Source organism: Ursus maritimus, unplaced genomic scaffold (genome assembly GCF_017311325.1).
Source record: "Ursus maritimus isolate PB19 unplaced genomic scaffold, ASM1731132v1 scaffold_23, whole genome shotgun sequence".
Taxonomy (NCBI): Eukaryota; Metazoa; Chordata; class Mammalia; order Carnivora; family Ursidae; genus Ursus; species Ursus maritimus.
Window position 1 is genome coordinate 33,204,702 of NW_024424786.1, and position 72,089 is coordinate 33,276,790.

A 72,089-nucleotide genomic window follows, 5' to 3' on the forward strand; every position below is an offset into this window, starting at 1 on the left:
CAGAGCTAATTTTTAGATTCAAAGATTAATTTATTGTGTATAACCGACTTTACAGTAAAAGGAAAAATGGCATTAAAGGCAGTCCAGATGAAAGTAAATAGTTGTTAAACGAAAATCAAAGAAACAAGTATGAAATCAGTGACATAAGAGGGAACTCATAGTCAAAGTAACAAATGGTTTGCTTCAAGTCCAGGGAGGCAGGCAAAACTATCTAAACAAAACGAAACCAACAAAAAAGAACAAAGATCCAAAATATTACTTTAGTCAAAAGCCTTTTGCCCAGTATGTCAATAGACAGTCTGGTATCTGTTTTACTTGTTTTACTTTGACTACACAACAAACATTTAGGGGCTGTGCAGACAGTTTTCACATATTTTCTTATTCAATTATCACAACTATTTCTGAGAAAGATTCACAGATGAAATTGTAGTTAAGCTAGTAACTAAGACTTAGACATGAAATCCACAGTTTAATGGAGCAAAAAAAAGAACTCGTACTTCTTTTTCACCTCTGGCATTTCAGTAAAGTAGACATGATCAAAGCAATCCCGTCCCAAGGTTTGCAACATTTGAATTGTTACTAAATAACTTTACATTACATTGTGAGTAAAGGGCAGAGAATCAAACCCATGTCATTCTCACCTTTTATTCAATAGCAAAGAAATATTATTCCCAAAGCCTGGATTATGAAACATCCTATTCATTAACGTTCAATGTAAATAGATTCAATTGTCAAATTAATGCAAAGCATGCTTTATTTTTATTTCTCTTATTGGAAACTCCCAAAGTACAATAGTCCATCATGTATTCCTATAAATCCTGGAATGAAGAAACCTTTCCTCCAAAATTACTTAATCTTTCATTTCCCTAATATGCCAGCTATTATAATTTCATTTTTCATGTAATCCAGATTGTATGAGAAAACCTAAAATAAAATTAATTTAATAATCCTTTTCTTGATAAAAATCCATATCCATGCATGATTTAATGTACCAAAAGTATATGTATTGTCCTTGAAATCAGGGTTGAGGTTTTTTGACTGCAGGGATCAAAGCATATTGAAAAGTTTCTTGATTAATGAAAAAAATCTGATATGGACTAATCCACGCCATTGGATAATAAATGCTCTAAGAAATCAGAAAATGGAATGACAAATATCTGTTGGAATAGCAAATGTTATGATAGAAAATGATTGACTTCTTTTCACTCTCTAATCCAGACATCCCTAATTCTCATTTTCCATTTTTATGGATGGTCTATAAATTCCATCATGTATATATATATATTGTGTGTGTGTGTGTGTGTGTATATATATATATATTATTGTGTAACATGTGCCATGTTTTATTTGTCTAAATTAAAAAGATGTCATACACAGTAGTTTTGCTAGATGGCTCAGAAATTTACTTGTTACATACTGAGTTTTTGTGTTCTTTAAGAAAAGTTTTTCCTCAAATACAGGGTTCTTGCCTTGTAATCTGGAATTTGGAATATACTGTTACCCCAGGTCCATCTCCTAATTTCTTTCTGTTAAATCTACATTCCTAGAGGCTTTCCAAGGGAGTTTTGATTCTGCCAAGGTTCTTACAGTGCATAATGTCAGTTTACACCCCCTGATGAGACTTTGAGTCAATCAAAGTCTCTTCTCAGGCTGACTCCTCACACTTGAGAGAATTGAATTTCCTATGGACTGTGACTGTTAACTAAGACCGTGCAGTTTCCTAAAGATGCTAGTCGATTGAATGCATATATTCACACTATACTCTGGTTATTTTCATTGTCCTCTTGTTCCCTGCAGACCCCCCATAGGGGGACATACAAATGGCCAACAGAAATGTCAGTGTGGTAACCGAATTCATTCTCCTGGGGCTGACTGATAACCCAGAGCTGAATACTGTCCTTTTCATGCTGTTTCTCTCCATCTACCTCGCCACTGTGGTGAGCAATGTTTGGGTCATCACAGTCATCTGGACTAGTGCCCAGCTCCATTCCCCCAAGTACTTTTTCCTTTGCCAGTTGGCTTTCTTGGATTTCTGCTATTCCTCAGTCTTTATTCCTAAAATGTTGGTGAACTACATAGCAGGACAGAAAGTCATCTCCTATCACGGTTGCCTTCTTCAATATTCCTTCTTCAGCATGTTCCTGACCACTGAATGCTTCCTCCTGGCGGTCATGGCCTATGATCGCTATGTCGCCATTTGCCGCCCACTTCACTACAAGGGCCTCATGACTCGCACGTTCTGCGTCCACTTGGTGACCGTTTCCTACCTAGCAGGTTCTGCCAGCTCACTCACCCACCTGAGCAGCTTGCTCAGCCTGTCTTTCTGTGGGCCCAACGTCATCAACCATTACTTCTGTGATATCCCACTGCTCTTTCAACTGTCCTGTTCCGACACCCAGTACAGCAAAATTTTATTTACAGTCCTCTCTGGCACGACATCAGTGACTACCTTTCTGGTAGTGGTTAGTTGCTATCTGGGAATCCTCCTCACCGTCCTGAAGTTACACTCGACAAGGAGCAGATATAAAGCGTTCTCCACATGTGCTTCTCACCTAATGGTAGTGACTATCTTCTATGGAACAGTGATATTTACTTATCTGGGGAGCAGCTCTAACTACCCACAGGACAGAGCCAAAATCCTGTCCATGTTTTATACTCTTTTGCTGCCAGTCCTAAATTTCCTGATATACAGTGTGAGAAATACAGAGGCCAAAGAAGCAATGAAAAGAATTATTTTGAGAAAAGTATTTGCTCAGTGACCATGAATTTTAGAGAAGAAACCTTTAAGGAATGTTTATTGATTCCACAGGCAGGAGCATTGTTAAACACCTGTGAGATTCGCTGGAGGAAAAAAATGGTATTTTCAAAGTATGTATTCATTATTGGCTTTTGGAAACACACAGATATATATATGTATACGTATATATGTATATGCAGATACACATTCAATACATTCTGTCTGAGAGGGAACATATTTCTTCTGTCCTCTTAAGTTTACTGTTTGAGGACCTGTGAACTACACTGACAAAAGACAGATTAACAGGCGAACAGGCAAAGTTTGTTCATATGTATGTAAGATACACACAAAAAGTAGCTTACTCAATAATTAGAGATGGGGTTCATACACTTAATTTGGTATGCGAAAGGCTTCTGTGGGAAGAACAAATGGATTTTTGAAGGAACAAAGGAGAGATAGGAAATTTTGTGATATTGCTTGTTTATACAGGGGCAAGTGGTCTTCTCTGTCTTCTTTCTTGGGAGACAACACCCCAGGGAGAGAGCAATTTTAACAGCCTCACTCTTAGAGGTTCCTGCCTTTAGTCAGATGACGAAAGCTCTGAAAAAGCCTCTTTATGCATCGACTGAATCCCAAGTGTCTCCAGTTGAAAATAATTTTATGCCACTATATAATTTTGATCCCTTACGAATGCAACTTATTATTTTGAATCTCTACTAACTCAGTGAAAATCGGTTACAGAGAGCGCACTCAATCTTCCTTCTCCTTTACAACTCTAAAGGAGCTGACCTATTTTACAGATGGGAAAACAAAGGATCAATGGAGTTAAAAGCTCACCCAGGACCAGACAAGATCAACATCTGAGAGATAGAATTCCCGCACACATACATCCATACATATACTTGCACACAGGCCTCCTCCCATTTTAAGAAACAAATAGAAATCCCTGTATTTTGTATGCCATCTTTACCTAGAACTGTCACAATCTGAATATTTAACTTAAAAAATATTTCCTCAATTTCCTTTTCTTCTTTTTAGAGAGAGAATGTGCGAGTGCGGGAGAGGAGGCAGAGGGAGAGGGAGAGAGAGAACCTTAAGCAGGCTCCACGCTGACCATGAAGGGAGACACGGGGCTTGATCTCAAGACTCTGAGATCATGACCCAAGCTGAAGTCAGGAGTCAGACACATAACTGACTGAGCCACCCAGGTGCCCCTCCACAGGCTCCTTTTTAGGGCAATTCCATTTCTGCCAGCTGATTAATACTGTTTTTTTTTTAAGTAGACTCCATGCCAACATAGAGCTCGAACTCATTACCCTGAGATCAAGAGCGCATGCTCCACCAACTGAGCCAGCCAGGTACCCCCAGTGTCAGTTGTTTAAAAGAAATACCAAAATAGCAATGCAAAGGTATTCTGTCATATCAGATTACAGTGGAATTCCCTTAAAATCAGCCTTTAGAAAACTTCTATAAAACAACCACTTGAAAATGCTGATAGTTTTCTCAACAAAATGACTGTTAAAACCCCATGTTGCTTATGTTCACCATTCTATATAGTGTTTATTGTTCTACTCACTCAGCCATGCATCAAAAACTCTGTCCAGTATCATTGTTACCACAGCTGTTAAGAAAGCAAGCATAGCCTTTGGCTAACGGCACATTCACAATATGTAATGAACAATGGTTTTGAGTTTGTGAAAAGAATGTTTATCAAATGGAATGATATTTACTCACAGCAATAAATCTTTCCTGTTAAAATCTGTAAGTCTCTGGAATTTTTTTCTTATTGCTTGACAATTAAATTTAGGTAAATATGTAATATGATGTGTTAAAGCAAATTTTAATTTCCTGTTTCAGACAGTTCATATTTTCTTCCAGAATAATTCCATTGTCGAATATTTTAATATAACAGCTTTTCAGTCATCACTGTTATTGTTATAATCAAACTTCCAAAAGCAAAACTATCACCTATAGTAAGGGAGATTTTAGGCAATGGCAAGCAGTTTTCTGGATATCTCATAATCACAGACTATAATTTAATGCTACATTGGGCCTACTAAAGTATCCATCTCCCAGTGTTATATACTTAGAGTTCTTGCTTTACGAAGAAATTTCTATCATAATGATAAAGCCTGCATATAAATCTTTTTTTCTAATTGTTTTTATCTCAATAGATTTCTGATAATGGAATTCTTTGGTAAAATACACAGAAAAATGTATTTTGATGCTTTTTAAAATTACTTTCCAGGGGCGCCTGGGTAGCACAGTGGTTAAGCGTCTGCCTTCGGCTCAGGGCGTGATCCCGGCGTTCTGGGATCGAGCCCCACATCAGGCTCCTCCGCTATGAGCCTGCTTCTTCCTCTCCCACTCCCCCTGCTTGTGTTCCCTCTCTTGCTGGCTGTCTCTATCTCTGTCGAATAAATAAATAAAATCTTAAAAAAAAATAAATTACTTTCCAAAAGATTTGTATAAAACCTAATTCCTTCATCAATACAATTATGCTTATTTAAAAGCTTAGTTATTATAACCTCATAGAAATAAAAAATGTACTGCACAATAAAATTTCATAAATGAGGGAAGTCAAAACTCATAATGTGAAAATTAATGAAGGTAGAATGAGCAATTGTGCTCTTCTTTCCCCAAATTATCAATTGATTGAGAAGCAATTTGAGGAGATAAATTTCCTCTGTTCTTTATAATAATAATAATAATAATAATAATAATAATAATAAAGACTTGAGAACATGATCATTGGACCAAATCAAGAAAATGGGAGAATATTAAATCATATGGAAGGGGTGAAATTGGTGGAAAATTGGCATTCTGAAATATTATAAAATTATAGATAGTAGTATTGTTTAGGAACACCATTAAAACCACAAAGAACCCAGATGTATTTAAATATTCCTTACAAAAGTTATAAATCGTTAGAGTGAATTTTCCCAATAGTTTAAGGCTGATATATAAAAGAGCCACAAAAATTAACTTCTCTGATCTAGTGAGATATTAGCTTTATACAAAGATAGTTTCTCCAACAGTCAGTAAAGGATCTTAACCAAGCAAAGTTCTCGCTGAGGTTTGCTTTATCTACTGCTGTACTTTGTGATGATCTTGTTTCTGGTTATGTTTTTTTAAAATTAAAGCAGTAATTTAATATAATTTTATGGCATGTGAGTGAATGTAAGTCTCTTTCTTTAGATCCATAGCCAACCTGAACATATATGTTTGATTTTGTTGCTATTTAAAACCTCTGGTAGCAGTGCAATGTTAATGATAGTATATATCTATATCTATAGACATCTCAATGTATCTATATATTAACCTCCCTGTCTAGATAGATCTGAGGATCTATCTATCCTCAGATACACTGAGGATAAATAGATACATAGTTTGTATGATAAAATTAAGGTATTAAGGTGTTTGATTCTACTTCAATTAACAGTGGTCAGGCAATCCTGAATTAATATATGTAGGTGTGAATACTACATATTTCAATGTTCTGATTTATTAAAGTGCTTTTGCAGGGGAAAGGAACAATGCTGATAAAAACATATCATGTCGATGGATATGGAACTGAAAAGGTCAAGGCACACATTATAATTGCCTCATTATTGAAGAAATGTCATAAAAAAAGGGATTAGATTTGTTTTACAGAGTTTAAAGGAATACAATATAGGGGCACCTGGGTGGCGCAGACCTTAATTGTCTGCTTTCGGCTCAGGACGTGATCCTGGCGTTCTGGGATTGAGCCCCACATAGGGCTCCTCTGCTGGGAGCCTGCTTCTTCCTCTCCCACTCCCCCTGCTTGTGTTCCCTCTCTCCCTGGCTGTCTTTCTCTCTGTCAAATAAGTAAATAAAATATTTTTTAATAAATAAATAAATAAATAAATAAATAAAGGAATACAATATAAAAATTTTAAAAGGTTTGAATTATATGCATTTGAAAATCAAAGAAATGTGTCTTTAATGCTACCTTGACTTCTTAGAAGCTATGTGGAAATACATTTCAACTCAGTGTAATGAGGCTTTACAATATATGATATCCTGAGATCAAGGGAGATGCATGGAGAATAAAAATCCCTTGAAAGATTCAAGCCAAAGATGGACAACAATTTGGTGAGAATTTGTAGGGAGTAGTTTAGAGTATCAGACAGATGTTATGTGTACTGTCTTATAAGTTCCATAGGTATTGTGCTGGTGGATACTAAAAAGTTTATTACTTATGAATTTTAAAGACCTGAACATGGATGGCTACTTTTTTGGCACCATGTTCTTTTTTCAGAATCATAGAAATTTATAATTGAATGGAACGTTATCATCTGTTCTTCTAGTGAGAAAGCCAAGTACTGAAGAGAAGGAAATGCAACTATATGTTATATATGCATTTGGGCTCATTGCTCGTTGGGTAATTAGTGGCAGTCTGAATTTCAGTCCCGTTCCCTTATAACTGTACATGATATTACAGAGCAATTTGTTTTGCAAGCTAGTTAAGATAACTAAGAAAGTCTGAGAGACACATTCATACTTTTTTTAGACGTGAGCATTTTATATCTCACTGAAGAAAAATAGTTCTTTTTCTGAATGTCCTTCAAATTTCTAAAACCCAGCATTTAAAAGTAATCTCACCACTGTCCCTGCACCTCATTTCTATTCTTATACTATTTTTTTCTGGACAAAAGTATTTTCGTACATTCAATCACACTAGTCAAATACCTAGCAAGTCAGCCAGATTCATCTAACTTACTTTATTCAAATATTTATTGTACTAAGTATCACTGACTCCAGTTCCCAAATACCCTTAAAATCAGTTTCCTTTTCTTCACTAATCATCAGTGCTGCTGTCTCAGTTCAGGCCTTATGTTCTCAACCCTAACTATTGAAATAGTCTTCTGACTTCTTCCATTGCTTCCCTACCTTCACTGTGTCTCTATTCTTATCTCAGAAAAAGGTTTTGGTCATAATTCTTTCCTTAATGCCACATGTATTCTCTCGTTTTAATAATTTATACTGATCTTTAATCATTCTCAAGGTCCAAGAGCAAGAACGCCCATCTTTCTAAAGACTTTCTTTAGAGAAAGCTTTCCTTGAGAAAATTAGTTGATTTCCTCCATTGTTCTATCATTGCACACTGTATTGTAAAAATGGATTGTGAACTTTAGTTTTTACTCTTCATTCCTCTTCTGAGCTGTTTAGTCCTGTAAGGAAAAGACTGCATCCTATTCAGCTTCATAGTTTCAGCATTACTGGGATAGTGATTATCACAATAGCAGGTATACAATATTTACTTGTTTAATACATCAATAAGTAAAGTATTTCAAAGAGTGTTTTTGGTTTTTGTTTGTTTTGGGTTTTTGTTGTATTTTAACGTATAATGTAATGGCATATTTGATTTTGAGGAATTCATAAAAATAAATTCTAAATTAAGAGCTTTTCTATCTAGTACAGTTTAAAAAAACCAGTCACGTATAGGAGTGAGGTTTTCAATAATATTAAAGGGATGGTCATATAGATAGCAAACAAAAGTAGAAGGAAGTATTCTTGATGCCTAGTAATGAAATAAATCCCTAATAAAATAACCTTGCATTTACTGAGCTCTATTATATATGGAGCTTGAAAAGATATAAATGCTCAATGGAGGCAAGGTTTTATGATGACATTGATGATTAGGGACAATCGTCCTTGAAACTAAAATTTGTCAGACCACTCTAGAATGCCTCCCACTAATATGTAACAAAAAGTTGTAAGTTTAGTCCCAAAATAAACTCTGGTTATTTAACTAAAGGAAAAAAGATAATAGTTATTCTGAATTACTTTTAAAAAGAGAGAAATCATGATGAATGTAAAGTCCAATGAGGAGAACACAGTTTAATAAACGTGGGTGTATAGATATAATAGATAATCACAACCTCATTTATAATAAAGGAATGAAATAAACATTGATTGAACATCTAGCATATCCTCAATAGTATACAAGACAGTTTGAATATAGTATTTAAATCCATCTTGACAGGGGCGCCTGGGTGGCACAGCGGTTAAGCGTCTGCCTTCGGCTCAGGGCGTGTTCCTGGCGTTATGGGATCGAGCCCCACATCGGGCTCCTCTGCTATGAGCCTGCTTCTTCCTCTCCCACTCCTCCTGCTTGTGTTCCCTCTCTCGCTGGCTGTCTCTATCTCTGTCGAATAAATAAATAAAATCTTAAAAAAAAAAAAAAGAAAAAGAAAAAAAAGAAATCCATCTTGACAAACACATGAGGCAGGTATCACTATTGTCATTTTGTAGACATGGATGCTGAGGATTAAAGAGATTAAGACATGTTCACATGGTCATAAAGTAGTAAATGATATGTCAAGACATAAACTCAGAATTATGGTTCCTAAATCTAAACATTTTCAACTATAGCACAGTCTTCATCCGAAAAGTTATAATTACAGAGACTTAGAAATTCAAAAGCATCAAAAATATGTGTGACATATTCTTACATGAAAAATATGGGTGCACACATAAAAATAGAATATGTCCAGATTCTGGTTTCCAAATACCATCCTCCCATAAAAGATGGCAAGATTCCTTGGAGAAGTAGTTGTTTCTGGAGCTGAGTCCAGGAAAATATAAGATGAGCCTGGAGCTTATTGCACTGCCAGAATGTAAGAGGTGAGAAAAAAAAAAAAAAAGTCAAAAGTATGACCAAAGAGCAAGTGTACAGGAGCTAATTCCATGATGGTTCCATAGCAGACCTGGAGCAATGTGAGCAACAAAATAAATGATGGTAGTGTTGGATGACCCAAAGAAAAAGTAATTACAATGAGTATATATTCATATAACTAGGAACTAAATAAATACCCAGAGAAGAAAGAACAACTCTTCCTTACAGAATAACTTCAATTAAAATATGTTGAAAGGCCCTTTCATGAAGGTGGCATGAAAGGTGAAGAAGGAAGACCCTTACTCCTCCCGAAGCTGAAGCCAAAGCAAAGGCTTTGAAGGCCAAGAAAATGGTGCTAAAAGGCATCCACAGCCACAAAAGAAGATCCGCCATCACCTACCTTCCCATGGCCCAAGACACTGCTCTCTGAAGGCCCCCCAAATATTCTCCAAAGACCTCCCCCAAGAGAAACAAGTGTGGCCACTATGCCATCATCAAGTTCCCCTGACTACCGAGTTAGTCATGAAGAAAATAGAACACAGCAGCACACTTGTGTTCATTGTGGATGTCAAGAGCAGCAAGCACCAGATCAAAGAGGCTGTTAAGAAGCTCTATGACATCGATGTGGCCAAAGTCAACACCCTGCTCAGGCCCGATGGAGAGAAGAAGGCATATGTTCCAGTGGCTCTTTGAAGATAATACTTTGAATGTTGCCAACAAAATTGAAATCATCTAAACTGAGTCTAGTAGGCTGGATCTAAATCTAAATCTTTTCATCAAAATAAATAAATAAATAAATAAATAAATAAATAAATAAATAAATAAGTTAAGTTGAAAGAATGGGGAAATGGAAATTTGCTACAAAAACAACATAGTAATACTTGGTAAAGGAAACATTTTGATGGGTGCCCAAAGGAAAAAATGGAATATTTACATAGTCTAAATTACCTTCCCCAAGTATATATAAATTATAAAGAAAAGTCCTAGCTTTGTAGTGAAAAAGTCCCGCAGACACCACATTAAATAAGTGATCAAGTTTAAATCACTAGTAATATCACTCCTTGACATCATGCATCCCCAGAGACGATGAAAGGGCAAACATACCACCTCTCTGGCACTTTTCCCTGTAATGAATTGCCTCAGTTTAAGCACAAGAAAAATATCAGGTAATCCTCTGCAAAATGCTCCATGAGTAATCTTGACAAGTGTCAGTCATGGAAGAAAAGGAAAGACAATGGGAAAGTCGCAGAACACAGGAGACTAGAGAGAGATGGCATTAATGCCGGCATGTTGTTCTGGATTGGATCCTGGAATAGAAAAAGGCCTTTATGGTAAAACTGGTGAAATTGAAAAAATATGTAGGTTAGTTAATATTATTGGTTCACTGTAAATTTTTTTTAGTGGCAATAATTGTATTATGATTAAGTAAGATGTTAACATTTATAAAGTTTACCCAGCTTTATAGTACAACTCAAAACTCCATAAACCTAAAAGTATCTAAATAAAATGCTAAATATAACTGATTAACACCTAGAACTCAAAACGGGCTAATAAGCAAATATGAATTCAACTGAACTGGCGTTTATTAAATGTCCACTGATCCTATACCGTGGTCCACCATAGCCTATAGGCTCACCAAATATCAGACTATCAAAGAACCGAGCCAAATTTTGAACCTTGAAAGAACCAATGAACTCTAAGTAATGTGAAAGCAGAGACAATATCATTCTCCTCTTCGCAGTCTGGCACAAAGCATAATGTACACACACCTCAAAGATGTTGCATGTTCAGTTCTAGGCAATAAAGTCAGTCAAGTGAGTTTTTTGATTTCCCAGTACCTAAAAAATACGTCTGCATTATGCTGTGTCCTAGTAAGTGTGTAATAGCATTGGTCTAAAAAAAGCAATGTGCACACTTTAATTTAAAACTGCTTTATTGATAAAAATGCTAACCATCATCTGAGCTTACAGTGAGTCTTTTTTTTTTTTTTTTTTGTTGGTGGAAGTTTTTCCTTAGTGTTGTTAGCAGCTAACTGATCAGGGTGGTGGTTGCTAAAAGTTCGGGTCACTGAGGCAATTTCTTAAAATAAGATGACAAGGAAGTTTGCTGCATTAATAGATTCCTCCTTTTACAAATGATTTCTGTGTACCATGTGATTCTTTCTGATAGCATTTTACCCGCAGTAGAAATTTGTTAAAATAGGAGTCAACTCCCAAACCCAACTGAGTGTACGTAATATTCTAAGTCCTACATCATTTCCATAGTCTTCATGGCTTTTTCACCAGCAGTAGATTCCAATGCAATAAACCATGCCCTTTGCTCATTCATAAGAAGCAATTCCTCATTCATTAAAGTTTTATCATGAGATTGCAGCAATTCAAACATAATAATGAAAACGTATGAAATACTGCAAGAATTATCAAAATGTGACAAAGAGACATGAAGAGAGCCAATGGTAATGGAAAATGACCCCTAAATCTTGCTGACACAAAGTTGCCACAAATCTTCGATTTGTTAAAAATGAAACAAAACAAAAAAACAAACTGCAATATCTGTGAAGACCAATAAAGTGACAATAAAGTGAGTCCTGTCTGTATCTGTCATTAAATAGCTGCTTAATGATGAGTGGATGGAAAATTAAGTTTTCAGGTATACATCCAAGTCTTTCAAAGTTGTTGTTTTTTTCCAAGATACATAGAAGAGCAAAACCAAAAACGTACTTGATTATCTGTAAGTGCTATGGTGCATACATAATAGATTTTATTCCTTCTTAAGAGTCTCTAATGTGACAAGTAGGATTAGAAATGCATTTTTCCCTCTCCCAATGAAGACTCTGTCTTGTTTCATCACCATAATACCAAACCCCTTTTAAAGATAAGTAAAATGAGAGACTGTAAGAATTACAGGAGGAAAACAATTTAATTAGACAAGTCTGTGAAGTCCTTCAAACCTGATGTTTGTCAATCATCCGTGGACCTGAGGCATTTTGAAAAATTTACTTTTGGGGGTCTGATCCTACTAACCCAGAATTCTTTTTTAGGAGTGTGACCCAGGAAGTTGCTTTAAAAAAATAAACAAACAACAAATGGGATAACGATGTGAATTGAATTCCTATCAGCTGATCATGAAACTGAGAGTAGAGTTTGATTTTTTTTTTTTTTCATTTCAGGTTTCTCTTATATTTTCCTCGATGGCATGCTTGTTCTCAGTCAGTGATTTTGTGTATGTGTCATTGATCACAGTCAGCTAAAAATCACTAAGTGCCTGCATTAAACATAAATATGTAGATGGTTTGTTGACATCGTGGTAGCATAATTTCAATATATAATAATATCATTTAATCAGTAAATAGGAAATAGTCTACAGTAATCAGTAAATAGTAATCAGTAAATAGTAATCAGTAAATAGTCTACTTCCCCTTGCTGGGAGGGTTGTCTAGGAAGCCCAGGCAGAGGCAACAGTAATCTGATACTCTCTAACATTGTGTATCTCACATATTTTTATAATGTTTAGTGTTTTAGAAAAGCTTCATATATATACATATGCATGATATATACATTATAACTACATTATATATATTGCACTATATATAATATCACATCATATATGCTATTATGTATATGATTATATATTATATCACATCATATTATAATACCATTGAATATATTATTATAAAAATATTTTAATATATTTAAATATATCATTTATATTATATAAACATGTATCATGTATATATTACATATATGTTAATAATATTTTAAAAACCTGATTTTGAAAGCTATATCAGTTACATTTTTCAGTATGCCTATAGCCATTTAAACTGAAATACACAAAAGGAAGGAATATGTATTTCTGAAAATTTCCACTGGAGATGTATCTCAGGCAAATTAAGAATAGACCTTGGGGTACAATTAAAATGCAAATCTCAAGAGATGCTAATTGGCCAATTTCTTTATGATACAAGCTTGAGAGTTTGAGGAACAGATGCTACTATGAGAAGACTGTTAACACAACTAGATTTCTGAAGATAATCCTTTGTTCTGACACTGCTTTAGAAATATATGAAGAACAAAACTAATCCTGAATATGAATCTAGGTTTCTGCTAAAACATTAGATTTTAATTCTCAAGAAAGCACATAAAAATAAACAGTTATCTTAGTTCATTTGGCTGTTTTTTTCTACTTTATCAATGGAAGGTAATAGACCCATTACCTAGAACTGTCCCCAACACCAGCTTTTTTCCCCTCAACTCCATAATATTAATAGAGGTCTATTATATAGGAAATATAGCTCTGGGCTAAACCACAGCAACAGATCAAAGCCATCGTATTAACAATTCATGAGATCCAGAACTGTGTATGAGGCAAAGGTATGTCGAAAATTAATGGTGAATTTGGTGAGTATTGCATGTTTTCTCCTGTCCTCTGATAAACCTAAGAATAATTGGAAGACGGCTCACAGAGGTGTCCTTTGGATAACTAATTCCCAGGTAAGTTTAATCTTATCATTGTGTGTGTGTGTGTGTGTGTGTGTGTGTGTGTGTGTGTGTGTGTGCGTGTGCAAGTGTGTGTTTCTCACACTGAAAATCTTTTCCTTTTTACATGCCTGCATCTTCCAGTAAGCCTTAAGAAAAGTGCTTCTAATAACAGGCAAGACAAATGCCTTTATTGATTAAATGCTTGTTAAACGAATTGGTAAAGAATAGAGGCCCTTGCGAAGGTGGGAAACACTAAATGATTAAGTCTCCTTGCATGAACATCAAGTCCCTCTGGGTCACTCGCGTGGCGTGTCAAACATCTGAACCACACTTGGCATTAACCATCATATTTACGTTGACTGAATTAGGCAAATAAGTTCTCTGATTTTCTTGTAAGAGCACCTTGCATTTTAACATAGCAAACCACATTTATTTTACTATTTGTAGTCTTTTTATTCTTGACTTGCAACTACTGTTTTTGGTGATGAATGGACTATTGCTCGATGTCACTGATAACCACATGCTTTATGTTGGGAGCAAACATGTTTGCTGAATGCGTACACAAAACAATTTGACTATATTACACACGAACTCATGTTTGGCCTTAGCTAGCCAATAGAAAGGGTATGTGACAGAAAAAAAAAGTATAAAGAATTTAAGCATTAACATATAAAGTAAGCAGGATATTATATATATATATTTTTTTTTTGTTTGTTTTTGTTTTGTTTTGTTTTCCCCCTTACAACATTTAACAAACCTTTATTGAGTCCAAGAAATGATCAGATGTGCCCATCTGAGATCTTGTTACGCTGCTAAAATGACCCCGTAAAGTGTCTGTTAGGTGCTGACAAATTAAGACTGCCACACAAAGTATCAATAAATTCACAAATCATAGAACTTCCTCTCCTAAATAAACTTTATATTTTCTAAAAGTATCATATAATTAACTCCAGTAGATTAACTGCTAGGTGTATAATTCAGGGCCCAATGACGGACTGAGGTAGGAGATTGTGTATCTCAGGAGGAATCTCTTCCCAAATCCTTCCAGATAGCTGTCTCTTAGAGAGCCACCAATCCCACGCAATTGTCAACTTGGAATTTTTTGTTCATGTCTGCCAGTTCTATTAAAAAAAAATGGAACATCATGTATAAATTCTCCATTAACTTGAGGTCACCACGTGTGTGCTTGCCATCTTTTACTCTCTCATTACTGGATTCTAAGTCCACTCCGATGATTCAGTCTTGAAGTTTGCATCATTCTCTAATTTTTGCTACTGTCATTCAGCAGGTAAGTCAAAGGCCTGCCTTGATACAAATGGCTGGGAACAATCTCACTGAGGTGACCCTCTTCATCCTCTCTGGATTTGCAAATCACCCTGAACTACGAGTCGGTCTTTTCTTAATGTTTCTCCTTATTTATCTGTTCACTGTTTTGGGAAACCTTGGCCTCATCGTGTTAATCAGAATCAGCTCTCAGCTTCACACACCAATGTACTTTTTTCTCAGCAACTTAGCGTTCATTGACATATTTTATTCGTCCACTGTAACACCCAAGGCACTAGTAAATTTCCAATCCCAACAGAAAACCATCTCTTTTGTCGCCTGCTTTGTTCAAATGTACTTTTTTGTGGGTTTGGTGTGCAGTGAGTGCTTTCTTCTGGGATCGATGGCCTATGACCGCTACGTAGTGATCCGCAATCCCTTATTGTACCCAGTGATTATGTCCCAGAAAGTGTGCAACTGGCTGGGAGTCCTGCCATATGCAATAGGCTTCACAAATTCTCTGGTCTCAGTCTGTGTGATAAGCAGCTTGGCATTCTGTGATTCCAGCATCCGTCATTTCTTCTGTGATACCACAGCTCTTTTGGCCCTGTCCTGTGCAGATGCCTTCCGCACAGAAATGGTGATCTTTGTGTTAGCTGGGATCACACTTCTCAGTTCCCTGCTCCTCATCACGGTCACCTACACGGCCATCATCTCAGCCATCCTGAGGATCCAGTCGGCCGCAGGCCGGCAGAAGGCCTTTTCCACCTGTGCGTCCCATCTCATGGGCGTAACTATCTTCTACGGGTCCCTGATCTTCACGTATTTGCAGCCTGATAACACGTCATCCCTGACCCAGGCACAAGTGGCCTCTGTCTTCTATACCATTGTCATCCCAATGCTGAATCCTCTGATCTATAGTCTGAGGAACAAAGATGTGAAAAATGCTCTCCTAAGAGTCATACGTAGAAAACCTCTGTCATGACAAATCTGTGTGTGTTACCATAAAAACACACTTGGATGGCTTCAGGCATTGGACTGCAATCAGGAAAATCATAGAGTAAACTCAAAAGGCTTACCGTTAACTAAATGATAACTTAGAGCCTTGATATTTGGGTGGTGAATTATTATTTAATTTATTTATATAGAATACTGAACTAGCATATTAGGAGTTCATGTCGGCATGTAGATTATATATACCAAACACCATGGCAACACACACTGGTTAATATAGAAAATCTCTTGACCATGTGGATTAGTTTTGCCACAGAGTTAAAATTTTGGTCATTTATCTGTGAAACGTGAGCTTTGAGGACAAAGGAAAGTGGTGTTTATGGAGTATGGTCTCTATCAAACGCAGCAGAGTTTAATTTCTAAAAAAAACCGTAAAATGCTTCCCAAATTTCAAACATTTGATAAGCATTTCTTTCTCTCTGTGTGTGTGTGTGTGTGTGTGTGTGTAGATAAAGCACCAACTATGGCACAATTCCCAAAGCATTTGGAAGTATGTTACAGAGATTCTTGCTTTTCCAAATCAGGCAGAAATGCTTGGTGAAGTCTATGGTATTAGAAGGAGAAACTGGGTATTTATTTTGTTTTTCCTTGAAAAGAGACCCTCTTTAATGGACCCCCCCAAGCTTTGTTACAAAATGACCACTGGAAAGATGTGTCCTTCGGTACTGTCTTTATTGTGAATAAATCACTGAGCAGTAATCCAAGGAGCTGGCAATCATGTTTAAAATGTATGTTGAAAGGACCTGTAGACAAATTTGATGAAGCACATATAAGAAAATATGTGTGGTCTGTAATACTTCGTTCTGTCCAACAAGAACGTAAGCTCTTTCAGAGAAGAGTTTGCTTATTCATAATTGTGCTCTCCACATTTAGGAAATGTATCATGTACAAAATATGGAAGTAAATATTTTCTTCACTGTCTATTTGCTGGTGGAAGAACAGCAATCAATACATCCAGGTACAACATTCTGCCTTTCTCCCATTTCCATCGTTCTTGGGTAGAATCTGGGTAGTCATTGCATATTGGCATTCAAAAATTATTAGCTTAGTTGAAAATTCTATTTCTAGAATTCTTTCAAAAACATTTCTTATTTACATGCTAAAATTGGCATAGTAATTAACAGATATATTTTCTATCAAAGGACTTTTTTCCCTCAATTGTTAGGATATGGAAATAAGTATATGCAGAATCATACTTGGCATGTATGATTTTAAATAATTGGAGTAAACACATATATCATACATCACAAACCTCTTATTAAGAAAATCAGGTTTCAGTCTTTGGAGTGGCTGATGGTAATGTATGTGAAGGGATCTGTATGTGCATATATATACATTTGCTTTTCAATTTTTTTTTTAAAGATTTTATTTATTTATTCGACAGAGATAGAGACAGCCAGCGAGAGAGGGAACACAAGCAGGGGGAGTGGGAGAGGAAGAAGCAGGCTCATAGCGGAGGAGCCTGATGTGGGGCTCGATCCCAGAACGCCGGGATCACGCCCTGAGCCGAAGGCAGACGCTTAACCGCTGTGCCACCCAGGCGCCCCGTTGCTTTTCAATTTTTAATTTTCTTCTCTGATCTGTATTACTAGGGTCTGACTCCTGCAAACTTCATTTTACAATGCAACATTTTATTCTACAAACTATTATAAGTGATAACTTAAGAAACATACTATGCTTTAATTTATGGACCTACTAAGACTACTCTCTGTCTCATTACTCATTCCCTTTTATTAAGCCTATGTGAGATTTTTTTTTTTCCTTCTAAGCACAGTGTCTGATTCAGATTGGTGGTTCTGAAGATTTTTCATTGCCATCATCACAAACTATTAAAACGATTATATTTCCCTTGTTTTCACTCTTTCCACGAAGGATTTTCATTCATGCATTCTAAACACAACGCTCAATTTTTTATAATTGTGTGGCTTTTGCACATGACTTGTATTTGCCCTGGTTCTAATTGTATGTTATTTTTATCTTCACTTACACTGCGTGTGTATGCTGCTATAAATAATTTCAAGATTTAATATTTATTTACCATTAATAAAACTATATATCCAATTGCTCTTTTATATTAGTGTTTTCTTGCTGATCTCCATCTTGGAGCAAAAACATGTCACACTTTTCTTGCTCAAGATAAGAAGTAGAACTATATTTTATTTGTCCAAAATTATGATTAGATGTCCATCTATGTTTTTTGATATGTTCTTCATATTTGTTGCTAGTATACCTCCCATCATTCGTTCCTCCAGCTGCTTTTTGTACCTTCCCTCTGGACCCTGTAATACACATCTTTTCACAATGGGCCACGCATATCTTTGTCTTTTCTTCAGTGCTTCTTTCTGCCAGACTCTCCAGAACTTTTGCCATTGACCAATCCAGAAAACCAACTCCGTAATCTCTGGGACTCTGTCCCAGAAGTGATCATAGTATGTTTAATTTGCCAGTTATCTTCTTCTTTAAAAAAAAATATGGTAGAAAAAATTATTCTATTTAAAATATGTTTGATGTATCAGGCTTCAATATAAAAATACTGAGTGTTCTTTTTTTTATTTTCAGACTGTTAAACCTGGGGTGCCTTTGTCGCATTCCTGTTAACTGGGTATATTCCTTGAGCGTGCATTCTATTTCGCTGCCTTTAACATACCTTTAGTGTCAAAACAAAAAATCATAAGATTATTCTTCTTAACTTGTTTTATTTTAAGAAATCTTACAGAAATTCCTGAAGAAACAATACATTACTCAATGAAAATAAAACATAGTGAATGAAATTGACTTCTTGATATCAGGTAAAGTTAGAGTCACACTTGTGCTCATACACAAAGATTAGAGCCTTATTCAGAAAGAAATGTAAATACTGTCTGATAATTGGAGAAAGTAGTGTAGAATAAATCGGGATTCTGCACTGGATATGTCCCTTTCAAAATGGGTAGATAAACTGCCTAAAAATGACTAAAAGACAACAAGTAAGAAAGGAAAATGCATTTCAGGAAAGGAAACTAGAAATAGTCGTACTATGGTGTATGAAAATACTAGAGAAAATATAACTGATTTTATATTTATTAAGTGTAATACATTCTAAAAAGACAAAGACTATCAGAGGGAGTCAAAGTCAAAGTGCAAACTCCCTGATGTTTATAGCAGTATTATCAATAATAGCCAAATTATGCAAAGAGCCCAAATGTCCATCAACTAATGAATGGATAAAGATGTGAGATATATATATATATATATATAATGGAATATTACTCAGCCATAAGAAGGAATGAAATCTTACTATTTACAACGACGTGGATGGAGCTAGAGGGTAGTGTGGTAAGCAAAATAAGCAGTCAGAGAAAGACAAATACCATATGATTTCACTCATATGTGGAATTTAGGAAGCAAAACAAATGAACATAAGGGTAAAAGAAAGAAAAAGAGAGAGAGACAGTGTGTGAGAGGCAAACCAAGAAACACTCTCAACTACAGAGAACAAACTGAGGGTTCCTGGAGGGGACGTGGGTGGTGGGTGAGCTAAAAAGGTGATGGGGATGAGGAGGGCACCTGTGATGAGCACTGGGTGGTGTATGTAGGTGATGAATCACTAACCTCGACACCAAAAACCAGTATTACACTGTGTGTTAACTAACTGGAATTTGAATAAAAATTTGGAGGAAAAAAATATAAACTCCAGTATATTTTTACATAATCTTTACCAAAATAAAGTGATGTAAAACATTAGGAATGTAACTAAACCAAGGGAGAGCTTGTCCAACCAATGCACAGCAAACCAATAAAAACAGACCCTGAGCCTTTGCAGTAGAGAAAGATAGGCTATTATTTCTTGGAGTGGTGCCACCTAGGAGAACAAGGAGCTAATGCTCTAAAGTCCCAAAGACCGTGATGCCTTGCAAGTGAGGGTTTTTGAGGGCAACATTTGTGGCAGTGATCTCCTGAGTAGGTGAATGCATTGACTGGAGGTCCCTGAGGTCATCCTAGCAACTGTTCTGGTGCTGCTTCATCTGGTCCTTTGGAAGTCGCTTCCATTTCAAGAGACTCAGAATCTGAAAATATATCTTTATGTTAGAGTTCATTAGGTGCACCTGAAGATTCTATCCCTAGGGTAATGCTAGTTAACTACTTGTCCTACAGGTTCCTTTGAATGATAAGCATCTTTATCCTTTGAGTTTAGGCCTACGTGTTCCTTGAGTGGTCCCATGCCTGGGGTTCATATAACCTCGTGTTCATTCTTCCATCTGAACTGACAAGATGGACCTCGGCTTTGGGAAGAAGGAACTAATTTTGCGGAACGTTATTTGTACTAGTCCATTTGCCTGAAGCTCACTTCCTCCAGATATTTTTGCGGATATCTACTTCATTTCTTTCAGTGTGACCCTATCACTGAAGACTTATCTGAAAAAAAATATTATTTTAAGAGAGTAAGTCCAACTGTCTCCAAGCACTCTCTTCTATTTGTATAAATGTCTCCCTCTTTGTTCCAAGAAGAAGAGGGTAACTAAATCTCTAGAAACTTCTGTGAATGGAGAAGGCATAGACTTAAATCTGCATAACAACCAAACCCTTATTTACTGTGATTTTCCTGGTAACTGCTGTGGGAAACAAAGGCAGAAGAAAAATTATTGTATGATTTTAAGTTGGGAGGGGGCTAGGGACAGCTTAAGCTTCTAAGGAATTTTGGAAGCAAGGTTTTCAGGACCTTGAGGGGGCTAGCAATTATTGGGAAAAGGTCATTTATTACTGTCTAATAAAACCTTAGTCATGAGACCCTTCAGATGTAGATCAGTGGGCCATATGCTTGGGCAATGTGTATCTTAGAGAGTACAGATAAAGGAAGTTTCTAAAGGAATTTTATATGTTAAAGTAGACTTACAGGGGACTGGGGGTTGGATTAAAATTGCCTTTTGCCCTTAACAAAGTATCAACATCTAGACAGCTAAGTTACTAGAGGAATGTCCCTCTGCCTGTTTAATGGACTTGTCAATAGGCTGTAAGGTAGTAAGGAAATTTAATTATTTTTCTTCTGCCTTTAACCTCCTATAACTGGCCTCCACCCCTAAAATCTTTTGTCTTTAGCAGGAGATGGAACTTAAGGTGGTGACTTGGGCCACTTGAGGTGCTAATTTTCCTGGTCATCTTGATACCTGAAGCTGGGTTCACTTCTTGGTGGGTGTTGAGCCAAAAGACACAAGGAAGCCAAAGAGTAGAAAGGAAGGGTTTTATCTGCAACAAGTAAAGGAGAACATTGCGAATATTTCCCAGAACAGTGTTTCCTAAAACAACAAAACCTGGGACGTTTTAGGCTAAGGGTGCATGCATATTCAGGAAGGAACTTACACAATGGGGAATTCAGCATAGAATTGGGGAAAAAGTCATCTTAAGGTGATAGAGTCCCGATCCTGGTTGAACAAAATTCAGGGAGGGCAGACAAGGGTTAGTGTCATCAATTCTCTGGCTTCAATTAGTCCAGTTTTTGAGTGCTCAAAGAGGTTTAAATTCTGCACAAATACCTCAAGAATATTCTTTGGTTAAGAAGTGCTGGTCAGGCATAGATCACAATATGACCAGGGCCTAAAATGATTTTTCTTATGTCAAGAAAGCTTCGTCTTGTTTCTTTATTGGGGGACCCATAACTCTTTCTGCTTATAATTTCCCATGTATACAAGACATATACAGGTTGTTAAACTTTTGTTTTTCTTTTGTTAGTATGTTTTTTATTGTAGGAGGAGGTGGTTGTCTCAACCAAGAATCTAGAAAAGTAGAGGGAAATATTATTTTTCCTTCCCCACAAACATAATACAGGAAATACGATGATAAAACTTAGATAACAATTGATGAATTTGAGAGCAAGAAAAAAGAAAAAGCTTCTTCATTGTCCCAGTAAAAAATTTAGAGCATCACGAAGGAAAATCAAACCATCAGGCTCTTCATTGTGTGGCTTCTAAGGGAAAAGGCAACTATTTTCTCAAACCCAACACAGCTGCATTTAGTCCTTGAACTTTTGTCTTTGGAAACATGCCAAGCAATCTTCCTTGGAAATTGGTCCACAGGGATGACCATACATCAAATTATCTTAGGTCCCCAGTATATGAGGTGGCCAGGAATGACCAGGATTAAAAGCAGGACTTACTCCGCTCTGCTTATGTTCACTGTAACTTCCTGGTATTCTTCTTAGAAATAATTTCCTGGCAAATTTTCTATTTGATCAGGACCTGAACAAAATTTCTAGGTTGATTAATTTTTATCTCAGAATAAAACAAAATGAATACACTAAAATTTAAAAAGAATTTATCTAAAAAAACCCAAATATTATATCACAGAAATTTTCGACTCAAATGGTTATCAAATTTGATTTGCGAGCAACCTGAGGTTGACAAGCTACTAGGCAGATAATATTGGAAGGTTTTCTTTCCTCCAACTTTGGTTCACAGTAAGTATTATTCTCTCAAAATTAGAAGTCTGCATACACATGTCATTTAGATCTTACCCCAAATAATGCCAGGATTTATGAAATCAGAAATATAGACTTAACGGAATCAGGGTCTATAAATAATGAACATATTTTAGAAATTTAATTTTGAATGATCAGGTCAGGACAACTTCATATCTTTTGGAAATTAAAACTAATATGTGGCCTGTAATTTTATTGTATCTTACTAAAGTCTCCTAAATTTAAAATTTGTCATTTGTATTAAATAATATTAGAAAAAAGGACAGTGAATAATGCACTAGAACTGTTTTTATATCAACATGTGTTATGTATCTAACTTTTTCTTCAGGTTTGCTGAAATTTATTATAAACAGGAATATGTATTATGTGCATGTTTTCTGGAGTCCGTCTATCTTGGTAGAATCACAGTGCCAACACTGAGTAGCACTGACTCTGGATAAGTTACTTAACCTGTGCCCTTTCACTTGTATTAAAAAACGTGGCCAACAGTGGCACCTATGGTATAATGGTCTCAGGAGGACTAAATGCATTAAGAAGTATTTAGAACTGTATCAGTCTCATTTTAATTATTCAGTATGTTACCTTTAATTATACTGTATTCAAATATCAATTTATGCCTATTTTTATATTTGGCAATCAAGTTAATTTTTTTTTCAGTCCTAGTCTTTAAACCACTCATCATCGATTTCTAGAAACACAGTTATAAATATGCCATGTGGTTCATACAAACACAAACCTTTTTGAAGTCATTCCTGNNAAGTGTCAAATTTGATTTCTTCCCAGTTCATGGCAGTTGACACTATGGGTAGGAAGAATGACACACAGGTGCCTGACTTCATCCTTCTGGGATTGACAGATTCTGACGAGATCCAGCTGGTCCTCTTCGTGCTGTTTCTCCTGATATACCTGGTTACTGTGCTGGGCAATGCAGGAATGATCCTGATAATCCGCCTGGATCTCCAGCTGCACACCCCCATGTATTTTTTCCTTAGTCACCTGTCGTTTCTTGACCTCAGTTACTCAACTGTCATCATACCTAAAACCTTAGAGAACCTACTGACTTCCACCAAGCATATTTCATATGGGAGCTGCTTCACCCAGATGTACTTTTTCGTCTTCTTGGGGGCCGCGGAATGTTTCCTTCTCTCCTCAATGGCCTATGATCGCTATGTTGCTATCTGCAATCCTCTGCACTACCCCGTGGTTATGTCCACAAGATTCTGCTGTTCCCTCGTCTTTGGGTCCTATGTGATTGGCTTTGCGGACTCCTCTGTCAATGTGCTTTGCATGAGCAGATTGCATTTCTGTGACTCCAATGTAATCCATCACTTTTTCTGTGACACACCCCCAGTTTTAGCCCTGTCTTGCACTGACACACATGACATCGAAATCATGATATTTATTGTTGCTGGTTCCACCCTAATGGTGTCTCTTATCACAATATCTGTGTCCTACGTGTCCATTCTGTCAACTATCCTGAAAATTACTTCTACTTCAGGAAAGCGAAAAGCCTTCTCTACCTGTGCCTCTCATCTCCTGGGTGTCACCATCTTTTATGGCACTATGATTTTTACTTATTTAAAGCCAAGTAGGTCTTACTCCTTGGGAAAGGATCAAGTGGCTTCTGTTTTTTATACTATTGTGATCCCCATGCTGAATCCACTCATTTATAGTCTGAGGAACAAAGAAGTGAAAAATGCTCTCATTAGAGTCATGCAGAGGGCAGAGGGCTCCAGGCAATTGAAATAAGCAATGCTGAACTTTTCAGCTCATCGCTTTTCCTCTTCCTTACAGTGTATTTCCTTCGTCTGCAAAACCAATTGGCTCCTTCAATTTGTTTTTATTTCCATCGAACCATTCTTTACTTGACCAAATATGATCTCAGATATTTCCTGGAAGATGTCTTTAGAAATTCCAAGTTATAATAGAAAGCCATGAAGCATAGCTTAAACTATGATCTAAATATATGTGTTTGGGGGCACCTGGCTAGCTTAGTGGGTTAAGCCTTGGACTCGTGGTTTTGGCTCAGGTCATGTTCTCAGTGTCAAGGGATCCAGTCCCTTGTTGGGCTCCATGCTCAGAAGGGGGTCTGCTTGCAATTCTCTCTCTCGTTTCCCTCTGCTCCTCCCCCACCTCTTAAATAAATAAATAAATAAATCTTTAAAAAATAAATATGTGTTTCTAAGCGCAACTGATATGCAAAATGAGACAATATAGTTGTCTTCTTTTAAACAATATCATACAAATTCCCGTGAATAGTCCAACTTCAGAGAATTTTATTATGGAAAAAAACTCCATTTTGGGCATAATGACAGCAGTTTCAGAAGTTATTTCATTTATTATATGGAGAAAAAATACAGCAGAGTAATTACTAGAGCTTGCTTTGGAATCAAACATTCCAGGATTTAGATTCTAAATCTGCTACCCGTTTAGCTGTATGACCCTTAATAGATCAGCCTCAGTTTCCTCAACTGCACAAGATTAATAATGATTCCAGGGCCATATAACTAATTTATAATTAATTATAAATCAGATAATGGGTGTAAAGCATTCAAGGCAGTTCTAATAAATGCTGGCCAATATCATTAGAAGGCTTACTTTCATGCAATATTTTTTTAAAGATTTTATTTGTTTGACAGAGAGAGAGAAACAGAGAGGAGCACACAAGCAGGGGGAGCAGCAGAGAGAGAGGCAGAAGCAGACTCCCTGCTGAGCAGAGAGCCCAATGCAGGGCTCTATCCCAGGACCTCGGGATCATGACCTGAGCTGAAGGCAGATGCTTAACTGACTGAGCCACCCATTGCCCTTCCTGTCATATTTTCTAATGCACGATGGCTTTTTCTTAAAGAATATTCACTTGTGGGGCACCTGGGTGGCTCAGTTGGTTAAGTGTACAGTCTTGATTTCAGCTCAGGTCATGATCTCAGGGTCGTGGGATGGAGCCATGCATTGGGCTCCACACTCAGTGGGGAGTCTGCTTGAAATTCTCTCTCTTCCTCTCCCTCGGCTCTTCCCCCCACCAAAATAAATAAATACATAAATAAATAATCTTAAAAAAAAGAATATTCACTCGTGTTTTATAAGTTACTTTTGGCTAATTTAATTGAAAAACAACTAAGGAAAAAACTCAACACTTCACAATTTTGATTTTAAGATGGTGTCTGTTAACATTGGAGAACAAGCTCACCATGGAAACCATGCAAGAAGGGCATAGAAATGCCTTAGCAGTCAGTAACTGTTTTGTGTGTGTTCCTCTGGGTCTATAGTTAGGTATGCATGTGCATATATTACTTATATAAGCAAAATTTCTGTCATTTTCTATGCACTTTTCTACAGCTTTCTATGTACACTTACGAGTATAACCCTTGATAATGCCTTTGTCACTGAAATATGAGGTGAATGTGTTATGGGTATTTGGGAAAAAAAATCAAGACTGTCATCTTGCACAGCTTTGGATCTGAAATGCAAATGCATCAATACAAAAATCTGTATGCAGTGATATCTCTTTGGTGGCTACCTGATAATTATTTAAAAACCTTACCTTTCTGTGACTTGCCAATAAGCTTCAGTAAACGCTGCTTTTCTGTGTTTTTTTTTTTTTGTTTTGTTTTGTTTTTTACATTATTCCTTTCTCCTAATTTTTATAGGTTTGCTATGGTCACTAAAAATAAATGTTGAATTAAATATTTGACTCATTTGTTTTAATTTTCTTTCAACAGAGACAAGTTGTAAAGCCAAGAAATAACAATGAATTCAGAATTTGTAGCAACCTGTAAACTGTAGTCATACTACTGAGATTTCCTTTACCTTTCCTTTTTACCTCTATATAATCCGAATTCGTTTTATTTTTTTAATTTTTTAATGTTTTTTTATTATATTATGTTAGTCACCATACAGTACATCCCTGGTTTCTGATGTAAAGTTCGATGATTCATTAGTTGTGTATAACACCCAGTGCACCATGCAATACGTGCCCTCCTCACTACCCATCACCAGTCTAATTTTCTCTGCTATGTAGAGGTTAAGAATGTATTCTTCCATTTTCCAAGTATTTGATTTTTTTTTGTTTAAACTCTTGTGACTACATAGTTTTCATTTCAAGCAATAATATTATAGAATTTTTATTTCTGAAATGTAATTATAGTTGATTATTTTTCCTAAATACTTTTTAAAGGTTTAAAATAAAGTGCAAAAGTGCAAATTCTCATTTAAAAGTTAAAAGTTAAAAAATTTTTCACCAATTCAAAAGTGTCAACAATTCAAAATTTTAAATATGCATCATTTTCCTCCATTTAATTTACTTTAAAATTTCCATTCTCGTATATCAGTGCCACTTAAGATTATCATGACTTATTTTTGCTTTGATATCTGTATGGTCTAGACTTTTCTTTATTGCTACTGTTATTTGTTTTTGTTTGCAATTACTAATAAGTATATGATAAATATTTATTGCTCAATAATACGCTTTTTTGGCTGATAATTCATCTTGCAGCTGTACTATGTCATTTAATATATTTATAGGTCTTTTCATTTTTCTGGTCTTTTCTATACACTATCTTTTCACCTTGTTTCTGTTGATGTCTACTTTTGTGATTAGGAAATGTATCCAGTTGGTTTGAGTTGGCAAAGATGGCCAAGAGATTCTGTGATTTTGTGGATAGCACTTAAGTTGAATAGATGGTAATTAAATTAAATCAAATTGTAATTAAAGTAGGGCTACCACATCTTATTTATAATATAATTTAGAAAGTGTGTATGTTATTACATATATGTAATATAACCTATGCATTATATAAAAGATTTAGACTGTTTGTCTTTGCCCTCTGAAATTCCTTGTTATATTAGTGCATACCATATTTTATGTAAGATATGCCCGGACATAATTTAAGACATATTCTTCTTGCCATGCCAAATGCTATTTAATACAAATATGATAAAGAAAATAAGAGTAGAATAGAGCATAACAAAAATATGAGAAGCTGTGTCTGCTTCCAAATAATTGATAGATATGGTGATAACATATTTTGTTGAGCATTTACTGTGTGCCAAACAAAGCCAGAGGCATATATACGTGTATATGTTATCATAATTTATCTTCGCAAGATAACTTTCAGGTAGGTACTAGCAATATCCAAATGCTAATCTCACATAATGGAAAGCAATCTTTCTAGTCCTTCAGGCAAAGATTTAAGAGTAATCCACAATTATCTTGTTATGTCACACACCTGACATCCACTCCAACAGCATCCTATGTGGACTCTGAATACAGACTATAGCCAGAGTCTATCTCTCAGCACGTTCTCTGCCACCACACTTGCCCGAGGGACCACACTTTCAAAAGTACTGCCGCAGGCCCCCGGCTTGTTGCTCTGTTTGAATTTAGCTCTCTTGAATCTAATCTCATTGCAAGGGCCAGAGTGGTAAAACAGTAAGTTGGATCATATTGCTTCCACAAATCCTACCAGACCTCTCCTCCCACTAAGAATGAAACCAGAACTTTTACAGGAACCCACTGGTCCAAAATGATGCTGTCTCCACCCCTTACATCTAGTAACTCATTCCTTGTCATTCTGTCCATCATGCTTACTTTATCTCAATAACATGCCCTCCTGGGCACCTGGATGGCTCAGCCCTTTAAGAATCCAACTCAATTTCAGCTCAGGTCTTGATCTCAAGGTTGTGAGATGGAGGCCCACATCAGGGTCTGTGCTCAGCAGAAAGCCGGCTTCTCTCTCTCTCTCTTTGATCCTTTCCCTCTGCCCCTCCACTGCTTGTGCTTGCTTTCTCTCTAACATGAATAAATAAACCTTTTAAATCTTAAAAACAAACAAACAAAAAAAAGGACTCCTAACTCTCTCTGTGCACGTTAGTCTCGGTAGTACCTAGAATTTTCCCTTTTCTTCTCTCTACCCTGCAACTTCCTTTTCATATACAAATGTATGATTTTTTCTTATTCTTTACTTAATAAGAATATCCCTTATCACCTGATTTAAAGTTCTACCTGCTTCTCGCCCTCTTCTATGCTTCATTTGTTTCCCATAACTGTTTCTCTCCAACTAATAAAGATACATATTTGACTTATTTTACACACACACACACACACACACACACACACACATAGTGTGCATTTTTTTTTAAGTAGGTGCCATGCCCAGTGTGGAGCCCAATATGGGACTTGAACTCATGACTCATGACCCTGAGATCAAGACCTGAGCTGAGATCAAGAGTCAGACGCTTAACCAACGGAGCCACCCAGGCTCCCCCAACTAACATTTTACATATTTATCTTGTGCCTTTTGTTTCTTGCATTCCTCCCCTATTGCCCCTATATCATGAGCCAGGATTTTTACTTACTTCAATGTTGTACCCCATCATCTAGAAAACTGCCTTAATAAATGTATCTGAAGAAAGAATTTTGCAGATAATAAGCCTGGGGCACAAAGAGATTGAGTAACTGGTTCATGGTCACTCCACGTTAAAGAACAAGCCCACATTAGAACTGAGACCATTCAGCTCTAGAACTCACATTCTTCAACATCAGTCTGGGCTGAGAATACAGCTATTATCAGATGTGAAAACAGAGAATTCACCATCATAGTAAAGAAAGCATTAAGTAAAACACCAGCGGCTGCTAAGAGGTAGATGTTTCTGGACTCTAGAGTTGCTGGTGGAAGAAAGCACGATTTTGACAATGCTAACTAAATTTTCTCAAGCATACAGGCACAATCCTACTTACAGAAAGATGATTCTGGAAAAAAAAAAGGAACAATTTATCTGACGATAGAATTGTTCTGGAGAGAAAACCTGTAATCGTCAAGGCACAGGATATGGTGGTATAGCAAAGGGATTCGGAAACAGTGTCTCAGCAAAGAAGAAACAAGTACCCTCGATTAGAACGTAGCAGAGTTTAGCTGGCTAGGTTTGTGGATGGCTCCTAGGCTGCTTCTATGCTGTGGCATTGCTGTTCCAGATCTGGTCCTTTTCAGCATCATTGAAAAGCACTCTGCACATTGCAGTCTGAGAGAAAGGGGAAATTGTCACATTGGGAAAATAATTCCCTGATTTTTGTTCATACAGACTTTTAAGGAGTAATTCAATTTATTTAATAGATATAGGACTATTCAGGTCACCCATTTCCTCTGATGGGAGCATCTTTAAGCAATTGTATATTTCATTTAATTTTCAAAATTATTAACAAAGTGTTGTTTGTAATATTCTATTATTATCCTTTTTTAAAAAATATTTTATTTATTTATTCATTTGAGAGAGAGAGAGAGCATGAGCAGGGGAGAGAGGGAGAGGGAGAAGCAGACTCCTCCATGAGCAGCGAGCCATATGCGGGGCTAGATCCCAGGAACCTGGGATCAGAACCTGAGTCGAAGGCAGCCGCTTAATTGACTGAGCCACCCAGGCACCCTGTTATTATCCTTTTAATATTTGTGGGGACCAAGTGACATCCTTTTTTCATTCCTGATTATTGATAATATGTATCGTCTCTCTTTTCAATGGTGACCATGGGAATTATAATACGCGTTATTTAATATACCACAGTTGACCTAGAATAACATATGACATAACTTTTAATATCAGAAACTTAGAGCAGTAAAGACCAAATTCTTCATTTTTCTTTCTATTTTTGTCATAAATTCTACTTTCATGGATAATTTAAACCAAAATGCATCAGCATAGCTTTACTTCAGTCATTTACTCTTTAAAGAAATTACAATTAAATATCCAATATTTGTTATATTTATCTTCATTCTAATATTTTTGGTTTTATTAATTTCTTTGTGTAGACACATATTTTCTTCTGTTATACTTCTTTTGGCTGAATAATTGTTGGAACACAAGTTTGCTGGATATAAATTATTTCAGTATGTGTATATTTATTTCCTGAAAAGTCTATTTTGTTTTTATATTTCTAAGATATTTCAAACATTTCTATGGATATTAAATTCTGGATTGGCAGTGACTACCTTTCACTATTTTAAATGTGTTTCTTCATTATATCTGGTGTGAATCATTTCTGATGGCATCCACTGTAATCCTTATATTTTTCTTCTGTATGTGACATGCATTTTCCTCTGAATGCTTTCATAATTTTCTATTTATCTTTATTATTAATCAGCGATACTAATGAGTCTAGGTGTGTTTTGTTTGTTGTTTGGTTTGCTTTTTGTATTTTTCCTTCCTAGGGTCTACTGACCTTTCAGACTCATGGTTTGATATTTCCTTAATTTTAGAAAAGTCCCTTGGCTGTTATATTTTCAAATATTTCTTATGATTCACTCCTTCTCTATTTTTGTTATGTATATTAGACTGTTTGATATTATGTCACAATTGTTAGATACTTTTATTCTTATTTTTTTCTATAGATTTCATTCTGTTTGCTTAATTTCTATTGTTTATCTATCTTCAAGTTTTCTGATTTTTTTCATCTTTTTTGATTTACTAATGATCCTGTTGAAAGAATTGTTTGTCTCTAATACTGAGAGTGTGTGGGTATGTGTTGAATGCCTAGCATTGGACACTTCTTTAGGGTTTCCATCTATCTGATGAAATATATACTCACATATATATTGTTTACTGTCTCCACTAGATCTTACTTTTTTAAGATGTGTTTGTTTACTTTAGAAAGAGAGAGAGAATGAGCATGGGGAGGGGCAGAAGGAAAGGGAGAGGATCTCAAGGAGACCCTGGGCTGAGCATGGAGCTGGACATGGGGCTGAATCTCACAACCCCGAGATCGTGACCTAGCCTAAATCAAGAATCAGATGCTTAACCAACTGAACCACCCAAGCACCTGTCCACTAGACCTTTTAGCCTAGTAATTAAATCTTTTCAAGACACCTAGAAACACCTGTTTTGGAAAAGTTCCTTTTATTACTATTCTTATGAGCTATTCTTACTATTCATGGCTGCGTACAGCAGAGACTTATAGTGAAGGTAAATTCTCTCTTTCTAGGCTTCTCTTCTTTTCCCAATAGCCCAAACCTGGCTTTAACATATTTCTCTCTCTCTCTCTCTCTGTATATATATGTATTATTAACATATTATTAACATCTCTCTCTGTGTGTGTATATATATATATAATTTATATATATGATCTCTCTGTATATAGATATCTATATACATGTATGTCTATTTAGCTAATTTCTTCCTATATTCTTGCATGGTGGCCACATCATTCTCCCACCCTTTCTGAAGGTGAAACAGTTCCTGTGTCTCGTCTCCTCCTGGAGGGGCTTTTCTCCCCTGGTAATTCAGATTATTTGGATGTTTTCAAACTCCGCTCTTTGACAGAGTCATGAAACGTTATAATTTGTAGATTATCTGGATGTTTTAAAACATTATTTGCAGCTTTCCACATCCTGAGTGAAAGTGGAAAATTTATACATTTATTTATTTAAATTTTTAATTACAGTGCAGTTAACATGCAGTATTACATTAATTTCAGGTGTAAAATACAGGGATTCAGCAATTTTGTATATTACTCAGTGCTTGTCAAGACAAATATACTCTTAATCCCTTCACCTATTCATACACCATTTTAAATCCCAACCAGTGCTGTAATTTCTACTTAATGCCCCACGTATCAGTGCAATATTTATTGGGATTGTAGTTTCACCTCTTGAAAATGTAACAAAATCTCAGAATCAGCATAGATATAACTGATAAAACTGATCTCATTTCTTCCTTCCTTCCTTTCTTTTTTTTTTCCTTTCTTCCTTCCTCTCTCTCTCCCTTCTTCCCTCTTTTTTACTTTTTACTTTGCCTTCATCTTATTTATCATTCATATTCAAAATCTGACAACTCTATGTGTTTCAGTAAAAGGAATAAATTATCAAATATAGTGGGAACCATTTTAAATATATTCCTTTCTCTCTTATTTCTGCCAATGACTTAAAGATGATTTTCCATACCCCATAAATTATACTCTGGAAGCCAAATGATGCAGTTGGCAAAGTGAAAAAAATCAGTGTATTCTTTCATTCCATGTACCAATGTGCTTAAAAGCAGGGACAAACAACCAACGTACTTTTTGGTTTTACTCAATGCTAAAAATGTCCTTTATTTATGAAATAATTTCTCTTTAAATCATTTTTCATTGTCTCTTTTAATCTTTGTTCCTGAAACTGTAAGGTTATAGGTACAGGGAGCAAAATTTTGTGTGTAGATCACTAGGCATAATAGTGAGTGGTGCCACTTCCTTTGCAACCTTTTGAATCCTGGACCTGTGAATCCTGGCTACGGGAGAAACAGCACCATGTCCTACATGCTCCTTCAGAGCATATAGAGCCTTCGTTTACAATCTCTGTTTTTAAAAAATTTACGATGACTAGAAAGACACTAATAAACTGAAACAAAATATTTTTATCATAATTTCTTCAGCTGGAGACAATGTACCGCATTCTTAATTTGTTTCGATTTAATGTTTAGTCTGAAAAATATAATTAATTAATAAACCAATTTTTTGAAATACTCTTTTCATCACCTCTTTTACATCTTTGTTCCTTAAACTGTAGATGATGGGATTCAGCATGGGAATCACAATCGTGTAAAATATCGACACTATCATGTCATGGTCCAGAGCGTAGCTGGAACTGGGTCTCACATACATGAAGAGGATGGTTCCATGATAAACTGACACTCCAGTTAGGTGAGAGCCACACGTAGAGAAGACTTTCTGCCTCCCCTCAGCAGAACGCATCCTCAGAATGGCCAACAGAATGAAAGCATAGGAGATGAGAACGATCAGGATAGTGACGATCTCAATAGCGCCCACGAAGTAGAAGACTAGCAGCTGGTTTGTGTGGGTGTCAGAGCAAGAAATGGCAAGGAGCGGAGGGATGTCACAGAAGACATGTCTAATTTCATTGGACGCACAGAAGGAGAGGCTGAACGTGGCCACTGTGTGTAAAGTACCATGAAGAATGCCAGCAACGTAGCAGGAGACGATGAGTGGCACGTAGACTCTGGGCGACATTCTAAAGGAATACAGGAGAGGGTTGTAGATTGCTACGTAGCGATCATAAGCCATGGCAGCCAGGAGAAAGCATTCTGTGGTCCCAAAAGTGACAGCGAGAAACATCTGGGCTGCACATCCAAGGAATGAAATGACTTTATTCTTTGATATAAAATCTACTAGCATATTTGGGGTAATTACTGAGGAAAAGCAGGCGTCCACAGATGATAACACGCTCAGAAAATAGTACATGGGATTGTGGAGCCGGGAATCCCCAATGACCAAAACAACTAAAACCAAATTTCCCATCATAGTAAAGAGGTAGATTGCTAGAAACAGGAAAAACAAGATTGTCTGCAGCTCGGGCTTATCTGTGAAGCCCTTCAGTACAAAAATGGTGACTTCAGTGACATTCTTCATGCCGATACCTCATGGAACAAGCTTGAAGATATTAATAAAATTGTAACTCATATTAATATGATAAAAGTGAGCAGTTGTGCAACTCAGGGATAGTGAACTCTGTCCTCATATTTATTTCATGGCAAAGCATAATTTCCCAGCAGCTGATCAGAAGACGGTGGGAGGATGGTGGGTCAAAGGTTCACGCCAATCACTGCAGAATTAAATGGAATATTTGAGTGTTTACTCACTGGCTCAACTTATGTCATTTCTAAAGTTGTGAGGTCAAATGGTTAATTTACCACTGAATTCTATTAGCTATTATCCTTTTAAATCACATTAAACCACAAACTGAACAGCTAAATATGTTTTTCTTATAACATACGAACACAAAATAGTCTAACAGTGAACACAACATTGGAATTCACACCAGAATTCTAAACCTTTCAGAAATTGTGTAAAATTATTTGCTACAATCTACTCACCTATAGAATTAGGGCAGGATTCATTCCCAGGTCTCCCTCAGACAGCAGGCACTTTTCACCTTTTCCATTGTTTCTTATTATGCCACTGCTTCATTCGCAACTGACTTTCCTCCCCAACACCTCCACGGACGTAAAACTTAACATGGCTTTTTATGTATTTGAATATTTTTTAAGTCATTAGGACTAGAGAAACATAACAAGATAAAGAACATTGTGAAGTGGCTTCTACAATAACTGGCTCACAAAATAAAAGAATTGTTATTTTCCTTATTGTATCAAACTATAAGCCCCCAGAGAGTTGAATGAGTCAAGTGTCTTCTGGGCTCCTATTGATAAATTTTATCTTGTTTTACTCGAACTGGTCTGTCTTCTCACATGAGGAAAATGAACACATCCATCTACTGGGAGCCTTCTTATTACTTTTACAAACAGAAATTCATTATTTTCTATTACCTTTGTTTTATGCCAGGAAGCGCTATTTTCCAATTTGTAGCCAGACTTTGCATGAATCTGGTTGGTGATAAATGCTTTCTATTCACCTATGCGACAGGCAACAAGGCTTTAGTATTGGGGATGTCATAGCATATTTGACTTTGTTGTTTGAGGTTTCACATCCTATATATTCTGCAAATTATCTGAAAATTTCTCTTCCCTACAGAACAGCAAAGGTAGGTTTACGTTCATTATGAATATGGTTCATTTAGATTGGTTATATCCACTTACTCAGCTGTTTATAAACCCCACGGGAGGTGCCCCAACAGGAATATGCCCCAATTATCTTTGGTTCAAAATAACAGCCCAAGAACTTACTCAATAATGAAAAAGTAAGAGGTCTGGAATAATCTACTACATGTTAATGTTTTATAAAATAAATACTTATTTGATTTCTGGTTTAAAATAATGCCTTAAGAAAAAATAGGTATATATTGACAATAGATAAGAAATCTTTAGATTTGAGAAATACACTTATATAATAGCTCTGACACTTGGTTAGAACTAACTTCCCTAAGAAGCAATTTCCTCATTTTGGCAATAGAAGCAATTTTATTAGAATTAATCAAATGTATTACACTTTTACTCTGTTCAAATTATAAAGTGTGTGGTTTTAATGTATACATTTAAAAGTATACATTTTGAGTCTGTTGGATTATTATTGAAGGTAGTAGGAAAAGCCCCCAAAATTCTATAGAAATGTGGAGGAGATATTAAAAGCTTAAAGCTCTGTGGGACTTGATAAATCATGTAATTTTGTAAAACGTAAATGCTAATTTAGCATTTACTCAGATTAAATAAACATATCTATTGATTGGTTGAAAACAGATATATACATACACAATTCACACACACACACACACACACACACACACAGAGAGAGAGAGAGAGAGAGATAGGACCAAAATCCAGACATTTAACACTTGTAGACCTATGTCTACCGGGACACCCAGTAGAATTTTTATTTTTCTTGAATTTTTTTGGATAGTCCCTGCTCTTACCCGGGCTTAATCAGTGTCATGAAGGATCCATGAGAGACTGAAAAGGATCTCAGAAATATGCAGCACATACTCCCTTTGAAAAGGACAAGGCTTCAAGGAGAAGAAAATGCTGAGAAGCATGTCAGTTGGGTAGGGCAAATACACTAGGAAGGGAAGTTTCAACAATGGAGGGTCTTCTGAAAGATGGAGGACCCAAAAAGGATTGCTAGAGGCGTGTGCAAGTCTAAAGTATAGAGTATTCTGGAGAAGGCAACATCTGCTTAGACCCAAGGAACAGCAGGCAGAAAGTACTCCTGAAAGCTTAGCTCTGGGACTTAAAGGAGCTGTACAAGAATATTTTAAGACCATCATAAAAACACGAGAGTGATTTTTTTGAACACAAAACTGGAAAACCTACCCATGTATCTCCAACTTCACATGTGCCTCCTTCTGATAGTCAAAATGCCCATCATACTGACACAACGAAGGAAAAAAGGGTTACTACTGAACTCCATATAATTATATTTAAATTGAAAAAGGAGAAAAATAACCAAGTAATGTTCAAAATCAGAGCATCGAATAAGACCATAAAAGGATCAAATGAACCATATCAAATCCATCTTAAAGTAATATAAAACCAAAAAAAATTTTTTTTTAAATGACTAAGAACTCAAGAAAATCAAGTGTGTCAGGAATGAGACAACAAGACATCATAAGGATATGCAAATATGACACAAAGAACTCAGAATAATAAACCAGGAAGTGGAAATAAAACAAAAATTCAGGGGCGCCTGGGTGGCACAGCGGTTGAGCATCTGCCTTTGGCTCAGCACCGTGATCCCGGTGTTGTGGGATCGAGCCCCACATCGGGCTCCTCCGCTATGAGCCTGCTTCTTCCTCTCCCACTCCCCCTGCTTGTGTTCCCTCTCTCGCTAGCTGTCTCTATCTCTGTCAAATAAATAAATAAATAAAATCTTTTAAAAAAAAATTCAGTAAGACTGAGTGGTCAGTAATAGTATAATTAAGGAAAGTAAAGAGAGAGAGAGATGAAGAAAAATCAATTTCAAGTAAAGAAATATAATTAAGAATATGATAGAAAATGACAGACCTAAAAGAACTAAATTATAATTTTAAAAACAATAGAAATGTGACTCATACAAACATAAAATTGACACATAAAAAATGTATAACCATCTCAGTAGTGGGTATATAAATAAAATAAGAGATACAGAGTTTTTAAGTAACAAGGGTTTATGGCATTTATTAGAAAAGTTATGACACAATATTTTGTTTCCTTTTTAATTCCATTGAAGAAAATGAGCATGGAGAAAAGTACATATGTCTTAAGTGTACACATTGATGAATTTCTTGATGAGGTGAGGGGTGGAGGGAGAGGGAGAGAGAGAACGTTAAGCAGACTCCACACCCAGTGCGGAACCAATGCAGGGCTCCATCTCACAACACTGAGATCATGACCTGAGCCAAAACCAAAAGTCGGGCACCTAACTGACTGAACCACCCAGGCATCCCAGCTTGATGAATTTTTAAATTGAACATACCCCTGTAAACAAGCCAAGGAAGTAGAACATGGCCGGAACCCAAGGAGCCTCTTATACCTTTTAGTCTATATCTCCCCTGAAAAGATAACCGCAGTATGAAGCTAAGGCTAATCTATGTAAGAGTTTGTTTGTTTGTTTGTTTGTTTTTTAAAGTTGGGGCTATTGTTTTTTTAATATAAATACAGAAAATCTACCATTTATATGTGCCAGATAACGTGAATTTAAATGGACATACACATCGGTGTAACAACAATCATGTTATGGGTGATAGAAATATTCTATATCGTAGAATTGTAGAATTCCCCTGTTAATATCTGCAAAAATGCTTTTTTAGTTTTAACTAGGACTGCATTAAAAATATAGATAATTTGGGATTGCAAATTAATTATTTTAATTAATAGATCTTTTATTTATAATTCAGTTCCCTATCAGTATCAGCTCCCTTCCTTCCTTCCTCCCTCCCTCTTTCTTTCTCTTTCTTTCTTTCTTTCTTTCTTTCTTTCTTTCTTTCTTTCTTTCTTTCTTTCTTTCTTCCTTCCTTCCTTCCTTCCTTCCTTCCTTCCTTCCTTCCTTCCTTCCTTCTTAAATTCAAATTCCATGACCAACATTCCCTATCTATTAATTTAGGTTCCCTAGGTGTTGAGCTTACACATCAATGTATTTTCAACAAATTTTTGAAGAATTTAAGTACATTACCAGGAGCTGGTTTATAGGTGAGTATATAAGTTTTCCAAGACAAGACAAGACCCTGATCAACACAGAAAGTTTGACCTTTATCTCTGCCAGATCTCTAATATCCTGTTTTATTACATAGAATGTTAAAGTTATCTGTATACTGCCCCATCTCTGCTTTCAATACTTCCTGTTTATTCATAGCCTTTCTCCTTGGTAAACTCTCAGTGAGCTTAAATATATTTCTCACGGCACTTAGAAGGATAGCACTTTAGGGGCACCTGGGTGGCTCAGTCATTAAGCGTCTGCCTTCAGCTCAGGGCATGGTCCCGGCATTCTGGGATCGAGCCCCACATCAGGCTCCTCCGCTGGGAGCCTGCTTCTTCCTCTCCCGCTCCCCCTGCTTGTGTTCCCTCTCTCGCTGGCTGTCTCTCTCTCTCTGTCAAATAATTAAATAAAACCTTTAAAAAAAAAAAAAGGATAGCACTTTAAAAGTTAAATAAATATGGTAATCTTTATTAAAAGACAAGGAAATAGATTATTTTCTCAGGAAGAAAGAAGTGGATTTTGGAGAATTTCAGTCATAGACCCCATGGCACATAGCTACTTACTGTCAGAGCCAGGATTATATCCTGTAGCATTAGGATTCTAGCCCTATGCTTATCCTTTCTGCACTAAGAATTATTTTATACCAGAGGCCAAAGGGCATTCATGTAATCATTTTATCTTGTATTTCATTGTTCCAGAACCATTCACTTACTATGGGAAAAAAAAACAAAAAACAAACACAAACAAACATGAAATTATCTGACTTTTCTGTTCCAGAAGATAATTAGTGTATTTTCTCCTTGGGGCATCCCTGTGGACTTCAAGAAGAGCTCGAGAACCTGGTATAAAGTCCAAATGCTTAGCATTCATAGGGTACCTTAACTGAGTGAGCAGTTCATTTCCACAGGTAAGAGGAAAGGCTTTCTTATGACTTACACAATATTTCAGAAGTCATAACTTTGAATCTTCAACTAGTTTCTATGTTTTAATATTTAAATTTGAAACAAACATTTCTAGTTAACTTAGAGTTGAGTTAAAATTGAATTAGGGAATTCCAGGGAACATAACAGGGATAAGAAAGGCTACAGACACATTTAGGTCAATAGGTTTGTAAGTTAGACATTTGATTCCATTTTCTTGATGAAAGATAATAGTTGGAATAAAGGTAGTAGAAATAAGGGATTATATTACAAATTTAGGAAAATTATTAAACAGAGAGAAAATTAACGATCAACCAACCACTGGGTACAAACCATTTTGGGATCATAATGGTTTTTTGTTTGTTTGTTTGTTTGTTTGTTTTGTTTTGTTTTGTTTTTGTTTTTTTCAAATGGAAGGTAATGCATTGACTTTAAATTTGTTTTACTAGTCAGCTACTTGATCAAGAAGCCACTTCAGTTTTGTTTTCTTTTTTTAAATTATGGTCTGCTTAAACTTGATGGCTTTATAAAAGAACTCAAACACATGAGGATGTTATTTTGTATTGTTTCTAGGAGATAACATTTCCAGAATTAGGGCATATCACAATGAATTTGTGACATGGTCAAGTGGACACAGTTAAAGTATGGGACAGAGAAACCTGGTCTTGGATCCTGGCTTTGCTACTAACTAACTGTATGCCCTTGGGCAGGTTATAGGTTGGGCTGTTTCTCAATTTTCTCATCTATGAAAGGATCCTAAATTATTTAGTTTGCAGGTTGCTATGCAGATTACATAAGATCATGTACGCAAAATTTCTGACCCTTAGTATTATGTGGTTAATATTACGTGGTTGCTGCTATCATAGCTTCCCTTCTCAAGTTTAGCAATGATAACATTGTTCTCATGGATGTACCCTACTTTATGTTTTCTAACTGCATTACAGTTGAAGAATTGACAATTTTAGTCTTCCAGATTGGTCTATTTTGTTAACACTGATGGTCTGTAATTTTGTCTATCGAGGTCCTATTTCTTACACAGAAATTAGCTAGAAATAAACACAATCAGTTTTAATTTCCTTAAATATTAGTTGGTGAAAGCCTGTTTGAAAAGCATTTTGGAAGAAGTAAACTCTATATTTTTTTGTGTTTCATCCCTGCAGTTCCCTAGAGTGAAGTAGATAATTGCTCTATTGGGACATGATTTGGATTAAAGGATGCCTTCATCCACAAGCCACCTTCTTGCACTACAGATAAAATCAGATAAATTAAAAATTGTAGGAAAATTATTATGGACAAAATCATGAGGGGGACGCAAGTAAACCTACTGTCACTTTACTGACATGCCCAAAGCACAATTTTTAAGGTGCCTGATACCATAGAATATCGGGATGGTCAGAAAGGGCCACCCTATATGACAAGACGAAATTAAGTCTAACATCCCACGCTATACTCATCTGAGAATATTTTTAAATTAAATAATTTCACATTGTTTTTCTCATTTAAATGCATCACAATTTTGTGATATACATACTGTTGCTCCCATTTTGACAACTGGGCACACACACAGAAAAAAGGAATCTCACACTCATTGTACAAAATCTAGGGCTAGTACTCACGTATGTAATTTTTATTATACTACCTTCAGATTTTTAAAATCCTATCTTCATGTATCTTTGAGGATTTTAAGATCTTGCAATATGAAACCAGGTGAGAGAATTTTAACAGAAACTAACTGGAAATCAACTCACTTGTTGGCATAATTTTTAACATGGCAAATTTAGCCAACAACTTAATAACATAATTTATTTAATTTATTTATACAGGATAATGCATTCACTTGAACCCAACTTCCAAGCCCATCACTGCCTATTCCCTCACTGCCAAGGATTTCAATGTACCTTTCTAAGAAACAAACCCAAGGATACATAGGGTGTATTCTATGAACAACAACAACAACAACAACTACCTTTAAAACATCTAGATAAAAGGTGAAATGCCAGTTCTCCATCAGATTTAGGTTTATACAGGATTCAGATGGAAAACGTGACTGAGGTCACCACATTTATGCTGACGGGCTTCACAGATGATACTGACCTGCAAGTTTTCCTATTTGTACTATTTCTAGCCATCTATCTTTTCACTCTGGTAGGAAATTTGGGGCTGGTTATATTGGTCATTGGGGATTCCTGGCTCCACAATCCCATGTACTATTTTCTGAGCGTGTTATCAGTCCTGGATGCCTGCTTTCCTCAGTTGTCACCCCAAAAATGTTAGCCAATTTCCTAGCAGAGAATAAAGCCATTTCCTACCTTGGATGTGCAGCCCAGATGTTTCTCTTTGTCACTTTTGGGACCACAGAATGCTTTCTCTTGGCTGCCATGGCTTATGATCGCTACGTAGCGATCTACAACCCTCTCCTGTATTCCGTGAGCATGTCGCCCAGCGTCTATGTGCCACTCATCGTGGCTTCCTATGTCGGTGGCATTTTGCATGCTTCTGTACACACGGTGGCCACGTTCAGCCTGTCCTTCTGTGCGTCCAATGAAATTAGACATGTCTTCTGTGACATCCCTCCGCTCCTTGCCATTTCTTGCTCTGACACCCACACAAACCAGCTGCTGCTCTTCTACTTCGTGGGCGCTATTGAGATCGTCACTATCCTGATCGTTCTCATCTCCTATGCTTTCATTCTGTTGGCCATTCTGAGGATGCGTTCTGCTGAGGGGAGGCGGAAAGTCTTCTCTACGTGTGGCTCTCACCTAACTGGAGTGTCAGTTTATCATGGAACCATCCTCTTCATGTATGTGAGACCCAGTTCCAGCCACGCTCTGGACCATGACATGATAGTGTCGATATTTTACACGATTGTGATTCCCATGCTGAATCCCATCATCTACAGTTTGAGGAACAAAGATGTAAAAGAGGCGATGAAGAAATTGTTTGGTAAAAATTGGTTATGTCAATGATGTATATACGGTTCACATTGACCACTAAATTAAGAAAAATTAGGAACATTTATTGTCTGAATATTAAAATGTTAGTGAATGTATTAGTTTGCTCAGACTGCCATACCGAAGTGCCACAGACTGCTGGCTTAACAACAGATATTCATTTCTCACTGTTCCAGAATCTACAAGTCTGAAGGTGCAGGAGGGAGAATTTCCTCTGAGGCCTCTCTCCTTCACTTGTGGGTGGCAGTCCTTTTATTTTTTTATTTATTTTTTAGTGGCAGTCTTTTCTTTCGATTTCCACATGGTCGTTCCTTTCTGTGTCTCTGTGTTCTGAATATACGTGTGTGTGTGTGTGTGTGTGTGTGTGGACACTGGTATGTATTTATTAAATATAAATATATTCATATGTACACATATTTATTATATACAAGTATATTTATACTGGAAGAGTCACATATGCCTGTGATCTTTCCTTTAAAAGCTATAGTATTGCCTTTCACCCACATGTGAGTCAAACTTGATAGTCTCCCATAGTTGCAGTTCTTAATAACTTTATAATTATATCTGACTAGCTTGAAGAAATACCACCCAATTGATAGCAAAAGTCCAGCTCACATAATCCCATTCCACTTCCCTAGAGTCTCTGGCATCTGTCTCCTGACAAACGCACTCTGCTCCATCCTTAAGTCTGTGCGTTGGCGGCAGGGGGCACAGTCAATACATTTAAATCTCTGGTGTCGTTACCAAGCCGCTTGTGAGGGTGCATCTCTCCCCTTTTTGTTAGTTCATTGAGATGGTGGACATTAAATCCATTTTCACTTCCTCACAAAATACAGAGACCAGGCATTAGCATTTACCAAGATTATACTTAAACCCAAGTTTGACGAAAGACAGGCACACTTCAGAGAGTGACATACAGCAGCTGGCAGAAGCTAAGCTAAGCCCGAGCCCATCTTTGTGGGTTTTCCTGGAACCCTCTACAGCCTCAGCCTTGGCTCTGATTCTTTTGACCATCATCACCCTTGATGCCCTTAGAGATGCCACCACGCCTCAGTGCCAGACCAAGAACCACGGTATAGAAATTCACCCTGACTGTACTCATGTTCAGTCCTGCTTCCAACAGACCTCATTTTCATTGAGGGCAGCGTCCTTAAAGATTAATTAACTGGAAATGGTTTGGTTTTCTATCCCTCCCTCCTTCCTTCCTTAATCTTCATTATTATTTTTTAAGATTTTTTTATTTATTTGAGAGGAAGTAGAAGGCACAAGAGGGAAGGAGAGGGAGATGCAGGTTCTCTGCTGATCAGGGAGCCCGACATGGGGCTTCATCCCAGGACCCTGGGATCATGACCTAAGTGAAAGGCAGATGCTTAACTGACTGAGCCACCCAGGTGCCCCTATCATTACTATTATTTTTAAGTGTTAAAATCCATTTGGTTCCAATAAGATGATCTCCTTAGAACATAGAACACAACGTAAGGATATTTCCCTAAAGTGGGATTGTTAAATTTAAATCAACCTTAACTATACAAATATAGACAATCTCTTACAACATCATATACTCCAGCACCCCCAATTTTCTTCTTTTCTTTTCTCCTATTTGGAAGGCTCTCCCGGCTGCCATTCACATGACTCCTTTTTTAAAATGCCTTTTCTTAGTGAGGATTTCATTGATTACATTAAGATAATTGCAATTTACTTCCATTGACCATCCTCATATTCTTTCTTTCTTGAATATAACTATTGCATTTGTTTCATATAATATGTAATAATATGTAATCAATTTATATTTGATTTATTGTTTGATAAAATAAATAAAATGTGGTGTATATATGTATATATATGTGAATATTACTCAGCCATCAAGAAGTATAAAATCTTGTCATTTCTAACAACATGAATGGAGCTAGAGTGTAGTATGCTAAGTGAAATAAGTCAGTCAAAAAAAGACATAGGGGGCTCCTGGGTAGCTCAGTCGTTAAGCGTCTGCCTTTGGCTCAGGACATGATCCCGGAGTCCTGGGATCGAGTCCCACATCAGGCTCCTCTGCTGGGAGCCTGCTTCTTCCTCTCCCACTCCCCCTGCTTGTGTTCCCTCTCTCGCTGGCTGTCTCTATCTCTCTGTCCAAAAAATAAATAAAATCTTAAAAAAAAAATGCTCTATGATTTCACTTACATGTGGAATTTAAGAAACAAAGCAGATGAACATAGAGGAAGGAAAGAAAAGAGAGAGAGTGGGAGGGGAGTATTTTATATTTTCATTATCAATATTTCTGATTTTTCCCATTTTTTACTTAGTAGTAGTTGAGTAACATCTAAAAATGCCTAAATGGAATAGTTTGAGAGTTTTTGAAATCTTCGTTAGTCATCTCCAAATAGAATGCAATTTTTTAAAATTTTGTTTGTTCAGATCTTACTTCTAATTAATATATGGAAGTTTTCATAAATACTGCCCCTACACTTGTAAAGAGAGAGAACTGTCAAAGTCAAAGCTTTATACATTCTTACCTACAAAAACAATCTCATTGAAAATTTAATTTAAGCCTTTATGTCCTAATTAATGTGTTCTTAGCTGAAAATATGTAATACAGGTCTATTAAGTTTCCTAAAGTTAGCAGGCTTCTATCCATTTCTCTCTTTGCATCTGCCATATGAGAACTTTCCTGTTTAGGATATGTGTTGCTAACATTCTAGTTGCATAGATAACATTCGCTGTGGAGTGGCAGAGCCCAAGTGTAGGCCCATGTTCACTGCAATATTAATCACAATACCTAAGATATGGAAACAACGTTAAAATGTCTATTTATGGAAAGATGAATGAAGAAATTGCGGTATACACATACAACAGATTATCCAACTTTCAGAATGAAGGAAATCCTGCCATTTGTAACAACATGAATGAACCAGAACGATGTTTGTTAAGTAAATAAGTCAGATACAGAAGGACCAATAATGTATGAACTCAGTTCTGTGAGTTATCTAAAATAGAGAAACTCCTAGAATCAGGGAATATAAAGGTGGTTTCTATGGGTGGGAGGATGGGGAAATGGAGAGGTCATGGTCAAAGGATACAATGTTTCTATCACTCAAGTTAAGTAAGTGCTGGTATAGTGCCTATACTTAGCAACACTGTGTTATATGCTTAAAATCTGCCAAGAGGGTAAATCTTGTGCTCATGTTTTTACCATGAAATGAGAGCAACAAAGGGGGCCGGGGAAACTTGGAGATGTGAAGATAGGTTTATGGCCTTGATAGTGGTGATGTTTTCACAGGTGTATACTTATCCTCAAGTGGTGAACATTAAACAGGTACAGCATTTTACCTGTCAGTTACACCTCAATAACGTTCTAGTATATGTAGGTAATAATCACACACACATCTATGTGTGTTTTAATACTAGATGAGAACTCTTAAGACATGAGACATAATTTTATATAATAGCTCTGATACTGGGCTAGTATTTAAACTTCTCTGGGGCTTAGGTTCTTCATCTTGGCAATGTAAGTTATTTATATTGCAACAAATCAGTATATATGATAAACTATAAAATATAAAATTACACTACATTTTTTTTGCAAGCTATAGCACATGGATTTAGAGTAACCCAAATTCATTCCATTCATTATAGGTCTACTCTGTTCACATTATCAAGTTCTGTGTATAAAAAGAAAAATATAAATTTTGGACTTACTTAAATGGTTATTATTCATGAGATTAAAAAAATACAAAATGCTATAAGCATGCAGAATAGGAGACATAGACATTTAAAGCTCAGTATGACTCCAGAAGTCATACAATGCTGTGATTCCTGAATACTGATCTATGGCATATTCGGATGACCTGGTAATTTATGTATATCTCTACACAGACACACACAGCCCTAGAACCTACATACAGAAGTTTAACATTGATAGACAAAGCAGGCTTCACAAAAATTTTATTTTTATTCAATTCTCCAGGTGCTCCTGATAAACAGCTGGATTGGAAATAAGAGGTCTAGTGAATAATTTCTCACTTTATAGATGAGCTAGTGAAACCTGGGGTAGAAAAATGATAATCAGTCATGTATTTATCTGTTCAAAATACTTCTGCTTACTAAATCAGGGAGACACAGAAAAATGATGTTGGGGACTATAAACACCAAGGAGAGTGAAGAGAAAAATGGCCCAGAGCAGGCCCAGGCCAGGAGGCCCCAGAAGATGGAAAGTTACTAACAATAAGCTAGAGATAACTAGAAGCCCTACTGGGAGCAAGAGATAACCAGCCCTTTCCGCTTCTGTAAAAAACAAGCTCCCTGCCGCAGGCTCCCTGCACTGCTGTTCCCGCCTAAAGCAACCCCCCCCCCAATCCCCCAGTTTAAACCCCCTACCAGCAGCCAGCATAGCCCTTGGAACCTGACTGCCTGCAGTCCCCTATAAAAGCCCTATAACCCATTGCCCGGGGCCCAGAATTTTGAGCACAAACTCATCTGGGTCCGCCGGTGTAAAATCAATCCGAGTTCTCCTACTTCTCTGATTGTCACTTGGTCTCTTGCCCGTCCGATTTCTATTTTTCCTCAGCATAGAAGCAAAACTGAGAAAGAAGGTAAAGTAGGACGCTGCAAGGTGGGTCAGGCATACTACAGAGCTTGCGCAGCTCATCTCTGTGCTGATGTTGGAAGTGAATCTGAATGATACGATGTAGCATGCCAGGAAGAATTCCTTTTAGTCACCCTCTCGTCACGATGGGCAGACAACGTATGTTACCAGACGTCTGACTACATCCTCTACTATGGAAGAGAACAAAAGAAATAAATAATAGAACAGAATTGGAGACTTTCAGTTTCTAGCTCCATAGGTGAGGAGCCTGGAAGACACCACTCTGTCTTATCAACAAGTAAAACCCTGAACAAACTGCAAAAAAAAAAAAAAAAAAAAAAAAAAAGGAAAATCAGTAACTGTTCTTGAATCCTTAAAGAGTGGGAAGCACAGGGCAAGCAGTAGCCTCCAAGATTGAAGAAACAGGCAAAGAGAGGGAATCAAATGTTACCGGGTCAGAAACTCAGGAACAGAAAACACCATGGGAACCAGCGCCTAGAGAAGAACACGGGAGTGATGACTGACCAATTGCTGAAAGTGGAGTCTGATCAACTCTGGGAGTTAAAACTTTCAGGGGGTGGGGCGCCTGGGTGGCGCAGTCCTTAAGCGTCTGCCTTCGGCTCAGGGCCTGATCCCAGCGTTCTGGGATCGAGCCCCACATCAGGCTCCTCCGCTGGGAGCCTGCTTCTTCCTCTCCCACTCCCCCTGCTTGTGTTCCCTCTCTCACTGGCTGTCTCTCTGTCAAATAAATAAATAAAATCTTAAAAAAAAAAAAAAACACCTTTCAGGGGGTATCCAGACAGAGTCCCCCCTTCTCCAGTATTATGAGATTTACCTTCAGGAGCTCCACCAGGTTCCCACAGTAAATATTGAAGAAAACATCCCTCTGCTTCCAGCAGGAGAAGAGAGAAGGAACTATTTGCAAAGAATGCCAAAGCCTGCCCTCAGGAGAAAGGAGTTAACCAGTGCCCACCCTGCTGGCGTATTCTCAGAGCAAGTAAGGAGCGGGGAGGGAAATATCCAACTTCAGCTTACTCTAGCCATCCAGACCCACCTAAGGGGGAAGAATAAGACTAAGGAACAATTGTGAATTTCAGTCTGGTGGCACAGGCTCCCTAAAGGACAGAGGCCTGATCTTGAGACTATAGAACAGGTCCCCAGCTCCCACACCTAACCACATCGTCACTAAAAGTCCAATTACAGCAGTTCCTTTTACCCAGTACACCTGCCTGGCTACCCAGAACAATAATTATATTTCATACTAAAAGGCAGAATAGAGCACTTTTAAGGCACAAAGCAGAACCAGGCTTGGCAGGGATGTTGGAATTAAATATCAGTTTGGGAATTTAAAACAACTATGATTAATATGCTAAAGATTCTAAGGGTTCAAGTACACTTCCTGGAAGCACAGAGGAGCAATGTAAGTGGAGAAATGGAAATCCTAAGAAGGTCCAAAAAGAAATACTGGAGGGGCAAAAACACTAACTGAAATGAAGAATGCCTTTAATGGGCAGAAGAGAGAATCTCTGAATGTGAGGACATCTCAATAGAAACTTCAAAAACTGAAAAGCAAAGAGAACAAAGATTGAAAAACAAACAGATAGAATATCCAAAGATTGTGGAACAGGAAAGAAGTAACATTTGAAACAATAATAACCGAAAATTTCCTCAAATTAATTTCAGATCCAGGTCCAGAACATTCAAAGACACTAAGAAAGATAAATGCCATAAAAATTATACACTGACATATCATTTTTTAAGTACAGACAAGAATAAAACAAAATCAAACAAAAATCAAAAAACTTCAGAAAGAAGCTAGAGGAAAAAAAACACTTCCCCTATAGAAGAACACATGAGAATCACATCCAATTTCTTAGAAAACATTCAATCAAGAAGAGAGTAGAGTGAAATGATAGAATAATAGAAATGTACTTGATAACATATACTTCTGTGTGTATCTTACGTGTATGCACGCTTATGTAAGCTTACATATACGGGCAATGAATGACCAACAATAACAGTGAAAGGGGGAAGGAATTACAAAGCTAAACATGTTCTTAGCATGCAATCCAGCAATCACATTCCTTGGGGTTTATCCAAAGGAGCCGAAAACTTTGGTTCACACAGAAGCTTGCACACAGATGTTCAGAGCAGCTTTATTTGTAATTGCCAGAATTATATCTGGAAGCAACCTGATGTCTTGCAGGAGGTGAACGGATAAATAGACTGCAGTACTCCAGACAATGAATGATTACACAGTGGGGGAAAAAAAAAAAAAAAAAAAAAAGAGCTCTCGAGCCATGAAAAGATGAGAGGGAAACAAATGTTTTATTAAGTGGAAGAAGCCAATCTGAAATGCTCCATGCAGTAGGATTTCAACAGTATGATATTGTGGAAAAGGCAAAACTCTGCAGAGACTAAAATGATCGGTGGTTGCCAGGGGTTTAGAGAGGAGAGATGAAGAGGCAGGGCACAGAGGAATTTTCGGGCACTAAAAACACTCTGTATGAGACTATAATGATGGATTCATGTTATTATACATTGTTTTCAAATTCATAGAATATTTAATACTGGGAGTGATCCTGAAGGTAAATGGCAGCCTATAGGTAGTTATGATGTGTTAGTGCATGCATGGGGACAAGAGGTATTTGGGAAATCTCTGTTCCTTCCTCTTAATTTTGCTACGAACCTATAACTTCTCTAAAAATTTAAGTCCACAAAGAATGAAAAAGAAAGAAACTAAGATAAGGAAGGAAGAAAAATATTATAAAAATTTTTCATTATAAAACACAGAAGCTCCCCCAAAACACTTCCAAAAATGAAATATACATGCAACAGCAAACAAAATAACTAAAAATGAGCAAAGGCAAAAATGAAAGAAAAAAAAATGACCCCTTTGACAAGAGCCCATCGCAAAAGATCTCTATTAATCCCACATTAAGGGTTCTTAAAGTATCAAGTCACCCCTAAGCAGCAGAATACTTTTGAAATCAGCACTTTCACCAAACACAGGGTTAATATGGAAAGGGAAGTTTTAATAGGATCTATGATATTTGGAACCTAGGAATTTTGAAAACTCACATGAGAAAGAGAGGATGATCAGCAAAATTAAGCTGGTGAAATGGAAAAGTCTTTAGATGCCCCAAGTTGAAGATTTAGGACTTCCCCACCCCCACCCAGGGTCAATCGGATGTCACAAAGAGACTATAGGAGACTAAAATGATGGGTGCTCTAGGTCCCTGAGGATCTCAGAAATATGCAACATACATTCCCTTCCAAAAGAATAGGGCTTCACTCTGAGGAATAAAATCCTGAAAGTGGAAAGTCAGTGTATAGTGCAGAATCACTAGGAAGGAAAGTTTGAAATAAGAGGGGGGTTCTGGAAGATGTAGGTCTCAGAAAGTAAGTTTACAGCAACATTTAATGTGTAAAGTGTAGAGTAGCGCTTTGGAAAACAGTTCTAGGTAGGAGTGCTAATGAATTAGGCTTAGCTCTGAGACTTCAATTAGTTACACATAAGACAGTATTTTAAGACTATAAAAACATGCCCGAGATCCCTTGAGCACAAAACTTGAAAAGCTACCTTGACTATCTCCAAACTACATATATATGTCCTTATGAGAGTCAAAATGCCTATCATACGTAAACATGGGGGAAGGCAGATAAAAGGATTAATGTAATATTATAGGGTTGACCTTTGAACTGCATGGAGAATAAGGGTGCCTCCCGCTAGTCAAAAATCTGTGTATAACTTTTGATTCCCCCTAAACTTAACTTACTAATAGCCTGCTGTTGACCAGAAGTCTTAATTGATAAGATAAACAGTTGATTAACACATATTTTGTATGTTATATGTATTATATACTGTATTCTTACAAAAAAATAAGCTATAAAAACAAAAAATGTAATTAATAAAATCAGAAAGAAAATACCTTTCAGTACTGTACTGTATTTACCAAAAGAAATCCAAGTGTAAGTGGACCCACATAGTTAAACCTACGTTGTTCAAGGCTCAACTGTAGTATGAAGGGATAACTTGTGAAGTGTTCCAAAGTTACTAAAATCAGAGAATAAAGTAAGGCTGTAGAACAAGCAAACTAATATGGTAATTTAATCTCTTAGAATAATGTCAAACAAACTTTAAAATAATAAAGTTTTATTAAATCATAAATTATATTAGTAAATTACAAAGCAGAAGGCTAGATATTGGAAGGATTTGAAAACATGAGTTAGAGAACACAGAAATTAGCTAGAAATAAAAAAAACCATCAATCAAGGATGATTTAGTAAAATACAATAGCAAGTGCGTTCTATTAGCTGTTTTCATACTTTTTTTTTAAGTAATCTCCACGCCCAACAAGGGGCTTGAACTCACAACCCCGAGATCAAAAGTCATCCTCCACTGGCAGAGCCAGCCAGGTGCTCCTAGCTGATTCCATATTAAATCACATTAAAACCTCAGTGATTGGCTAAAAATATTACTTCCTGACATCCAAACATGTGATATAGTATCAGTATTTATTATATGTTTAAAATTAACTCATTCTGGTAGGTATATAGTATAGGACGACCTTGTGTTCAATTGCACTTCTTTTCTTAACATCAAATGGTGTTTAACTTTTTGACAAGCTTAGTTACCATCTGTGTGTCTTCTGTGGAGAAATGTTTGTTCAAATATATTGCCCTTTTGTTGTTGTTGTTGTTGTTGTTGTGTTTTGTATTGTTTCAGAGTTTTTCATATATTCTGGATATATAGTCTTTATTGGGTAACTGTTAAGCAAATATTTTGTATTAGCCTGTGGTTTATTTATTTCTTCAACAATATCTTTCCCAGAGCAGAAGATTTTAGTTGTGATGAAATACAATATATCCCTTTTTTTCTCCCATGGTTCATGTATTTTGAGATTTATCTAAAAATCTGTGACTAACCCATGGTCACACAGATGCCCAAATTTTCTCTAGAGATGTGTAGCAAAGGATTTATATTAAGGTGTAAGATTCATTTTGAGAAAAGTTTTATATATGTGCAAACAATGAGCCAATGTTTCTTTTTTTGTGTCATAAGGATATTCTACAAATTAAACGCCATTAAAAAAAATACTATCCTTCCTCCACAGATTTTTCTCAGAAATTTTGACAAATATCAATTGGACACAGTCTTCTCTGAGCACAGACCTGATGAGGGACTCCATCTCATGAACCTGAAATCATAATCTGAGTGGAAATCAAGAGTCAGAAACAATCAGGTGAGCTACCCAGGCACTCCTCCTCTTTTAAATAAATTATAGAAACAAGGTGTCAATTCCTGCAGAAATACTTGCTTAATTTTAATTGGAGTTGTATTGAATCCATACAACAATTTAGGATTGCATATAATTAATAGATCAATTTTTCACAGTTGGGCCAGCATCATCTTTTTTTTAATATATATATTCCAATTCCATAAATAGCATTTCCTGTCTAATAACTTACAATCTCTTGAGTGTGGCATCTAGGCATATATAGATTCCACAATTTTTCTAAGAGTTTCTTATGTACATAGTTTCTAGTCTATATTAGTATACAAGGCCTCGAATACAAGACCAAATCCTATACAACCTAAAATATTTGACCTTTAACTCTGCCATTTTAGTCTTACATAGAATATTACCATTTCCTGTATACTGCCCCATCTCTCCTGTCAATAATTCCTATTCCTGTATTCATGTCTTATCTTTCTTATTTAACTCTCAATGAACTTAAATCTGTTTCTCAGACTACTTGGAACTACAGTATTTTAAAATTTATTAAAAATACAGTAATTTTATTAAATGATTATAAAGTCTGCCATAAGTTGTGCTGTTATATTACTTCATTATGTCCATGTTCATTTTTTTTTTTTTAGATTTTTTGTTTCTTAAGTAATCTCTACACCCAGACTGGGGCTCAAACCCACAGTCCTGAGATCAAGAGTTACAGGCTCCACCAGGTGAGCCAGCCAGGCATCCCAATGTTTATAGGATTTTGACGGAAGTAAACAGGTTATATTTCCAGGAGGAAGAAACTGGATTTCAGAGAATTTAAGTCGTCAACCCAATGACATACAGCTGTTTAATATCAGAGCCAAGACTATCTCTTATTCCATTAGCTTTCTTTTCCACTGAGGAATCATTTCAAGCCAGAGGCCAAAGTGCATTTACGTAATCATTTTCATCATGTAGTTCATTATCCAGAACCACTCACTTGTTTACAATGAAAAAAAAAAAAAACCTCATCTTCATACTTTTCTGTCCCAGAAAAGAATTAGTGCATTTTCCTCTTGGGACATCATTGTGAAGTTCAAGAACTCGAGATGGTATAAGAATCTAAATGCATTGTGTTCATAATGTACCTTACTGGACAGTTCATTTCGCAGGTGAGAGGAGAGGTTTCTTATAACTTAGAAAATATTTTAGTAACTGGACATATGAATTTGAAACTAGAATGTATGCCTTAATATTTGGGTTTAAGAGAGAAGATTCTAGTTAATTAGTTAATTCAAAGTTATATTAACAATTGATCACTTGCCTTGCTGGGAATACAGAAGGGAAAGCAAAACGGGCTTCCCACATGTTTTAGTCATTAGAGGTGTAATTAGAAATTTGCTTTAATGTTCTTGGTGAACGATTATGGTCAATTTAGAGATAGTAAAATTAAGGGGCTATATTTAAAGTTTAAGAAAAGTATTAAATGGAGAAAAAATTATTAACCAGCTATTGTGTATATACAACTTTGAAATCAATATTTTTCTGATGGAGGGATGTAAAAAAATTTTTTAATTTATTTTATTAGTGAGTTCATTGATCTAGAAGCAAACGTAGTTTTTTTTAATGGTCTATTCAAGCTTAATTGCTTAAAAAAAAACAACACAGAATTCCAATGTGCAAGGATGCCATATTCTTGATTCTATGTGATAACATTGCCAGAATTATACCATCTCACAATGGGTTTGTAATATTGTCAAGTGGAAATAGTGTAGAGTTTGAAATCAAGAGAAATCTAGGCTTGAATCCTGAATCTCCTAGAAATGATGACCTTTGTCTAGTTATAAGTCTAGTTAGGCAATTTTCACTCTGTAAAATGACACTGAATTATTTAGTTTATCGATTGCTATGTAGACTATAATAGAAAATGTGCACAAAATTCCTACCTCCTAGGAACCAGTTAATGATACGTGGTAGCTACAATCATAGCCTTCCTTCTTACTGAGCTGGATATTTGTAACACTGTTCCCTTGGGTGTTTGGTACTTTATATTTTTTGACCACGAGTGCTGGGAACTGATCTTAGGGTTAGGGTTAGTCTTCCAGATTGATCATGTTTTGTTACGAATTTACGATCTATATTTTTGTCTTGCTAGCCTCTATCAAAGAGGAACAGCAAGACATAAACACAACCAGTTCTGATTTTCTTGAATATCAGTTCATAGAAACGCCTGCTTGGAAAGCAGTTTGGGTGCAGCAGCTACAGCTCATACTTTTTCTCTATCATGACCCCCGTTTCCTATAGCGAAGTAGGTAAATGCTCTAATGCGACGTGATTTGGAATAAAACATACCTTCATTCATAACCACTTTCTTATTCTGCAGGCAAAAGCGGAGAATCAAAGGTTACTCGAATATCATATTGTCAAACGTATCAGAAGAATTTGAGTAAACATATTACGATTTTAATGGCATGCCCCCAAGCAGAATGTAGTGACGGAAATGGATTTTAAAGTTTCTTATGGCACAGAATATTGGGATTCACTGGGTTCAATCTCAATAGAACAGTATTTTAATATATAGTTAGTGCCATATAACAAATACATGCATAGCTTAGAGAAGTACTTTGATTTTGTTTGGGACCCATTAATTGCAAAATGCTTTTATTATTAAAAATTGCTTTTCTAGTCCCTATTCATTGTATTGGAACTAAATAAAATTTGGAGGCCATATTTCATGTGTATGCATTTTCACACATAATTAACACTTCAAGCTAATACAAAATATTTTAATGCATCAGATAAATAGACACTCTACAACCAAACCATTGCAGATGTAGTTGAACAAGTACGCCTGAAAATTTGGGTCAATCTTAGTTATTCTTTGGAGATCCAAGGAGAAGTAACTTTTCCAAGTTCACACTGTCACCAGGTAAGTTCAAGAACTCGAGATGGTATAAGAATCTAAATGCATTGTGTTCATAATGTACCTTACTGGACAGTTCATTTCGCAGGTGAGAGGAGAGGTTTCTTATAACTTAGAAAATATTTTAGTAACTGGACATATGAATTTGAAACTAGAATGTATGCCTTAATATTTGGGTTTAAGAGAGAAGATTCTAGTTAATTAGTTAATTCAAAGTTATATTAACAATTGATCACTTGCCTTCCTGGGAATACAGCAGGGAAAGTAAAAAGGGCTTTCCACATGTTTTAGTCATTGGAGGTGTAATTAGAAATTTGCTTTAATGTTCTTGGTGAACGATTATGGTCAATTTAGAGATAGTAAAATTAAGGGGCTATATTTAAAGTTTAAGAAAAGTATTAAATGGAGAAAAAATTATTAACCAGCTATTGTGTATATACAACTTTGAAATCAATATTTTTCTGATGGAGGGATGTAAAAAAATTTTTTAATTTATTTTATTAGTGAGTTCATTGATCTAGAAGCAAACGTAGTTTTTTTTAATGGTCTATTCAAGCTTAATTGCTTAAAAAAAAACAACACAGAATTCCAATGTGCAAGGATGCCATATTCTTGATTCTATGTGATAACATTGCCAGAATTATACCATCTCACAATGGGTTTGTAATATTGTCAAGTGGAAATAGTGTAGAGTTTGAAATCAAGAGAAATCTAGGCTTGAATCCTGAATCTCCTAGAAATGATGACCTTTGTCTAGTTATAAGTCTAGTTAGGCAATTTTCACTCTGTAAAATGACACTGAATTATTTAGTTTATCGATTGCTATGTAGACTATAATAGAAAATGTGCACAAAATCCTACCTCCTAGGAACCAGTTAATGATACGTGGTAGCTACAATCATAGCCTTCCTTCTTACTGAGCTGGATATTTGTAACACTGTTCCCTTGGGTGTTTGGTACTTTATATTTTTTGACCACGAGTGCTGGGAACTGATCTTAGGGTTAGGGTTAGTCTTCCAGATTGATCATGTTTTGTTACGAATTTACGATCTATATTTTTGTCTTGCTAGCCTCTATCAAAGAGGAACAGCAAGACATAAACACAACCAGTTCTGATTTTCTTGAATATCAGTTCATAGAAACGCCTGCTTGGAAAGCAGTTTGGGTGCAGCAGCTACAGCTCATACTTTTTCTCTATCATGACCCCCGTTTCCTATAGCGAAGTAGGTAAATGCTCTAATGCGACGTGATTTGGAATAAAACATACCTTCATTCATAACCACTTTCTTATTCTGCAGGCAAAGGCGGAGAATCAAAGGTTACTCGAATATCATATTGTCAAACGTATCAGAAGAATTTGAGTAAACATATTACGATTTTAATGGCATGCCCCCAAGCAGAATGTAGTGACGGAAATGGATTTTAAAGTTTCTTATGGCACAGAATATTGGGATTCACTGGGTTCAATCTCAATAGAACAGTATTTTAATATATAGTTAGTGCCATATAACAAATACATGCATAGCTTAGAGAAGTACTTTGATTTTGTTTGGGACCCATTAATTGCAAAATGCTTTTATTTTTAAAATTTGCTTTTCTAGTCCCTATTCATTGTATTGGAACTATATACAATTTGAGGCCATATTTCATGTGTATGCATTTTCACACATAATTAACACTTCAAGCTAATACAAAATATTTTAATGCATCAGATAAATAGACACTCTACAACCAAACCATTGCAGATGTAGTTGAACAAGTACGCCTGAAAATTTGGGTCAATCTTAGTTATTCTTTGGAGATCCAAGAAGAAGTAACTTTTCCAAGTTCACACTGTCACCAGGTATTAAATCTGAGATTGTAATAGGAGGTTTTCTTAATTTTTTAAAAATGTTGCCCCCTGTTTTTTAAGATTTAATTATTAATTAATTAATTAATTAGAGGGGAGAAAGGTGGAGCAGAGGGAGAGGGACAAGCAGACTCCATGGTGAGCTTGGAGCCTGACAGGAACTCAAGGTCTTGAGATCATGACCTGAACTTAAATAAAGAGTTGGGCACTTAACTGACTGAGCCACCCAGGCGCTCCTATAATATGAGGTTTAAGAGTCATAATCTAATCTTAATCTTCTAGAATTGTCTTATCTTAGGCACATCAGTTACACAAAGTTTACACTTGTCATGTCGCTGACCCTTCTCCTGTGTGTATCAGTCAACATGTGTTTTGTGATGGTACCTTTAGCACACTGCCTATCGGTACATTTTTCAAATTTGCTTGAATGTTTTGTTTTTACTGTGCTTATTCTTGTCTGCTTAGTTCCTGTTTTGTATCTGAGTCTCTTTAGTAACTATTTTTGTATGTATTCCATGGTTTTGAGAGAAAGGGAGAGAGAAGAGAAGAAAAGGTTGGGAAAGAAAGAGAGAGAACAGGAATTTTTTAAACAGCAATCTATTTTTGGTGATACCCCAAAATGCATTACTCATTTTTATACTGTTCATTGATGTCTTTGTAAATTACTTTACTAATATAACATTTCAAAGTTAATTATACATTATTTTAAGGGGTGTGTGTGTGTTCTCATGAGAGTTATGTTAGCTATCCGGATTTATAAAAAATCAGATTTAACATAAACGTATTTTTTTCTATCAATTTTCCTAAGAATCCAATGAGCGTTTTTGGGTTTTGTAGACTGACATTTATGAAGCGACTCTATGCATTAGAAATGCCTTCCACAGGAACCTCTGGAACATTTCTGGAAAGATAAAGACATAGGGTTTTCTTCTCTTTCTAACAGGAGCCATATTGATTTATTATCTACAGATGTGTGGGCATCTCAATGTAACAAAACTGTAGCATGTTTCCCATCGTGAATATAAATCATTTGTGAGTAAATTCAGCCTAGCCTTAAGGACTGTGGATTTTTTTTACCTCTTTTAAAAACAATTGTTGGTTATAAAATGCCGACAGAAAAACCAAACTCAACATGCTGAAATCTGCCCCCTAAATATGATGGATCCAGGAATTAATTGTAGAAAATGATGTAGACAATAAACTGTTTAAATCAACAGGATATTTTTAACTTGATAAATGCAGTCAATGGCTGAATAAAAGCATTTGTTCCTTTTATTTAACAGCAACATGCAACCACATGGGACCAACATCTTGATCGCTGCCTATTTTTTCATCAGCCAGGAAATCATTATATCCTGATAAGAAACAAATATGCGGATGTAATTGGCTAGACTCCATGTTCACAATATTTTGCCTTAACCCCTCCAGAAAAAAAGTGCAATGCCAGGGTTTCCATCCAATTTCGGTTTATACAGGATTCAGATGGAAAATGTGACTGAAGTCACCATGTTCATACTGACGGGCTTCACAGATGATTTTGAGCTGCAGGTTTTCCTATTTGTACTATTTCTGGCCATCTATCTTTTCACGCTGGTAGGAAATTTGGGACTGGTTATATTGCTCATTGGGGATTCCCGGCTCCACAACCCCATGTACTATTTTCTGAGTGTGTTATCAGTCCTGGATGCCTGCTATTCCTCAGTTGTCACCCCAAAAATGTTAGTCAATTTCCTAGCAGAGAATAAAGCCATTTCCTACCTTGGATGTGCAGCCCAGATGCTTCTCTTTGTTACTTTTGGGACCACAGAATGCTTTCTCTTGGCTGCCATGGCTTATGATCGCTACGAAGCAATCTACAACCCTCTCCTGTATTCCGTGAGCATGTCGCCCAGCGTCTACGTGCCACTCATCGTCTCCTGCTACGTTGCTGGCATTCTTCATGGTACTTTACACACAGTGGCCACGTTCAGCCTCTCCTTCTGTGCGTCCAATGAAATTAGACATGTCTTCTGTGACATCCCTCCGCTCCTTGCCATTTCTTGCTCTGACACCCATGCAAACCAGCTGCTGCTCTTCTACTTCGTGGGCGCTATTGAGATCGTCACCATTCTGATCGTTCTCATCTCCTATGGTTTCATTCTGTTGGCCATTCTGAGGATGCATTCTGCTGAGGGGAGGCGGAAAGTCTTCTCTACGTGTGGTTCTCACCTAACTGGAGTGACAATTTATCATGGAACTATTCTTTTCATCTATATGAGACCCAGTTCCAGCTACGCTCTGGACCATGACATGATAGTGTCGATATTTTACACGATTGTGATTCCCATGCTGAATCCCATCATCTACAGTTTAAGGAACAAAGATGTAAAAGAGGCGATGAAGAAATTGTTTGTAAGAAATTGGTTCCTAAGTAAAACGCATCATTAGCATTGAGTTAATCTGAGAAGAATGTTGCATTTCAGTTTATGTCTCTATACCCTGAAACTAAAGAAAATGTATTGGTTAGTGAATAAAACCATCTGTATATCCTAGGATATTTTCTTTCTTTTTTTTTGTTTTTTTTGTTTTAAAGACTTTACTTATTTATTCAACAGAGATAGAGACAGCCAGCGAGAGAGGGAACACAAGCAGGGGTAGTGGGAGAGGAAGAAGCAGGCTCATAGCAGAGGAGCCTGATGTGGGGCTCGATCCCATAACGCCGGAATCATGCCCTGAGCTGAAGGCAGACGCTTAACCGCTGTGCCACCCAGGCGCCCCCCCTAAAATATTTTCAAATAAAGCATTTATCAGCCCTTCAACACAGCATTTTACAAATATAGATCATTTGTATCATCTATGTAATTTTACTGCGTTCAGATTGATTCATATTGAATATTTGTCGATGCAAGTGTATTGCTGTTGTCAGTCATTATGAATTTTCACTCACTATTACTATGTAGTAGCCTATGTACGCAGGATTCTATGGATTAGTGTATCATCACACTGTTTTTAGAAAGTCTTTCACATTCATTATGAGGTTACTTCTCCATCCTGAGCTCCCTGTGCAAGACCTCCTTAATGTTATTTCATTTGCTCTCCATGTGCTTTCAGAGTAATATCCATCTAGGCTTATGGCCATAACTTTTTCACTATTTGGCCCAACATTATATATTTTTATTCCATTATCAAAATCTTTCCTTATTACTGTGCAATCATAGAAATGATAAGATCTATTCTGAAATTGCAGAAGTTATGCCAGTAAGTAATAGATAGTAACATTGATTGATAGTGTACTTAGGCTCAGGAAAGCAAAAGTAGAGCTTAGAGAAAAGCAACAACTGGTTAATTATATGAATACATGTATATATAATATATATGCACATTATATATACACTATATATATCATACATGTATGCATTGTATATGCATGTATATGTATATACAGTTTGTGTAAGTGTCAGAACAAGAAAGATCAAGTAGTGGAGGGATGTCACAAAAGACATGTCTAATTTCATTGGATGCACAGAAGGAGAGGCTGAACGTGGCCACTGTGTGTACAGAAACAGGCAAAATGCCACTGACATAGGAAGCAACGATCAGTGACACATAGACTCTGGGCGACACACTCACGGAATACAGGAGAGGGTTGTAGATTGCTATGTAGCGATCATAAGCCATGGCAGCCAGGAGAATGCTTTCTGTGGTCCCAAAAGTGACAAAGAGAAGCATCTGGGCTGCACATCCAAGATAGGAAGTGGCTTTACTCTCTGCTTGGAAATTGATCAGCATTTTTGGAGTAGCAGCTGAGGAATAACTGGCATCCAAGAATGATAACATACTAAGAAAATAGTATATGGTGTGTTAAAGCTAGGAATCCCCAAGACAAATATATCCAGTCCCAAAACATTGCCCTATAATGATGGAAGTGGTGCAATGTATACAGTCTGCCATGAAGTAGCTGGTTGACCGCACCAGGAAATGGTGCCATCTTGGAGCCTAAGTCCTGATCTTTGCTCCTGGCAGATTGGGTGCTCAGCAATGGGTTCAGACAAGTCAGCCTTTGTAAATGGAGGTCTATGTTACTGACCCCATACAAGCCTTCATCCCTGCTGCCACAGTCATTTCACGAGCCCATTACTTGATAAGAGGGGTGGCTAGTGAAATAGGATGAATGATATCCATAGAATGAGTCTCTGTATCCACTTGATTATGAAAATTCTTTTCTGCTGAGGTCAATCTTTGGTGGGCATTGACAAGGGATTCAAATATCCTCACATGCTTAACAAAGAGAGGGAGGTCTATCCACATACTTCTTGACCAGTCTTCTTGACACCAATTTTTCAGTCATGTACCTTCCAAGTCCCTGACTGTCCAGCCAAACCACTGGCCACAGAACATGAATCAATACATAGTTTCACATCTGGCTATTTCTCTTTCCACGCAAAATAAACATCTGGATATACTGCTCGAGGTTCTTCGCACTGGGAGGATTTCTTTTCCCTGCAGTCTTTCAGGGATATCACAGAAAGAAGCTACATTGCAGCAGCTGTGCTCTTCTGGGTGGCATCCGCATATCATTCAGAACCATTTGTAAACTAGACCTCTGTCTTCCTTACCTCTGCCAGATAATCATAGGGAACTAACTCCATGAAAGCCATAGATTGAGGCTGGAAGAGAGAAGAATTGTGGACCCTTGGTGTTTGGGCTACTACTTCATGTAACTTATTTCGACCTTCAAGGCCCGCTCAGGCATAATTTCATATATAACCCTTCCATTTCATGATGGAGGGCTGCTGTGTATGCCCAAATTTATGACTTGTTGGGTCAGAAAACACCCAGCTTTGAATGGGGAAACTCAGCTGTCATGGTAATTTAGTGACCATGGTAAAGTGTTCAGTCTCTACTAAGGCTTAGTGGCAGGTTAAAAGCTGTTTTACAAAAGAGAAGTAGTTGTCTATGGAGGGTAGCAGGGCTGTGCTCCACAATACTAAGGGTCTACACTCTGATTCCCCCATAGGGGCTGACCAAAACTCCAAACAGCATCCTTCTCTGGCACCGTCACTCCAAGCACCAAAGGACCTGCTGGACCATATGGTCCACATGCAAGAGAAGGTTCACAGCAGCCTGAACCTATTGCACAGCCTTGTCCTATCATGAACCCCTCAAAACCATCAACTTTTGAGGTCAGTTAGGACATGACTAACACAACTAAATGAAGAGTATACTGCCTTCAAAGAAGAGGTCCACTAGTGGGACTTTTTTGGTTGTAAAAATGACCAGATGCAGCAAATTTCCCTTGACCTTAGAAAGGATATCTTGACATGCGTCATTTCCACCGTACTTTTAGAAATTTCACTAATGCAGAAAGTCACTGAATTTTCATCAAATTAATTTCCCAACTCATGTCACACGAATGTCTTGCCGGTAAGTCTAGAGTAGTTGCTACTTCTTGCTCATTAAGTCTACTCAGTACAATGTCATCAATGTAGTGGATCCAGGTGATACCTTGTGGAAGGACAAAGAGAACAAATATCTATGAATCGAATTGTGACATAGGCTGTAGAGCTGATATACTCCGAGGTAGGACAGTGAAGTTTGTTGGACTCTCTAGCTCAGAGAAGACTATTTTTGGTAAACTTTATGAAAATGGATGAAGGGAAAAGCATTTGCCAGATTAATAGGAGCATACCAAGTACCAGGGTATGTGTTAATTTGCTCAGGCAACGAAACCACATCTGGTCCAAGAGCAACAATGGGAATAATCACCTAGTTAAGCTTATGGTAATTCTCTGTCATTATCAAAGACCTATCAGTTTTCTGCATAGGCCAAATAGGAGATTTAAATGGGGATGTAATAGAATCATCACTCCTGCAACCTTCAAGTCTTTGATGGTGGAACTAATCTCTGATTACCCTTCAAAATGCAGTATTGATTCTGGCTTACTATTTTTCTTGATAGAGGCAGTTATAATTGCTCCCACTTGGATATTTCCATCGTGATAACTCTTATTCCACAGGTCAGGGAACCAAGGTGGGCATCGAATTGTTCTATTCAGGTTGGGACTGAGTTGTTCTATTCCAAGTAGACATTCTGGAACTGGAGAAATAAGCACAGGATGGTGCAGGGGCATACAAGATTCACTGTGAGATGAGTCAGAAGTAAAACTCCACTGACCACCTGACCTCCACAAGCTCCTACCCTTACTGTTGAGCCACGCACACAAAAACACACAACGATGTTTTGGGTCTTCTGGAATCATCATCAGTTCAGAACTAGTGCCCAGTAGTTCTGAAAGATCTGGTTATTTCCTTTTCACCAACGCACAGTTACCCTGGTAAAGGTCCAAAGTCCCTCTGGGAAAGGCTTAGAGAAAGAGTAATAGTTTAAATTCTTGGTAGTATACTTTAGTCCTCCCTCAAGGGTACCTGGCCTCCCTTCATTAAAGGGGTTCTAGGACTGTAAGCTGTCTCAGTTCACAAATTGGTTGAGGGACAGTGACTCTGATTTTGTGATTCAAGTTAGACTTTGTGACAAGTTAGACTGGTCACTTAACCTAGAACTTTTCTGCTTATAAGGAACACGTCAAAATGTAGTATCCCTCATCTATTTCACTTCTAGAATACCATGATCAACTTGCCAAGGCCATGTGTGTAAGTAAGTAGGGCGACTCTGATTGTTGCTTTAAGTTTGCCGTCCTAGGGGGTAACCACATCCCTTTGTCTCTGAGGTTGGGTGCCTACACTTGGGCTCTGCCATCCACAGTGAAAGTTATCTATGCAAATAGAAATGTAGCAACGCATATCCCAAACAGGAAAGTTCTCATACAGCAGATGCAAAGAGAGAAATGGAAAGAAGCTTGCTAACTTTAGGAAACAATACAGCTGTATTAAATATTTTCAGTTAAGAAAACATTAATTAGGACATAAAGGCTTAAATTAAATATTAGATGAAATTGTTTTTGTAGATAAGTATGTATAAAGCTTTGACTTTGACATTGCTCTCTCTTTACAAGTGTAGGGGCAGTATTTATGAAAACTTCCATATATCGATTAAAAGTAAGATCTGAACAAACAAAATTTTTAAAACTTGCATGCTATTTGGATATGATTAACAAATTTTTCAAAAACTCTCAAACTATTCCATTTAAGCATTTTTAGATGTTACTCAACTACTACTAAGTAAAAAAAAAAAAGGGAAAAATCAGAAATACTGATAATAAAAATATGAAATAATAAAATACGTGTGATTGCACTGACACACTATTCATTGGAAAATTGTACCCAAATGATAAAGCTAGGAAAGAACAGCAAAATAGACCAATAGAAAGAGGAAATATTGTTATTTCTTTTCTTTTCAAGTTTTTATTTAAATTCTAGTTAGTTAACATATATGTGAAATTAGTTTCAGGGGTAGAATTTAGTGATTCATAACTTACATATAACACCCGGTGCTCATCATAAGTGCCCTCCTTGATACCCATCCCCCATCTAGCCCATCCCCCACCCGCCTCACTCCATCACCTCTGAGTTTGTTCTCTATAGTTAAGAGTCCCTTATGGTTTACTTCCCTCCCACTGTCTCTTTTCTTTCCTTCCTCTATGTTCATCTGCTTTGTTTCTTAAATTCCACATGTGAATGAAATCATAGGGCATTTGGCTTTCTCTGACTGACTTATTTCACTTAGCATACTACACTCTAGCTCCATTTGGGCTCTTTCTATAGTTTGGCTACTACTGATAATGCTACTATAAACATCGGGGTACATGTGCCCTTTGAATCTATCTTTTTGTATCCTTTGGCTGAATATCTAGCAGTGCAATTGCTGGGTCATAGGGTAGTTCTATTTTTAACTTTCTTAGGAACTTCTTTTAAAGGAAAAAGATAAACTAGAAAATTTAGAACAGTAACTAATATTTAAATAGAATATTTTATCTTGTTTCACGTGCATCCTTTCATTAAGTTAAAAAATGTTTTTGACCATTTCGTATGTAAAATATTTATTCATTTAGGGAATATTTACCGAGCAACAATATGTATCAGACAGTGTTCCAAATATATGTGTCTGGAAAATCAATTGACAATAAATCAAATATAAATTAGGTGTATATTATATGAAACAGGGACAAATGCAATAGTTATATTCAAGAAAGAAAGAATATGAGGATGGTCAATGGAAGTAAATTGCAATTATCATAATGTAATCAATGAAATCCTCACTAAGAAAAGGCATTTTAAAAAATAAGTCATGTGAATGGCAGCTGGGAGAACCTTCCAAATAGAAGAAAAGAAAAGAAGAAAAATTGGGGGTGCTGGAGTATATGATTTTGTAAGAGATTATCTAGATTTGTATAGTTAAGGTTGATTTAAATTTAACAATCCCACTTTAGGGAAATATCCTTACGTTGTGTTCTATGTTCTAAGGAGATCATCTTATTGGAACCAAATGGATTTTAACACTTAAAAATAATAGTAATGATAGGGGCACCTGGGTGGCTCAGTCAGTTAAGCATCTGCCTTTCACTTAGGTCATGATCCCAGGGTCCTGGGATGAAGCCCCATGTCGGGCTCCCTGATCAGCAGAGAACCTGCATCTCCCTCTCCTTCCCTCTTGTGCTCTCTCTCTCTCTCTCTCTCTCTCAAATAAATAAATAAAATCTTAAAAAAAATAATAATGAAGATTAAGGAAGGAAGGAGGGAGGGATAGAAAACCAAAACCATTTCCAGTTAATTAACTTTGAAGGACGCCTGCCCTCAATGAAAATGAGGTCTGTTGGAAGCAGGACTGAACATGAGTACAGTCAGGGTGAATTTCTATACCGTGGTTCTTGGGTCTGGGCACTGAGGCGTGGTGGCATCTCTAAGGGCATCAAGGGTGATGATGGTCAAAAGAATCAGAGCCAAGGCTGAGGCTGTAGAGGGTTCCAGGAAAACCCACAAAGATGGGCTCGGGCTTAGCTTAGCTTCTGCCAGCTGCTGTATGTCACTCTCTGAAGTGTGCCTGTCTTTCGTCAAACTTGGGTTTAAGTATAATCTTGGTAAATGCTAATGTCTGGTCTCTGTATTTTGTGAGGAAGTGAAAATGGATTTAATGTCCACCATCTCAATGAACTAACAAAAAGGGGAGAGATGCACCCTCACAAGCGGCTTGGTAATGACACCAGAGATTTAAATACATTGTCTGTGGCCCCCTGCCGCCAACGCACAGACTTAAGGATGGAGCAGAGTGCGTTTGTCAGGAGACAGATGCCAGAGGCTCTAGGGAAGTGGACTGGGATTATGTGAGCTGGACTTTTGCTATCAATTGGGTGGTATTTCTTCAAGCTAGTCAGATATAATTATAAAGTTATTAAGAACTGCAACTATGGGAGACTATCAAGTTTGACTCACATGTGGGTGAAAGGCAATACTATAGCTTTTAAAGGAAAGATCACAGGCATATGTGACTCTTCCAGTATAAATGTACTTGTATATAATAAATATGTGTACATATGAATATATTTATATTTAATAAATACATACCAGTGTCCACACACACACACACACACACACACACACACACGTATATTCAGAACACAGAGACACAGAGAGGAATGACCATGTGGAAATCGAAAGAAAAGACTGCCACTAAAAAATAAATAAAAAAATAAAAGAATGCCACCCACAAGTGAAGGAGAGAGGCCTCAGAGGAAATTCTCCCTCCTGCACCTTCAGACTTGTAGATTCTGGAACAGTGAGACGTGAATATCTGTTGTTAAGCCAGCAGTCTGTGGCACTTCGGTATGGCAGTCTGAGCAAACTAATACAATCACTATCATTTTAATATTAAGACAATAAATATTATTCTCAACTTTTCTTAATTTACTGGTCAACGTGAACAGTATACATTACTGAGATAACCAATTTTTACCAAACAATTTCTTCATCGCCTCTTTTACATCTTTGTTCCTTAAACTGTAGATGATGGGATTCAGCATGGGAATCACAATCGTGTAAAATATCGACACTATCATGTCATGGTCCAGAGCGTGGCTGGAACTGGGTCTCACATACATGAAGAGGATGGTTCCATGATAAACTGACACTCCAGTTAGGTGAGAGCCACACGTAGAGAAGACTTTCCGCCTCCCCTCAGCAGAACGCATCCTCAGAATGGCCAACAGAATGAAAGCATAGGAGATGAGAACGATCAGGATAGTGACGATCTCAATAGCGCCCACGAAGTAGAAGAGCAGCAGCTGGTTTGTGTGGGTGTCAGAGCAAGAAATGGCAAGGAGCGGAGGGATGTCACAGAAGACATGTCTAATTTCATTGGACGCACAGAAGGACAGGCTGAACGTGGCCACCGTGTGTACAGAAGCATGCAAAATGCCACCGACATAGGAAGCCACGATGAGTGGCACATAGACGCTGGGCGACATGCTCGCGGAATACAGGAGAGGGTTGTAGATTGCTACGTAGCGATCATAAGCCATGGCAGCCAGGAGAATGCTTTCTGTGGTCCCAAAAGTGACAAAGAGAAGCATCTGAGCTGCACATCCAAGGTAGGAAATGGCTTTGTTCTCTGCTAGGAAATTGACTAATATTTTTGGGGTGACAACTGAGGAATAGCAGGCATCCAGGACTGATAACACGCTCAGAAAATAGTACATGGGATTGTGGAGCCGGGAATCCCCAATGAGCAATATAACCAGTCCCAAATTTCCTACCAGCGTGAAAAGATAGATGGCCAGAAATAGTACAAATAGGAAGACCTGCAGGTCAATATCATCTGTGAAGCCCATCAGTATAAACGTGGTGACTTCAGTCACGTTTTCCATCTGAATCCTGTATAAACTGAAATCGGATGGAAACCCTGGCATTGCACTTTTTTTTCTGGAGGTGCTAAAGGCAATATCTTGTGAACATGGAGTCTAGCCAATTACGTCCGCATATTTGTTTCTTAGCAGGATATAATGATTTCCTGGACGCTGATAAAATAGGCAGTGATCAAGATGTTGGTCCCATGTGGTTGCATGTTGCTGTTAAATAAAGGAAGAAATGCTTTTTTTCAGCCATTGACTACATTTGTCAAGTTAAAAATATCCTGTTGTCTTAAACAGTTTATTGTCTACATCATTTTCTGTTCCATTCTTTATTGTAGTTTTCATACTGAATAATCTTAAAATTCACAATGATGAATAAACGTAGGAATATTTGAGTCTTAAAGTATAATTGTGGAAAGTCCACACCTGAATGCTAGTTCTGGATTTGCTACCATGTGCATGAAAGTCCTTTCTTTAATATTTGCAACTCTTAAAATGGGAGCAAGTACACTTATATCACAAGCTTGTGTTGAATTTAAATGAGAAATACTAGGGAGACTAGGCGGCTCTGTCACCTGAGCATCCAGCTCTTAGTTTTGGTGCAGGTCATGACCTCATGGGTAGTGGGAGGGAGCCCTGTGTGGGGCTCCGTGCTCAGTGGGGAGTCTGCTTGAAGAGTCTCTCCTTCTGCCCCTCCCTCCCTTGCATGCATACACACACACACACTCTCTCCCTCTCTCTCTCTCTCTCTCAAATATATAAATATTTAAAAAATAAATGAGAAATACTATGGAAATTATTTAATTTTAACAGGTTTCCAGATGACTAGGAAATGGGGTAAGTTCGGCATCTCAGCTTATACAAGGCTGCCTTTTCCACCAAAATCATTTACATCATTTTTTTTCTGGCAATTATCCTGTTCTAGTAGTTTCCATCTACAGCTGTGGTGAACAGAAGGATAGACAATATTCTGGAAAGAGATGCACCTTATTTGCAAACAAAAACCATGCTATGTCTTTTTGTTCCTTTTCTTTTTCTTTCTTTTTCCTCAAAATACATATCATTAAGTCATTCGTTTTGGCCTCTACAGCCTATCATACTGTTAATTTTTTTTTCAAATTTTATCTTAATGACAATGTAAGATGTTTTTCAATTTATGTGATCATACCTACAAAAGCCTTGGATTTATTTTCGAGATATATTTGTCTCATATAGAAATCCTGGCCATTTTTTAAAATATATTATTGTTGCTTATGGAGTTTCTTAATAGAAATTTCAGTTTCTAAAAGAACTGTGAAATTAATGTCACTTGATCATAGATAACAAAATTGTTTCTGAAGATTCTGCTGGGAGTAAAGTCACTATGTTTGCCTCAAAATAATTTATTTATTTTTTGTTTTGTTTTGTTTTCTTGATGTCATCATAGTGTTTCTCATGAAGTGCCATGCGAATAAAGGAAACTTAAAAAATGTTAAAGAGGCACCTGTATCTGGACTGAAATCTCAGCTATTGGAACACAGTTAATTCCTGGATCCATCATATTTAGGGGGTAGATTTCAGCATGTTGACTTTGGTTTTTCTGTTGGCATTTTATAACCAACAATTGTTTTTAAAAGGAGTAAAAAAAAATCCACAGTCCATAAGGCCAGGCTGAATTTACTCACAAGTGATTTATATTCACGATGGGAAACATGCTACAGTTTTGTTACATTGAGATGCCCACACATCGGTAGATAATAAATCAATATGGCTACTGTTAGAAAGAGAAGAAAACCCTATGTCTTTATCTTTCCAGAAATGTTCTAGAAATTCCTGTGGAAGGCATTTCTAATGCATAGAGTCGCTTCATAAATGTCACTCTACAATACCCAAAAACGCTCATTTGATTCTTAGGAAAATTGAGAGTAAAAAAATACGTTTATGTTAAATCTGATTTTTTATAAATTTGGATAGCTAACATAACTCTCATGAGAACACACACACACCCCTTAAAATAATGTATAATTAACATCGAATTGTTATATTAGTAAAGCAGTTTATAAAGACATCAATGAACAGTATAAAAATGAGTAATGCATTTTGGGGTATCACCAAAAATAGATTGCTGTTTAAAAAATTCTTGTTTTTTCTCTTTCTTTCCCAACCTTTTCTTCTCTTCTCTCTCCCTTTCTCTCAAATCCATGGAATACATACAAAAATGGTTACTAAAGAGACTCAGATACAAAACAGGAACTAAGCAGGTAAGAATAAGTACAGTAAAAACAAAACATTCAAGCAAATTCTGAAAAATGTACTGATAGGCAGTGTGCTAAAGGTACCATCACAGAACACATGTTGACTGATACACACAGGAGAAGGGTCAGTGACATGACAAGTCTAAACTTTGTGTAACTGATGTGCCTAAGATAAGACAATTCTAGAAGATTAAGATTAGATTAGGACTCTTAAACCTCATATTATAGGAGCGCCTGGGTGGCTCAGTCAGTTCAGTGCCCAAATCTTTATTTAAGCTCAGGTCATGATCTGAAGACCCTGAGCTCCTCGTCAGGCTCCAAGCTCACCATGGAGTCTGCTTGTCCCTCTCCCTCTGCTCCACCTTTCTCCCCTCTAATTAATTAATTAATTAATAATTAAATCTTAAAAAAACAGGGGGCAACATTTTTAAAAAATTAAGAAAACCTCCTATTACAATCTCAGATTTAATACCTGGTGACAGTGTGAACTTGGAAAAGTTACTTCTCCTTGGATCTCCAAAGAATAACTAAGATTGACCCAAATTTTCAGGCATACTTGTTCAACTACATCTGGAATGGTTTGGTTGTAGAGTGTTTATTTATCTGATGCATTAAAATATTTTGTATTAGCTTGAAGTGTTAATTATGTGTGAAAATGCATACACATGAAATATGGCCTCAAATTGTATATAGTTCCAATACAATGAATAGGGACTAGAAAAGCAAATTTTAAAAATAAAAGCATTTTGCAATTAATGGGTCCCAAACAAAATCAAAGTACTTCTCTAAGCTATGCATGTATTTGTTATATGGCACTAACTATATATTAAAATACTGTTCTATTGAGATTGAACCCAGTGAATCCCAATATTCTGTGCCATAAGAAACTTTAAAATCCATTTCCGTCACTACATTCTGCTTGGGGGCATGCCATTAAAATAATAATATGTTTACTCAAATTCTTCTGATACGCTTGACAATATGATATTCGAGTAACCTTTGATTCTCCGCTTTTGCCTGCAGAATAAGAAAGTGGTTATGAATGAAGGTATGTTTTATTCCAAATCACGTCGCATTAGAGCATTTACCTACTTCGCTATAGGAAACGGGGGTCATGATAGAGAAAAAGTATGAGCTGTAGCTGCTGCACCCAAACTGCTTTCCAAGCAGGCGTTTCTATGAACTGATATTCAAGAAAATCAGAACTGGTTGTGTTTATGTCTTGCTGTTCCTCTTTGATAGAGGCTAGCAAGACAAAAATATAGATCGTAAATTCGTAACAAAACATGATCAATCTGGAAGACTAACCCTAACCCTAAGATCAGTTCCCAGCACTCGTGGTCAAAAAATATAAAGTACCAAACACCCAAGGGAACAGTGTTACAAATATCCAGCTCAGTAAGAAGGAAGGCTATGATTGTAGCTACCACGTATCATTAACTGGTTCCTAGGAGGTAGGAATTTTGTGCACATTTTCTATTATAGTCTACATAGCAATCGATAAACTAAATAATTCAGTGTCATTTTACAGAGTGAAAATTGCCTAACTAGACTTATAACTAGACAAAGGTCATCATTTCTAGGAGATTCAGGATTCAAGCCTAGATTTCTCTTGATTTCAAACTCTACACTATTTCCACTTGACAATATTACAAACCCATTGTGAGATGGTATAATTCTGGCAATGTTATCACATAGAATCAAGAATATGGCATCCTTGCACATTGGAATTCTGTGTTGTTTTTTTTTAAGCAATTAAGCTTGAATAGACCATTAAAAAAAACTACGTTTGCTTCTAGATCAATGAACTCACTAATAAAATAAATTAAAAAATTTTTTTACATCCCTCCATCAGAAAAATATTGATTTCAAAGTTGTATATACACAATAGCTGGTTAATAATTTTTTCTCCATTTAATACTTTTCTTAAACTTTAAATATAGCCCCTTAATTTTACTATCTCTAAATTGACCATAATCGTTCACCAAGAACATTAAAGCAAATTTCTAATTACACCTCTAATGACTAAAACATGTGGGAAGCCCATTTTACTTTCCCTGCTGTATTCCCAGCAAGCCAAGTGATCAATTGTTAATATAACTTTGAATTAACTAATTAACTAGAATCTTCTCTCTTAAACCCAAATATTAAGGCATACATTCTAGTTTCAAATTCATATGTCCAGTTACTAAAATATTTTCTAAGTTACAAGAAACCTCTCCTCTCACCTGCGGAAATGAACTGTCCAGTAAGGTACATTATGAACATAATGCATTTAGATTCTTATACCATCTCGAATTCTTGAACTTCACAATGATGTCCCAAGAGGAAAACGCACTAATTCTTTTCTGGGACAGAAAAGTATGAAGATGAGGTTTTTTTTTTTTTTTTTTTTCATTGTAAACAAGTGAGTGGTTCTGGATAATGAACTACATGATGAAAATGA

The 72,089-nt window shown here is 36.7% G+C and overlaps 8 protein-coding genes across 8 annotated transcripts; 5 read left to right on the plus strand and 3 right to left on the minus strand.

Moving 5' to 3' along the window:
• The first annotated feature begins 1,801 nt into the window (after nt 1-1,801).
• On the plus strand, nt 1,802-2,759 carry LOC103666064 (olfactory receptor 1052-like). Its single transcript, XM_008694094.2, has one exon. The coding sequence runs from the start codon at nt 1,821-1,823 to the stop codon at nt 2,757-2,759; it is 939 nt and encodes a 312-aa protein (XP_008692316.1). The 5' UTR covers nt 1,802-1,820.
• A 12,414-nt stretch (nt 2,760-15,173) lies between these two features.
• LOC103666214 (olfactory receptor 8I2) lies at nt 15,174-16,106 on the plus strand. The gene has a single exon (XM_008694231.1). It carries the CDS (start codon nt 15,174-15,176, stop codon nt 16,104-16,106), a length of 933 nt encoding a protein of 310 aa, XP_008692453.1.
• Nucleotides 16,107-23,387: 7,281 nt separating this feature from the next.
• LOC103666067 (olfactory receptor 8H1-like) lies at nt 23,388-24,629 on the plus strand. The gene has a single exon (XM_008694095.2). It carries the CDS (start codon nt 23,388-23,390, stop codon nt 24,333-24,335), a length of 948 nt encoding a protein of 315 aa, XP_008692317.1. The 3' UTR covers nt 24,336-24,629.
• Nucleotides 24,630-33,040: 8,411 nt separating this feature from the next.
• LOC103666215 (olfactory receptor 5T2-like) lies at nt 33,041-34,008 on the minus strand. The gene is given in 2 exon segments (XM_008694232.2): nt 33,041-33,063; nt 33,066-34,008. Coding segments are annotated over 2 exon segments (930 nt in total). The 5' UTR covers nt 33,973-34,008.
• A 7,133-nt stretch (nt 34,009-41,141) lies between these two features.
• On the plus strand, nt 41,142-42,073 carry LOC103666216 (olfactory receptor 1094-like). Its single transcript, XM_008694233.2, is given in 2 exon segments — nt 41,142-41,346; nt 41,349-42,073. Coding segments are annotated over 2 exon segments (930 nt in total).
• Nucleotides 42,074-57,971: 15,898 nt separating this feature from the next.
• LOC103666217 (olfactory receptor 5T1-like) lies at nt 57,972-59,055 on the plus strand. Its single transcript, XM_008694234.2, has one exon. It carries the CDS (start codon nt 58,069-58,071, stop codon nt 59,053-59,055), a length of 987 nt encoding a protein of 328 aa, XP_008692456.2. The 5' UTR covers nt 57,972-58,068.
• Nucleotides 59,056-59,062: 7 nt separating this feature from the next.
• Nucleotides 59,063-60,729, minus strand: LOC103666219 (olfactory receptor 5T3-like). Its single transcript, XM_008694235.2, has 3 exons — nt 60,695-60,729; nt 60,051-60,445; nt 59,063-59,067 (listed from the first exon to the last, which is right to left on the minus strand). Exons 1-3 carry the CDS (start codon nt 60,727-60,729, stop codon nt 59,063-59,065), a joined length of 435 nt encoding a protein of 144 aa, XP_008692457.2.
• Nucleotides 60,730-66,491: 5,762 nt separating this feature from the next.
• On the minus strand, nt 66,492-67,466 carry LOC103666068 (olfactory receptor 5T1-like). The gene has a single exon (XM_008694096.1). It carries the CDS (start codon nt 67,464-67,466, stop codon nt 66,492-66,494), a length of 975 nt encoding a protein of 324 aa, XP_008692318.1.
• Nucleotides 67,467-72,089: the final 4,623 nt, after the last annotated feature.

Excerpts from the sequence above, each read along its gene's own strand:
- LOC103666064 (XM_008694094.2), top strand. The coding sequence starts at position 1,821 with ATGGCCAACAGAAATGTCAGTGTGGTAACCGAATTCATTCTCCTGGGG.
- LOC103666217 (XM_008694234.2), top strand. The coding sequence starts at position 58,069 with ATGCCAGGGTTTCCATCCAATTTCGGTTTATACAGGATTCAGATGGAA.
- LOC103666068 (XM_008694096.1), bottom strand. The coding sequence starts at position 67,466 with ATGCCAGGGTTTCCATCCGATTTCAGTTTATACAGGATTCAGATGGAA.
- LOC103666214 (XM_008694231.1), top strand. The coding sequence starts at position 15,174 with ATGGCTGGGAACAATCTCACTGAGGTGACCCTCTTCATCCTCTCTGGA.
- LOC103666067 (XM_008694095.2), top strand. The coding sequence starts at position 23,388 with ATGGGTAGGAAGAATGACACACAGGTGCCTGACTTCATCCTTCTGGGA.
- LOC103666219 (XM_008694235.2), bottom strand. The coding sequence starts at position 60,729 with ATGACTGTGGCAGCAGGGATGAAGGCTTGTATGGG. Across the intron at positions 60,446-60,694 it reads GGGATGAAGGCTTGTATGGG|TATGTTATCATTCTTGGATG; the intron begins GTCAGTAACATA and ends CTATTTTCTTAG.